Source organism: Pseudonaja textilis, chromosome 1 (assembly GCF_049901715.1).
Source record: "Pseudonaja textilis isolate UNSWEBS1 chromosome 1, rPseTex1.2, whole genome shotgun sequence".
NCBI lineage: Eukaryota > Metazoa > Chordata > Lepidosauria > Squamata > Elapidae > Pseudonaja > Pseudonaja textilis.
In genome coordinates, this window is record NC_141990.1 from 179,492,440 (window position 1) to 179,553,387 (window position 60,948).

At 37.5% G+C, this 60,948-nt stretch overlaps 2 protein-coding genes across 4 annotated transcripts; one reads left to right on the plus strand and one right to left on the minus strand.

Moving 5' to 3' along the window:
* Positions 1-13,019: 13,019 nt before the first annotated feature.
* Positions 13,020-26,010, plus strand: ZSWIM2 (zinc finger SWIM-type containing 2). The gene is made up of 9 exons (XM_026696939.2): positions 13,020-13,332; positions 15,123-15,199; positions 15,972-16,012; positions 16,255-16,468; positions 18,000-18,251; positions 19,253-19,337; positions 20,945-21,057; positions 22,242-22,395; positions 24,681-26,010. Exons 1-9 carry the CDS (start codon positions 13,189-13,191, stop codon positions 25,158-25,160), a joined length of 1,560 nt encoding a protein of 519 aa, XP_026552724.1. The 5' UTR covers positions 13,020-13,188; the 3' UTR covers positions 25,161-26,010.
* On the minus strand, positions 23,095-60,422 carry FAM171B (family with sequence similarity 171 member B). Of its 3 annotated transcripts, XM_087919838.1 has the most exons (9): positions 59,940-60,408; positions 47,823-48,056; positions 45,982-46,074; positions 45,047-45,205; positions 41,710-41,880; positions 40,145-40,261; positions 38,460-38,583; positions 36,666-38,008; positions 23,095-23,205 (listed from the first exon to the last, which is right to left on the minus strand). In XM_087919838.1, the coding sequence occupies exons 1-8, from the start codon at positions 60,124-60,126 to the stop codon at positions 36,673-36,675; spliced, it is 2,421 nt and encodes an 806-aa protein (XP_087775964.1). In that variant the 5' UTR covers positions 60,127-60,408; the 3' UTR covers positions 23,095-23,205; positions 36,666-36,672. The 3 variants fall into 3 exon arrangements, with proteins under 3 accessions (XP_087775964.1, XP_026552723.1, XP_087775965.1); XM_026696938.2 differs by lacking the exon at positions 23,095-23,205 and having other exon boundaries at positions 34,621-38,008; positions 59,940-60,422; XM_087919839.1 differs by lacking the exons at positions 23,095-23,205; positions 59,940-60,408 and adding an exon at positions 59,565-59,587 and having other exon boundaries at positions 34,621-38,008.
* Between the last annotated feature and the right edge of the window lie 526 nt (positions 60,423-60,948).

The following is a 60,948-nucleotide window of genomic DNA, read 5'->3' on the forward strand; positions in this document are numbered from 1 at the left end:
AAAAGGGTCTCTAAAGACAATGTAGTCTGAATAATAGGACGCTGCTGAAATGAAGTGCTTTAAGTTCTTCTGAAGATTTATATGAATTGGATTACAGCCATCAAGACATGGATTTTGAATTGGTCCCAAGTGTTTAGTTCAACTTGAGAGAAGCCCTTTTGCAAAGCAAGTAGCAGACAGGAGCATAAAACATTTTGAAAACACCATAAACACACTGAGTGAGCAAACTCATCTGGAAAGTTCCTCAAATGATGATTAAAAGCTTAAGAAAGCTTAGGGAGATATAAATAAATGCTTTCTAGAAACAAAAGAGAGCCAGTGATGTAGTATCAGACTAGAAACAGGGAGACTGAATTCTAGTCCTGCGCGAGGCACAAAGCCAGATTAGTGACCTTGGACCAATCACTTATTCTTGGCCCTAGCAAAAGGCAAGTGCAAACCATCTTCTGAAATCTTGCCAAAACACTGTGCAGGGATTAGTCCAGGCAGTCACCAGGAGTCAACAGTGTCTCAAGAAGGAAAGGAAAGAGAAGGGAAGGGAAGGGAAGGGAATATGGTCAATATGATCCTCACTACTCTTTTTCTTTCTTTCTCTCTTTAGTGTGCCTGTTCACTCTCTGATAAATTGCTATTCTTGTGCTGCTGTGTGTGTAAGCTTTTATTGTACTTTTATTGTACTTGCCTGTGTTTCCCAGCCAAAAGCATCATGAAGTATTTACCCATTGGCTTTTTGGATTCTACTGCTTAGTTTTTAAATACTTTTCCTGTGCCTCCTTTTTCCTGGCATAAGCTAGATCTGAGCTGGGTTATTTGCAATAAGGCCTATAGTAATCCAAAAATTGTGCTGGTACCTGGAACAATACTGTAAGCCGCTGTAGAAAGTTAGCATCCACCCTTCTCCTAGAAGAATGAAATATTTTGAGAAATATTAAAAAGGCAGAATATTATATTTCCCTGGATGAGAAATGGAGAAACATGTTTTTTAAAAGCAGTCCCCACCTTTCTTAATAGCCCTCAGCAGATGGCAGCACTAAGACATAAATAGCTTATTCAAAGAAGCTAAGTATCTAGGTAGCTCTATTCATAGGCAAAAATTCTCTGCAGCAAGGTCAGAAGAAAGGTAGGATTAGCCCTCAGCAACAATAGGAATTGCCCAATGCCGCTTCATTGCATCAGCAGTCCAAACTTCAACCAAACCTGGGAGCTCAGACAACCCACTGAGCCAGCTACAACCCCTCCAACAGCCAGTAGAATACACGTTCTTGCACAGGAACGGGAAGTTCAAGTGTAAAGCCCAAGAGAAGGCATAAAAACCCCACACTCTCAACTCCATGTGGTCAGCTATCCAGAATCACACGTGCTAGGTGGTTTAGTTTCATCAGTAAACGGACCGACTTTCCAATCAGCCTCCAGCCTCCATTTTGTCTCCAGAGCCTTTCTCCCAGCTTGGAACTGAACCAGATGGATATTTCTTCCAACATTGCCCAGAATTGTCCTATAGTAAGAGAATGATCAATAAATTCTTTAGACTAGATAACTTTATAGGAGATTAGAAGGCATTTGTGAACTTCCTACGTTTTAAATACAATAACAGATTGCTAACAGAGGGATTTGAAGATTGGTCGATTCGATTATTGAACAGGCATCTGAAATATTTATTTTTCTTGTTAAATAAAGATGAAAAAGTTTATAACTATATCCAGACCCATTATGTAAGAGGAGGAGAATTTATCAGGTTTTTAAATTTTTCTTTTCAGCATCCAGCCAGGGTGGATTTTTTATATGTTTAAACTTAGGTGTTTGGGTGAATTCTACTTTCTTTTTTTTTCCTTTTATGTACACAATTTTTTTCTTTTTTGCTGTTGTTGGATGTATTTTTTCTGTTTCTTTTACTATTGTGTACTTTATTCCTATTGATAAAACATAATAAATATATACATGAATTTATAATAATAATAATAACAACAACAACAACAACAACAACAACAACAACAACAACAAAAGTGTCCTGGAACCTGACCAACAGGCAACCCCATACATCAGTGGTTCCCAGCCTGAGTTAATTGAGAGGCATGATTTTGAGATGATTTTACTGGCATCACATAAAATAGCCAATCCTAAAATGGTTACTGGTAGTCCTCAATTTACAACTGAGCCTGGAATTTTGATCATAAATCATTGCAGCTGTAAGTCAATTCACCATGTAACTGAAGTTATTTTATGATCATTTTTACAATGATCATTAAGCAAATTATGTGGTTGTAAGTCTAAATCTAGTTTTTTAGCCAAAAAACCCAACTGCAAAACATAATAACGTGAATGTGGTTCATTGCAACAGGTTATAAATATGAGTCAATTACAAAATAACTGAAATGCAGTAATGCAATCATAGGGGTGGCGCAGCAGTCATAATTTTGAGGAAGGGTTGTAAGTAACTTTTTTTAAATCCATCCTAACATTGAACAGTTGTTAAGTAACCACTTATAAGTTAACCATACTGTGATTTGCATGACCAGTCATGGGTAAAATATGCCATAACAAGAAGGTCCCATGATATCTCTACATGCCTCCAGTAACTTTTCTACTATTTCCAATTTGTCTTGGTTCTTTTCTGTGGGCAGATATCACATTCTCAGACAATATATCAGTCTGTCAGACTGCAGCCAGACAGCATTTTTTTCTTATAAAGCCCAGAACCATTCTGAGGAGTAAATATGGTAGTGGAAAAGGGGATTTTATATATAGCACTCCAGATTCCCATATCACTTTTTTAAAAAGTCAATAGGACAATGACATTGTCAGGCATCAAGAAAATCATCCATGTATGTTGGTTTTAAAAGGCTTCAAAGTGGGAAACTTAATTGTAGACATGTTGTTGGACAATGTAGGAATGAAATATTGAATTAGATAACCTAGTGAATTGCTGTAGGAGAGATCTTTCCATATTCTTGCATTCTTCAAAGAAAAGTTATCTGGTGTAAGCTAGATTTTGTTGGAAATCAGCATTATTTCTATATTTATTATAAGTTTAATAAATTAAACCAAATCTGTTATGACTTTCATGTATAATGATAAAATCATTATTTTACAGATTAACAGAGTTGGAAGTGATCTTGTAGGTCATCTAGTCCAGCACCCTGCCCAAGCAGGAGACCCTACACCATTTCTGATAAATGGCAGTTTAATCTCTTCTTGAAAGTCTCCAATGATGAAGTTCCCACAACTTCTAAAGGCAAGCTGTTCCATTGGTTGATTGTTCTCACTGTCACAAAATTTCTCCTTATTCTAGGTTGAATCTCTCCTTAATCAGTTTCCATCCATTATTCCTTGTTTGGCCTTCGGGTACCTTGGAAAATACCTTGACCCCTTTATCTCTGTGGCAGCCCCTCAAATTTTAGAATACTGCTATCATATCTCCCCTGGTCCTTCTCTTCGCTAGACTAGTTCCTCATATGTTTTATGAACCTCATATGTTTTATGAACTGTTCTTTATATGTTTTAATTATCTTGGTTGGTCTTCTCTGTACTTTTTCTAGAGTCTCAACATCTTTTTTATAGTGTAGTGACCAAAACTGGATGCAGAATTCTAGGGGTGGTCTTACTAAGGCTTTATGGAGTGATATCAGTACTTCACTTGATCTTGACTATATCTCTCTGTTTATGTAATTTAGGATTTTTTTAAAAACCATATGAATTAAATAATCACGGATTTATAGAATAACAAACACTGTTCATTCTAAAAATAATACAGTATGGAGGAACCAATATCCTGTCTAGCCCAAGGCCTGGGAGAAGGAATCAAGTTTTAAGACTCTTAAACATGGTCAGGGTGCTGGCCAGACATATCTTGAGGGACCAATGTTCCACAGGGGTGATGGAGAAAGTTTTTTTCCCTTTTTGTTTTGGAGGACAGCCCAAATTCTCTTTAAATGACTTAGTATTGAACTTAGGGCACCCCTGCCATGTTATAGGAATAGAAATATTGCTTGCAAAGCAAACACTTCCCATACTCCTAAATTGAAAGGTATGAAGGCCAAGACATGAAGCTAAAGAAATCTACATGAAACAAAACAAAGTTTAGCTTTAGTTTGGAACAAAATAGCCATACTCAAAACATTCTGTCAGAAAAAATTGGGGCTTTTAAAATATATTTTTGATTAAAAGAAAAATTGGCAAAAGATTAGAAACCCAAAATAAAAAAAATAGAAAAAATGAAACAAAAAAAGTAAAAGAAAAATATAGCAAAAGAAAAAGACAAGAAAAAATATAAAGAAATGACTTTTGATCTTCTTTGTAGTAGTAGAATAGTAATTACTGTTTCCATCCTGCCAAATTACATATCATGATTCCCTTCTTCTGATAAACAGCCCTCTTAATCAATAAATCCCAAAATTACCTATTCACTTTCATCCATCTTTAGCAAAAAGTCAATAAAAGGCATTCTGTCAGAAAATGTTGAGTTAGTTGCGTTCTGACTGAACCAAACTGACAGTGCCCCTAGAATAAATGTTGAAATGTGCCATATGTTCTGGCCATAGGAAACAATCAGTGGGTCCTGCTATTCCCTTGCTATTTTCATCACAGGACCACAACAGAAGGTGGGGTAGTATTCCATACTGAAATGCTACCAACCAATCAAAATTCAGAAAATTTGGCCAAGTGGTTTATTTTAAAACATTTTTTTTTAAAAAAATGAAAATAAATCCTCATCAAAAACAATGGAATCATACTTCCCCTCTAGTGGTGGGACTCAATTTTTTTTACTACCTGTTCTGTGGGCGTGGCTTGGTGGGCGTGGCAGGGGAAGGATACTGTCTCCAGTCAGAGGTGGTATTTGCTGGTTCTCCAAACTACTCAAAATTTCTGCTACTGGTTCTCCAGAACTGGTCAGAACCTGCTGAATACCACCTCTGTTCCCCTCTCAATTACTGAAAAAATTGTTTAGATTAGAATCTATTGCAAACAGTCTCTTTCTCCCCCGCCCTCTCTGCTTCCCAAGAGGAGAAAATAGACTGAGGTTGTTTTAATTTGTTTAAATATAACATTTCACTCCTGAGCCTTCTCCATATTTGAGAAACAGAACATTAACCACTTTAATAAGCAGGTTAAAGGTTAAATAGTGCATTTCCCAGCTTGAAAATAAAAAAGCCAGTCTTAAAAATAAATAAGCAAACCAAGTAGGCACAGATTGCATTTCTTCATTCTTATGTGATTTTCTTAACTTTATAAATAAGTGAAATGCAGTCAGCTGTCCATAGGTACAACTGCCCAAGTATTTAGCTGCATGGAGCGACTTGATCTGTTGTTGTTGTTTTTTAAGACTTTTTGTATCTATCAGCCAGGGGTAAAGCAAGGAACAAGCATAGGTGGCATCCTTTGCTGACACTTTTGATTGCACATACTGGCTGCTGGCTGTAGAAAACTAAAAGAAAGATTGCTGATGCGTCTGAACTGCATGAAATATTAACATTGCACAAAGTGCACCTGCAGATCTATGCCTGACTTGCTTACAGAATAAAGCACAGCACAATGCATATGCAGCACATCTCCCATTCACTCACCAGTGTGCAATTCCTTAGCAAAAATTAGCAAAAGAAAAGAAAACCAGCCAATAGATTTATCTAGCAAGCTAGCAAATATTCCTCTGCAGTCTTCATTTGCTCTCAACCAGAAAACTGCTTTTTTTCTCTGAGGGCTCCAGGCTTATCCAGACTACATTACTCAACAGGCCCCTGCTGCAATAATGACTAGGCTGGAAAAAGTTTGAAAAGAGAGCAGCACAAAGAGTTCAAAACAACCAGCGCACCTGAATGATATCTGCTCAGAGCACCCACTTTCAAAAAAACTCTGAAAGCACATTTCTTTCCCCTTGCAACACTCAGAGCAGCTACTTTGAATCCAAAATGTTTGGTGCATTTTATAATCTAAGGTTTCATGATCAAATGTGAATCATGCATATAATAGGCTACTCTAAGTTTTAAAAGTTAGTTACTTTTAAACCTTACTAACCAGTCTTGATTAATGTAGTTCATGAGTGCCACAAAATGTTGCATTTTTTTTTAAATCCACACTATTTGAAATGATATTTCTATGGAAAATATGGTAATTGCTTCCAGATTGATAGTAATAAACAATGACAAATTTAAAAAATACATTTTTATATGTTTATGGTATTATGGTAAATGATAAAAAGAATATGCTTATAATTTAAATGTATGGTTAACAAAGGCGCAGTAGGACCATAGAAAGCAGAATAAAAACAAAAAATATTTACTGTAGACTCAGACAATTCAACATCTCAGCCTACTTTAGCATTGCTGTGATTACATTCATGTCTGTCAAATACATATAATTTTTGCTCTAATGCAATAAGCCTCTTTTTTAAATTTTGTACTGCTTTTCTGTGATGTCATCTTCCTTTATTCCAATTGGCACATACGAAAATTAGCAGCATCTACAATCCCAATTGAGACCACAGTGCACATATTAGCCTCCAATTTTGAGTTACCTTAAACAGGCATCAATTTACAATTCCCACTAAACTAAATATTGCATTATTTGAATTTGCACCTGCACGAACAAACTGATGTATTTCTAGGTATCCTTATCTACCCTATGGTGTGCAATGTGGAGTATAAATAAATACATAAATACAGAACAGTGAATATACAAATAACACACGACATTAAGAGGCATGTGTGGTTGTAACAGTCTTGGTTAGCCTAACTCATACATTCATAAATAAGAGAGAAAACTTACAACTCTGATTAAAGTCATACGAAATATGGATTTCTGCTGCCCTCTTGTGACTATCTAACCACAAATGAAAATACACTTTTCTTTGCACAGGTCATAGAAGCCTAATTGTAGTTATCTATGGGGAAGTGGAGGGGGGCGGGGAGAAAACTGTTTCTCTGTGTACATGTATATATGCATGTGTTTGTGTGCGCGTGTAAATGAAACAAAGCCTGCTGAGTGATCTGGGGTGAGTTACTTTCCCTTCAGTTCTAGAAAGGAAGCAATGGCAACTCCTTCTGAAAAACCTTAGCAATAAAACTGCAAGGATTTACCCATATAGTTTCTGAAAATTGGACACAATTGAATGAAATCTCTGTGTTTGTGTTTCATATCCTGTCTTTTTACTTGAATAAGTACCATTGTAGCTTACAATAATTATAAATTACATAATAAATTACACATAACAAAATTACAAATTACACATAACAAAAAATAAAAGTAAATCAGTTCAAAAATATTGAATCAAATTAAGGGTCGTTACTACAAAACATTGCCACTAAGGCAACACCAGATGGTCCAGAAAGATACCACGGCCATACATATTTTTCCCCACTGGCACCTATCTGTTCTTACTTGGAGAAACTAATGCCCATCAACATTACTCTGTGGGATCTCTGTAACTTTAAATACATATAAATAAGTGAAATGCAGTCAGCTAAGTTTCCGATAACAACTACTGTATTTTTTGGACTATAAGATGCTCAGGACTCTAAGACACACCTAAGAGGAAAAAAAAATTGTCTCTGCCTCCCAGCAATTTGCCTCCTTGAAGCAAACTGCAAACAGCCTGGTCAGCTTCAGCACAGCCTGATTTAGTACGAGCAGCTGATTGGTGGTTGGATCAGCCTCCTGGAATACCACCGATCAGCTGTTCTAGGCTGCAGGAATCACCACCATCCATTGGCGCCATCGGCACCCATTACTGCTGCCACCTATCACTGCTGCCGCTACCTATTCCTGTCACCTGGAACAGGCCGAAAATGGGATGTGCAGATGCCAAAAATGGAGTGCACGGAGGCAGTGATAGGTGACAGTAGTGATGGGTGGTGACTGTGGCAATGAGCAGTGGCAAACTCCATAGCCTAGAACAGCTGATCAGTGGTATTCCGAGAGGCAGATCCAACCACCAATCAGTTGCTCGTGCTAAATCAGGCTGTGCTGAAGCTGACCAGGCTGTTTGCTCTTTGCTTCAAGGAGACAAATTGTTGGGAGGCAGAGGCCAAAGAGTGGAGGTTGGTGGGTGGGTGGGGCTTCGGCAACATTCACTCTATAAGACTCACAGACATTTCCACCCACTTTTGGGGGGGAGTGCATCTTATAGTCCGAAAAATATAGTAAATTGAATCAGATCTGAAATTATTATGCATTATTATCTTATCTATATTTGTGAGGAAGGTACATGTTTTTGAAGTGAAGACAATACCTCAATTTACTAATTTCATTTGTATTGTTCTATTGTTCTATGTGCAATATAATATGGTCCCATTAATTGGTTATGTGCTGTCAACTCTTAGCAAATCCATTTATTTTCTCCAGGGTACTCTAAGCCCATCTTAGTCCTTCAAATATTCCCATTGCATACCCATTCCCATTGTTATTTGAATCCATCCAGCTTGATGCTGATTGTTATCTACTTCTGACTTTCCATCTTTCCCAGCATTATAAGAGTTCTTAATTCTGTTAGATAAATCTTTGTGTAATGTATCTAAAATACAATAATATGACCATTTCTGCCTTGAGTAAAAAATGGATTGATTTATTCTATGAGCCATTGGCTTGTTTTCTTCATTATTCATGAAGTTCTCATAGGTCTTCTCAAACACCAGAGTTCAAAAAAATGTCACTACTCTTTCTATCCTGCTTCTTAAAAATCTACTTTTCACTTTTATGGAGTGTTAAAGGGAAAGACTTTGGCAGCACAATTATGATATTTTGATGATTATGAATTATTATGAACTATATAAACATTATAATAAAGCATAATAGTACAGATATGTCTCATATTTGATCCCATACTCCATATCATATAGTACAGTGATATTGGTTGTTGTATCATAAGTTGATGCAATGTAATAGTGCAGGATTATATAATGTAACATAAGGTTAGTAGCATGATTTTATATTTTTCTGTTAATTGATAACAAATCAATTTATGTTATCAAGAAATACTGTACAACCCTTCTGTCTAAAACTCCTATAGAACATCCATGAAATATCTATGGCCAAAAAAGTCTGTTTCAAAACAATTATTAACAAGAGGTAGAGTTAGTAAAATCACCATGTCACTATCAAAGTAATACACTTTTTAAAAAGTTTTTCTACATATAATTTTCCCTTTCAATTAGATCACTAGGAGTTCATTTTCATTGCTTTTTAGAAAGTATTTTAATAGTATACTAAGACATGGCACCAATTATTTTTAGAGACTGGTATGTAATTACTTACATACCAGCACATATTGATCATTATTATCTGCCGGTGCATGTACAATTATATACTTCAGATCTACTAGAGAGAGATATAATTTAAGAATAGTATAGAACAATATTCACATCTTAACCAAGAGCTATTATATAAAACATGAATGCTAATTTTGGAAAAAAAATGTCTGTGGTAAATTTAATAGAAATATGGTCTCTCTCATCTTACCTGATTGTTTCTCAGATTTCCCTTTCCCTTTTATTTTCAGTAACATGTCAATGAGCAGAGAGAGAACAATTTCTATTCCACATTTTTGTATTCACATTCTGTGGTGATTGTGTATCTATTAAAACAGTTGCAACCCTGGGCTATTCACTCTTCTCAACCCATGCCACCTCACAGGGTTGCTGTTGTGGTAAAAATAAAGGGCTGAAGTATTAGGTATGTTCACCTTCTGGAGTTATATATATTAAATTAAATTAAATTATAATCCTATGCTATGCTATGCCGTGCCATACCATACCATACTATACTATATCAAGGGTACTTGATATCAAAAAAGCAAGATGTCAAAGTAGCCATCTTATGGCAGATCTCGTATTATTACACCAGATATATTTCTTTTCTTGATCCCACTCTCACCCTACAGGAGCCTGAAAGAAAGTGCTGCTCAGATTCATTAAAATGAAACAATATTTTGTTCATGTCTACTTGAAGAAATAAAAAAGAGGTGGTGCAGTCTCGTCCAGTTACACATGATTCCTTCTTAAATATTCTCAGGCACTTGCAGAAGACCTAAAAGGCAGAGCAGAAATAGATTCATGCTCTTTACTTCCCTACGTTTCTGTTATCCTTCACTTTTTCTGGTAGAGCAGAAAGTGTCCACCTATAGCTGAATTCATATGCAGGGTTTTCCATCCCAAGGCACAACTATGTACAGGTATTCACACCTCTATCCCTTTTCAGGTCCTCAAAGATTGGAGAATGGGGAGTTGGCTATTCAAGGAGTCCTGCCTCCTACTGCTACTTGCCAATGATCAACATCCAATGAGGACAGCTATGCTTTCTTTACCACGTACCGGCAGCTGAAGTACATTACTTGGCGTCTTTCTGGTCAAATCTTATCACACGTACTAGACTGTGTCATGAGCTGAATGAATCTCAACAAACCAGCGTTCGATTTCAAACCAACCTGCCTCTTTTCCTGCATTTGTATTCCACCAAGCACAAGGCCATGCTGGGTTTCCTGTATGGCAACGCTAATGCATGTCTGGCTTTATTACTGGCTGGTGAAATAAAGTAGAAGACAATGCCCTCTGACCCAGGGAAAACTGCAGAATCTTATCAGATCCTTTCCAGATATTTCTTAAGGAAATAGACAATGTGGGTTCGCCCTATTTAGGAAATGTTACTTTTCTTGTGTTGGTAATAATCATTTTTTAAATTGTCATTAGATAAGTATTTCTGTACACTTGAGTCTACTCTTTTCAGACAATGCACTTTGCAGAATGGGGAAATAGCAAGGCAAACACTTTATTCAGCACATTATGTGTATTCTTTAAATTTCCTTTGTGATGACTTGTGTGATTTTAAAATGAAATATATTGATTTCGACTATATGCAATACATTTTTCTGAAGAGTTGTTTCTTTTTCACCAACTAAGAAATTCTTTGGGATTCTTAAACATATAAAGGATTACTCTATAATTTTATGAAAAAGAAAGGAAGGAGGGAAGGGAGGGAGGGAGGGAAGAAGAAAGGGTGGGAGGGAGGGGGAAGGAAGGCTTCAAGATAGAGAAGTCACTGAAATTATCAAATGATTAAATCATTTTGGAAATGTCTAAAAATAATTTATATTTGAACTGGCAAAAATATAGTATTGAAAATCAATTAAATATTTGCCACTGCATTTCTACAGTATTTGGTAAATATACTAGAAATGGATTTCTGTATTTCCCAGATGATGAATGGTCGTCATAAAAATAAAATCACTGGAACAAGACTCTATTTTTACTTTGTTGGATGTACAGTAGTGACTCCTCTGTAAGTAACTTCATGAAAATGAAATTGTTGGAGACTTAATTAATAGATTCCATGAAATTGGGAAGGAAGTTGAAAACTTAAACAGGATAGAGAAATGATTTGTGTTTTTTTATATTTATGTGGTTTCAATGTCTCTATTATGGAGAATCTGAAGTTACTTCTTTTTGTTCTGTAATAAAAGCTCTTTCTTTTTTTTTTAGTAATCTCCTATATGTGTGTATATGTGCACTCATACACACACACATATCTATATCTATATCTATATATTCTAGTTTTTCTAATAAACATTTGAACATGTCAAGATATGAATTATGAACCATCAGTTTTCATATATGCAGAAGCTTGCATCAACTTGTCAAATTAAATATATGTATTCAATGTTTTTATTAGGGATTAGAGGCAAATATAAAAAAGAAACCGAATATCTCATAATACATATTCTGACAACAGCGAGAATAGCCTATGTTCAAAATTGGAAGGCAAAGTGTAATCCCAAGGGTAATATGTTAATTTAAAAAATTATGGATTGTGCAGAAATGAATAAGCTTACTACGGAGTTGCAAAAGAAAGAAAAAAGAGAATTCTATACAGTCTGGGAGAATCTATGGTATATACTTGGATAGATAACAGGAATAATAGATAATATACAATGTAAATATTAATGTTTATATGTATATAGATATGAATAATGAAAGATGGAAAAAACTGATTCTACAATGTATTGCAAAAATTGTAAATGATCTGTGTTTTTTTTTAACTGTAAAATTTTAATAAAATTTATTTTTTTTAAAAATAAATAAATATATGTATTAATTACCACAAGTGTGGCTGAAAATTATGAGGCAGGAAGTCCAACCTGTCTGGAAAAGACTGTCTCCCTTTCATACTTTCTTTTTCTGTTGCAATTAAGAGTCATGTATAAGTCACAGTAGAGAGATTTTGAACATAGTAGAGTTGTGGCTGGACCACATCCAGACAAAGCAATTCAAGTCTTGGCATCTTTCTTATCCACCAGTGCTGTTAATTGATGCTTCCTGGCAAGTCCTGTGGAAGGAAGCTTCCCTTCAAAATAAAGGCAGGCATTATAAATATATAAAGTGGAAACACTGATAGTGGTCTGAGTCTACAATAAATTTTATTGATTAACTGAGCTAATAAGACTTCATCACTTCCAATTAACTGAGGAATATTTAAAATATATTTTTCCTTTCTTCTCTTTTTATGCAGCAGGATACACTTTTAAACTAATCTGCACTGTCTGTCTGTCTGTCTGTCTATCATCTATCTCACCGGTATCTATCTATCTATCTATCTATCTATCTATCTATCTATCTATCTATCTATCTATCTATCTATCTATCTATCTATCTATCTATATCTATCTATCATCTATCTATTTATCTATCTATCTATTATCTATCATTTATCTATCTATCTATTATCTATCTATCTATCATTGATATCTATCATTGATATCTATCATCATGTATCCATTTGTAGCTATCTATCGAAATATCTCTATCTCTGGGCGGAGAAAGGTAGAGAAAGAGAAAGAGCGAGACAAAAGGGACGATAATGAGCACAGATATACTGTAGCATCTTTCAACGAATCAGAACTCAGGGACAAAGCGCAAATGTAGGAAAATCGGTTGGAGGAGTGCGAGAGAAACCCCATATGGCTCCACCTTCCGTCACCTTGAGTCCACTCCCGGCCGGCCGTCTCCATGGAAACCACCCGCGCGCTTCTCAGCTCTTTCGCGTTCCTCTAAGGCGGCGGGGAACAAGCGACCGTTCTTCCTTCAGTCTCGTGAGGCCCTCCGCGCGCCGGTTGCTCCCCTTTCTCGGAGCCGCGCTCTACTCGCCAGGCGGCACAGCTTCAGAGGGACACGGGCTTGGTTTCAGGGGGCGACGGCAGCGGTGGCTTTCATGTCGCGAAGGCGCGTCTCCGCCAGCCCGGAGCTGAGCTGGCGACAGGATCAGGCGCTGGGCACTACCATGCGTATCGTGCGGGAACTGGGCCCCACCGCTTTCGTCCTGCAGGAGGAAGACCGGAGGGCGGCGGAGCTCAGGGTAGAAGAGGGGAGAGGGGAAGCGGAGGGCAAAGACCCGTCATCCCCGTTTGCTCAGCCCGGGTGGCGCAGCGGGCTCGCTGATGTGGATGCCAGATTAAGTACTTGGCTTTGTGTTCTTTTCAAGAGACCAGGATTTATCGCTTGCAAAACGAACCTGGCTTCTCCTTCTCTCCCTCCCCTCCCCTTTTAGCTTCACAAATAATTTTGAAACTAAAAACATCCCTTAGTGGCACCACTGCATCACTACAACACACGAACTCCCAGATTTGTGATGTTTTAACTGGACGGAGAATACTTCTGAGCATGTAGAAAGTGCCTTATGCTCCCTTTGGAGTTAATCTCTTCAACATGTTCCCTTCCCTTGGAAAAGCCTGAGCACTTGAAAGTGAAGGAAGGGATGCTCTGCCCAAACACTGCACTTCGATATTATTATTATTATTTTGCATTTAAGAGTGTCACTGTTTTCCTTTTTCACATTTATGCAGACAGTTCATAAACCAAGTGAAATACTTTTGTTGATTTAGGGGTAGATTATAATAATATTTCTATTAGAGAAGGGATACTATCAGTAATCCTCTTTTTACGACCACAATTGAGCCCAAAATTTCTGTTGCTAAGTGAAAAAATTGTTAAATATGTTTTGTCCCAATTTGCAACCTTTCTTGCCACTGTTGTTAAGTGAATGTCTGCAGTTAATAAGGGTAGTAAATGTTATACCAGTTGTTAAGTGAATCTGGCTTCCCCATTCACTTTGTCAGAAGGTTGCAAAGTGAGCACTCATCGAATTGGTTGTTACACGGGTTGAATTGCATCACTTGTTATGACCTGGATTTGAAGTTCTGATGGTCACACTCTCCACTTCAGTCACGTGACCAAACTTCAGGCACTCAGCAGCCAAGCCATATTTATCGCCATTTGCAGTGTTCCATGGTCTCATGACTGCATTTTACAATAGTTTTGCTAAAACTGTCATTTACACTTACTGGCTCGCTTAACAATTGTGTTAACTTGACTGCCCCCGCAAAGGTCATAAAATTGGATTGGTCAAATGACTGGCCTGTTTTATGACTCATAACTCAAAATCATGATGGGTAGGATCCATTACGGTCATAAGTGAAAGACTATCTATATGAGAGTAAAAACTTAAGTTGCAAGCTGCTAATATATTCCCTACTTGCAAAATGAAATTATTGAAAAGTTGAAAGAAAAAGAATAAAAATAGTCTATGTCTTCTGTATAGCACACATAGAGCAAAAGTGGGACATAATGAACAATGTTTTTCAAATAGGAATTTGATATATGTCGCTACATTTTTAGTCTGGAGAAAAAATTTCCCATGCTGATGGGAGTATCTGATCGAAAAGGCTTTTATTAATATGCTATAGTAGATAAAATCTATGATTCATAATATGGAGTGCACACCAGCAAACCTGTATGTATATTCTTATAGCTTTACAGAAGTACATTTTGATGTCATTAATGGACTTCGGTTGTCTTTTTCTTCTGTTTCAATGAATGATAGATGTTGATATCATATATTTTGAAAGTATATGAATGTAAATAAGTTTTTCTGAAAAATACTACATTAGAAGAGAAATAGTTACTACACTATTTCTAGTACTATTATTTCTGTTTTCTAGTACTATTCCAGATACACTGTACTAATATGGGTAAAACATATATGATTTTAATAAATGCTGTCTTTCTGCATTTTAGTTTTCATTTTTCTCCATTTTATAAATGTTGTGGCATAATAATGAAGCATGTTTTCTATTGTTTTGGTATAAGGTTTCCCTGGGGAACCCTCATTCATGCAGCTGCTCAGTATTTCTGAAAGAGAAGGACCTTTGTAAACATATCTGCTGGTAAATTATTTTTATTAAAATGTAAAATGATATGTCTCCTTCTATATTTGGTGTACATTCTGCAGTGCCTCTTAATGTTATTCAGCTTTTTAAAAATCAGATATTCTGCCACTGGGGAGGGAGGAATCAAGATAAGATAAAATAGAGAGATAAAAAGACAAAAGATAGGGTGCTGAAAGAAGAGAAAAAAAGGCATGGGTATGAAGAAAGTAGAGGCAAATTATAAGGTTTTCTTCTAGAAAGTTTTAGGTTGATTTTTTAGTGTTGGAAGACAAAATGTTCAGGGAATTTATTCAGGACTCAAAGGCACTTTTAGAAATAAAGATAATATTGAAGATCTGGCACTTTGCAATATTCCATTGTTATTTTTCTTTAATTTAAAAAAAGGGATACGGGAAGTATGCATTTCCTAAAAAAGGAAATATCTGGTTTGGAAATCCAATTAAATCTGTGCATCAAGAGAGCTCCTAAACTTCCATCAGGGGAAAGAGAAAAAACATAATGTTTCACCAAATAAAAAGTTGGGGAGGAGGGTCAAATAATTCCTTACTTTGTTTGCTATGGGTTACAGGGTACAATAAGAAATATGAATGATAGTTGTAAACAAACAAGTTTTAGTAAATGTCATTCAGATGGAATACAACTTTAAGGAATGATTGCATGATTGCATAATTGAGTTTATGTTCATATGTCTTTAAAATTGAAAAACCAACTGCATTTAAATTGTAAAGTTATTGAATAAATTATATTCAATTTGCTCTTTTATTTTTAGGTTATTACTAAAAAAGTTCAAACTTCCAAGAGACCATGAATGTAGGTATATGTTAATCTTGTCATTTTATTTCCTGTTTGGAACTCATTGCATGGAACATTGGTTGTATTTGCATCCCCCAGAAAACCCGTCTATATTCACCATCACTCAAGTGATCATTCCATAACTAGCAGTGGGCAACCAGGATTGCTGGGAGGGAGGGCAAGAATTTCCAATAACAAATGTATTGTACAGTATATTTTGAGGTTCATTATACATATTAAAGTTATTTTTTTTTCAACAGATGCTTTACAAATTGGTCTGTTAGAACGAGAGATTAACCATCTGCTTCAGATTCCACAACTTGCTTCCCAAGTAAAAGTAATTGCCCATTCTCTTAATGAATTGAAAACAGTTGATGATGGGTATGTTAAGCAGAAAAGTATTGATAATGATGACATATGTCCTGTTTGCCAGGATACACTACTCAAAAAAATGCTTCCTGTCACTTATTGCAGGTGAGTCCCTGTTGGGTTTAAATTGCTAGGAAAAAGTAACATATTTGTAATCATGCAGTTTGACTGATGGCATTTTCCTACAGTTTCTTAAACATTTTCAAGACATAATGTTTGGGGGGATTTTAAGAAGCATATTGCTGCCTCATTTGAACTCATGTCCATAATTCCACTTTGCTCTAGTAGAAGTGTTCCATGTGTCACTAGCAAAAGCTTGCAGCGCTCCTCAGAATGGCCTTGTTTGGCAGGCACTGCTGCTGTGAGTTTGGCAGCAATATCTGGAAAACCACAAGTTGATTCCTGGGTAGGTTATTTGATATTTGGACTCACAATTTTCAGGCTCACAAATACATCTACCAGTAGTACTCTCTGTCAGAATTTTAGTGATATTTCTCTTCTTGCAGGGTTAGTTTTTTTTTAAATACAGTCTGTGTACCAAGGTGACACAGTGATTAGAGTGCAGTACTGCAGACTACTTCTGCTGACTGCCAGCTGCGTGCAGTTTGGCAGTTCAAATCTCACCAAGCTCAAGGTTGACTCAGCCTTCCATCCTTCCGAGGTAGGTAAAATGAGGACCCAGATTGTTGGAGGCTTTACTCTGTAAACCGCTTAGAGATGGCTGTAAAGCATTGTAAAGCGGTATATAAGTCTATACACAAACACACACACACACACACTATTGCTATTGCTGTGCTGGTTTTCACATTATTGTAGAATCTGTTTTCTAATTCTATTCAGATTAGCCTGAAAATTCATGATCATCAAATTGATGCTGGCTGTGAAGGCCCTGCATCAGTATTAAAAATTGTTTCTTTTTGCAAGTAGATAAATAGGGAAAGTATTCTTTTTTATTTGGAATTCAAACTTCTATCTTTTTCTACATTAAAACAGTCTATGATTCTTTAGTTATCAAGTACATGCAAATAGAAAAAAAATTTCAGCATCTTGATAAAACTCTGTCATTTCAGGATTTCTAAAATAAATCTCTGACCAAATTTTGGTAGATCATGTTGCGGACAACTAGCAGAGTTGTAGATGGAATCCCTTGGCCTATAGGCTGCTTATGACTTCAGTCCTTATTTTCCATTCTCTATACTGGTCTAGATTATGCCATCATATTTTTGTGGCAGATTCTATAATTTTTATTTATCAACTTCAATGTTTTTGCAAAAGTCCTTGAGGATTTGAGGTTTCTTTTTTTATTGTCTTATTTTTTTAAAAAAATGGAGATTATTTTTGCTTCACATAACTTTCATATCATGGTCCTAGTATGGTTTTCTAGTGTTAAAGCATTGTCCATCCCTTTTCTAATGGATCACCTTGAATTTCATTATTTTTAGTAAGAGTTGAAAATGTGCTCACAGAAAAGTATTTACTATCCGACGATTTGTCATTAAGAATTTGATACATAAAAATTCCATGTCAACAAATGAAAAATAATGTAATTCCAGTGAAATTTAAATTTATTAAAATAAATATCAAATTTATTTATGTAACATTTCAAAAAATAAAAATAAATTTCTTGTGTGCACAGGTTTGGTTGTGGGAACAACATACATATAGTTTGTATGAAAATTTGGATGGATCATCAGCGGGATTTAGAGAAAAATTCTTTAGTGAAATGCCCTCTCTGCAGGGAAAATTTTGCACCACTGAAGCTTATCTTGGAAGAATTCAGAAACTGCAAAAAACTTGTGACTTCAGCAGAAAAACAAAGCCTTAACAAACACCTTGGAATCCCTTGCAATAATTGCAGAGTACTACCCATTGAGGGAAATTGCTACAAGTAAGCATTTAAGGCATTTAACTAGTTATGTCTGAATCAATTTATTTGTAATGTTGTAAACATTTCTTCTATAAGGAATCAAACATGAAAACTTTGCAATTATTATGAGTAGCTATATGTCAATTATTGGCTCAAATTTTCATCTAAGTTTATATATTTAAATAATGCCACATCTCAAAATTGTTTCATGAAAAGTTTATCGGTCAAAATCTTAAGCTCACTGCCTAATGAATAAGCTCTGTGGCACCCAGCACAACTAGCTCCCTAACAAAAAGATGTAACAAAACTATCTGTAACTATATATCTTGAATCATAGTGATCAAGTTTTATTCACATTAATAATTTCAATTTATATATGATGAAATTTCCATTAGGAAGTATTAAAACTCAATGTAACATTTGTAACTATTTTTGAAGATCTGTAATTGGAAATGGTTAGATTCTAGTTTCTTTAAAAATATGATTGACGCTAAAAATGTAAATATATTTAGCTATACAATTAATTTTAATGTTAATTATATATTTATACAGCATACTTAATATCAAAGTTATTTTACCTCAATCGAGAACCAATTAAATCAGAAGGAAAAAAAGACTTTTGCACCACCTAGTGTCTACTTTTCTCATTTCAACTGAAGAAAATATATATCAATTTTTGATAGCACCCTGGAGCATGAAAAGCTTCTAAACTACTGTGGCTTTTGCACTATTTCAGTATGTAATGCAAGATTGTACATTTAAAGTCAAGTCTTTTCATTTTAGCACAGGTGTTCACAATGAGCCAGTCATGAAAAAATGGGGACATTTCAGCCTATTGTCATTGCATTCTGACATTTAGTCATAAAAGCGGTGTCATGATGCCATGAGGCATGTTTCTTCATTTTCTGCTTAATTGCTCCTCTGCAAATGCATGTGCATATTGTAGAACATTTTTTTAAATCAAACAATAGTGTTTTCAAAAAGATTTGTATAAATGTTATTGTTAATATTGTTATTTCAAGGTGTACTGAATGCAGTGATTACCATCTATGCCATGGATGTTTTCAAAGCTTTTGTCATCCCTCACATACTTTTGCTTTCCGAGAGGTACAGTATAAATTCCCTCCCTTAAAAAAAGCAAACCTTAATATATCAATTTAAAAAGCAAACAATAGTAAAGGAAACTTTCTTCCTATTATGCCTTGTCTGTAAATTGTATCAAATAATGATTTGATTATTTTATTTTCTTGTTTTTAAACCAAGATGAATATATTCTGTACTGTACTATATTGTAGTCTAAAAAATCAAAATAAAGATGAGATCCTAAGCACTGTTTAAATCCAGTAAGGATTTCTCTGGTAGGAGTGCTTACATTTGAGTTGGTATTCATATGAGGTGCTACAGCAAGCAAGGTTAACTTGAGGCTTTCTTCTTTTAGCTGCTTTCCTCTTCTGGACAGAATATTGGGTTTCCTTTCAACCAGTCCTTGGTTAATAGCTGTGGTGCTTTTAACTTAACCAGTGGCCCACTAGCCTAATTCTGTTGAGCAATACAATCCCTCCCAAATCTGGAGTTGAGCATCCCACTATTGGTTGTGAAGAATTCATAGCCTCTGAAGAAACCAAATCCCTGTGAACAAACAGAGTAGAGATGAAATAGTTTAAAAAAAAAAAACCCAATATTTTCCCAATTATACTTCCTCTGTGACCTTCTTCCTTCTCCCTAAAATGAGAGTAAATATTCTGTGGTAATTGATACAGCTTTCTACAATTCTCTGGGACAGGTTGGTTGTATAGAAATGCAGCTTCTCAAGTCATGCAGAGTAAATGCCTCCCATCTGCTTCTCTGGAAGTAAGGCTGAGAAGGAAGGGTTATCTATGTTTGATCTCTCCTTCGTGGACAGAAAATGTTAGAAATCATGGATCCAAAATATAATTCTAAGGATCCACAAAGTAAAACTCTATAAAAGTAGGGTATGATCTAGTTCAAAAGATATTTTGAAATGTCATGTGTGTAAATGTGTAAAATATTTCAGAAAGAAGCTGGCTTTTTATCCTGAGGGCTTCACTTGAAAAAAGCTTTGTAGAATTTATTTACTATTTAGTTTACTGATTTTTACCTTTTGTTTAACTTGTCTATAATACTGATAGTCTTGCTATGCGCAGGTGCAGTTTTATTTGCTCATATAACTTACATAATTTTTCAACTCTTCTGTCAGGAATACTGAGACACAAACAGACCCAGCCCAGGTGAAGTTTTTAACTTGCTAATACCAATCCAGGATCAGAATTATTTATACAAACTGGATTCTGCCATCCTCCTTGACCTGCTTTTTTTCAGAGCTTGTGTTCTATTTATTAATTAGAATAAACTGTTACCCTTGCCATCGAGTTGGTATCAACACTTAGTGATCACACAATGTGAGATCACTCTACCATCTCCAGGTTATCTGTCCCAGTCAGGCTTTTTGGGTCTTCCCATGGTCTCTTATCACCACTGCAACTGCATCCATTCATGTTGTTGCTGGTTTTTGTCTTCTCTTCTAAGCAAAACATACAGCAATATGAGAAATTAGTATTTATTCAGCTTTTTTTTCAAGTATCATTTTTATATAAAATGTATTCATTTTTCTGGTTTTACTGAAATGATAAATGCTAATAATTCCCTTTAAACAGTATGTCCTGTTGCTTAGTTTCTTCATATCTCTACTTCAGAAAAGGAACCAGAGATGGAAATCATTTGAACCAAAAGTGCAGCTGTCAACAACAGAAGAAAACCTAAAAATTAATCCAGATGGGAAGTTTATAGAAGAAAAAAACAAGGAACAGTAAGATGAAAAATTCAATGAAATTCATTTCAATGGTTTTTAATTTAAAAACTTAAGGAAGGAGAGGCATGATTTAAGAAAGCAGGGATATTAATTATACATTTTAATCCGTTTTATTTTAATATTTCTTGGTATTTATAAAGAAGCGTAATCTATTCCCAGTGGGCTTCCATGGTTCCAGTGAAATAAACATTTTTGCGTTATTACTTACATTATTAGTAACTTTTTGTCATGTATCAGTCTGTGACATTTATATGAAATCCATTTGAAATCTTTCACCTTATGATTTTAATTTTTTCTAACTTCAACTTACTTGCTCATCATGTTCACAAATGGTGATGGCCATTAAGTGAGATGATCTCGCTTAATAATCCCCACTTCCTGCTCTCCTTGATGCAGTTTTTAAATGACTACACAGGCTGATAATTGGAGTACGGGGTGCCTCAGATGGCAGGGGCACTGGGAGGCCTAGCACGAGGACATGACCCCCTGCCCCAGGGCTTACACACTCTGAGACATCCTGTGCTCCACTTCCCATCCCCCAGGATCCCCACAACCCTTGCACCTCCTTCCCCATCCCTGAGTTCCTGCAGGCATTCCCCCCGCCCTTCAGATCTCTGCAGGGCTTGGCCTCTTCCCCATCCCGTCACAATTGCATGCTTACAATCTCTGGAGCTCAGGAAGTTAGGGTGGGAAACTCTGTTTCAGGCCACATGGGTTGCTAGGCCAAAGCAATTTTCAGCTGTCTGCTTGCAGAAGCACTGGCTTGAAAAAATGGAGCCTTGTGGGATCCAAGTAATGGAGAGGCTTCCTTTGCTTTGCTAACATGATCAAAGCAAAGCAAATCTTTCTGTTCCCTTTCCAACCTCTTGAGCTTTGGAGATCAATGAAACATAAGCATTTGGGGTCTGGAGAGGTGGGAAGCAGGCCTAAGGCATGTGGGGACCCAGGGTAGGGGATGGAGGATAAGTGGGGGAGACACTGCAGCATCCTGCAGTTGGTTGTAAGGGTGAATGGCCACAGGAACACTCTGATGGTCGTAGCTTTCAAAATGGTTGCTAAGTGACCAAAAATAAGCAAGGTCTACCTGTTAGCATTGTTTGCATTGTTTTTTTGAAATAAGATTTTAAAATCAGATAAATGCATAAACTCATATGGAATAGATACTCTGTTGCATCTTTCAGATTCAGCTGCGTACCACAGCAGGTACTGAACTCAATACCCAATATGGTGATTAGGAAGGGCAACCCTTTACTAGATCCAGGCTTACAGTGTAGATTCTGTTTGAAGATATTCTGCCTTGGTCAAGTTACAAGGACCTTACCATGTAATCACAAGGTAAGCTGGAGATCCTTTTGAGCAGGAGCTTGGAAGTTTTTCTGAAACCCAGATTAATTTCCGATACAAAATTTTTCAAACCATCAAAAAAAAAATGAAATGCATGTGTAATATAATGTAAAGCCTGCATGCTGCTGTGACATACCTTTTTATTGTTTTGCATCGAGGCAGTCTCTATAGAGTTAGCAAGCAGAGTCTGGTGTCTGAAACATCTGTTTGTGAAAGCAAGAAATTCTGCTTCAATCATTATTGGTAAAGAGTCAGGAATCTTGTCTACCACAATTCCCGATTTTTAGAACTAGAGCCACAGCCACTTCCAGAATATGAACTGCTTCAGGATAAAATGGTGCCTTGTTTACAATCAGATCATATTTAATTTCTAAACATTCCTTTGTGTTAACTAAGATACTATATTGTCATAACTACATTGGATTTTTACTAAATCCAAGTTAGACTGTACAATGCAAGACTGTTAGTCAAGTGCAGCCTCAACCATATAAACTCACTAGATGAGTTTGGAACAGTCACACTCTCATCCCAACCTACACCATAAAGTAGCTGTGGGCATAAAATGGAAGATCTCCCCCAGATGCTTCTCCAGGTCGGGTATGAAAATCACTAGTCTCGGCAGATATGGCTGTACAATGCTCAATGTTTTTTGAAGACTAGTCTAAATATTGGCTTAAGTTTCTCTTTTTCCTGCATTATGTCTGCCTATGTATCCAGTTTTTGTCACTCCTTTCTCTTTGCTTTCTTCCTTTCAGTACGGGTTGCTTTTTCCATCGCCATCTTGTTTTCCTGCTGCTTTGGCTATAAGGGGACAGGAAATATGCATTTGTATACTATTATATTTTGTGTAGGACAGAAAATGATTGGAATATGTAAATGAGGCTCAGTTACTTCTGTAAATAGGCTACCTTATTTTAAGGCATTGTTTTAATTAATTAATGTATGTTATTTTGTCCTAATTGTGCTATTTGGGAAGGGGGGAAAAGGCACTGATGCTGCACATGTAAGGATATGACATTTGCACATATATAAATTGGGTCGTTCTAGCCACTGGCAGCTCTTAAGTTGACAAGATAAGGAAACTGTCTAGCCATCTCACTAGATCGATCCAACACAAGGGGCATACTCCAGGTCCTTTCTGAATATCATTGGAACCATGCCTTTTCTGTCACAGTACTGTGTGACATCCCATTAGACTGGCCCATCCCTGCCAGCCTTTCACAAAGCATTGAAGATTTGGAAGTGCTCCAAAGTTGATTTTTACTTTTTTGGAGTTGGGGAGGGGGCCTTACCCCTTAATATATATATATTTAAAAACATGTTAGTCATGCTACTCCACTTTCCCATAATCCATGATAAACTTGGCTGTCTGTGTGGCTACCCTTAACATGAGCAAGATTTACTATTTATGTATTTTTCAGTTATTTTCAGTTATTTTTAGAATCATTAAAGAGTTGGTAGAAGCCATTTAGATGTTTAAGTCCCATTATAGGCTTTTCATGAATCCAAATCCAAGCATCCCAGACAATGGCAGTCTAGCCCCTGCATAAATACATTCAATGAATGGGAACCTTTTGCTTCTCACAGTGTCTGATTCCCCTTAGGAAGCTTTTCATTCAGGACCTGCCTCACTCCAAATAAAATCCAGTATCTCATGCCTTACAGTTAGGAGTAAGTTAAAATAACTTTTCAGATATTTGAGGAATATGACTGTATTTTCCCCTTTCAACATGATTTTTATTCAGCCTTGTATCCACTTATATCATTCGACCTATACTTAAACTAGCTTGTTGGAATATTTTTATGAAGTATTTTGCTGACTCCAAGACTAATTGTATTTCTTCAGATCTATAGGCTATTAAATAACATTACCTTCAATGATCAGTGACAACTAATTTTATTTCAGAGCCTTCTAAATGAGCTTTTTTTATTCTTAGCATGTCTCAGTAACCTGAACTCATTTTGAGATGATTTTGAGCTGTCCAATACCTAAAAAGACAACTTAGATTGCTTCAAAGGAAGCAAGTCAGCAACTTCCTACTTGTTTCCTAGCAATTCCAATAAACCTTAAGTAACAATTCTCTTAAAGTGCATGACACAAGTAATAATAGGGATGTTAGCAGACATCAGAGATATCTCTTCGATCATACCTGCCTCAAAGAACTGAATGGCAGTTCAGATACATTATTTCATATGTAATATTTGACACATGCAAGATACATAAATAATGTTGGTGGAAAATTACCAAGGCTTAATACATTATGTATTTTATTTAGTTCCACAGAAAATGCATTGACCGTTGGTTGCAGAAAGAAAATGCATGTCCTATTGATGACCATGTTGTATATAATCCATTAACTTGGGAGACGGCAACAAGCAAAGACAAAGTAAATCAATTAGGGTGTCAACCAAAGCAACTCCTTGCAAAGCAGCCTGGGTTGGATCTTTTTATACCAGGTACTGGATTGTCTGTCAAACAAATAAAGCCTCACCATGCCACGGAGGTACCTCAAAGTAGTTTTCAAGGAAAATGTAACAAGAAAAAAAATTCTGCAGAGACTGAGCAAAATTTAACATTGAATGGTTTCAGTTATGCTTGTACCAGAGATGCTGGTTCTAGTTTGCTTAACACTCAAAAACCAAGACATTTGAAATTTTCTCGACATGTAAAGGGTTTAGTCCTTATTCCAAAGGCTCCTGCTGATAAATTTACCGATAAAATAGTTGGTACTGATTTTAGAGTAAGCCCAAATTGAAAGACAGATTAAAATTGTAACACTACATATTTTTAAAAGAAAATTGATTCTATTGGGTAGTTATTTGGATGTACAAAGGATCCAGATGCTTTAGCTTTTTATATAAATGTAAAAAAAAATTAATGTGAAAATCATTTTTACTTGGTTTGATGTTCAGTAAAAGTTTTATATAAAATAGAGTTTATCAGCATAAAAGAAGTCTCTTAGGGTTTTTTTGGCTCCAGTAAATTCAACTTTTTAAGACTAAGTATCTAAATTACATGTATGAATATATAAAATGATAAATACCCAACCATTTGACACTCAACTCTGCTTCTTAACTGATTTAAACTCTAAATTCAGCTTAAACTACACATTTCTGTGGAAATATTTTTCTTGCTGCATTTGGTAACTGTTTTATTATTTTAACCAACTAATAATGTTAATTTAAATTCTAAACCAAGTTTATACTTATTAGCATCTTCAGTGTTTATGTCTCTTAAGAGATAAAGAGATGGCTAATAAAAACATTTGCTCTTTCTTGCTGATAGAAGTGGAATCCCCTACAAAGAGATAAATTGCTCTTGTAAATAGCATTGCAATAAAAATGTTTTCTTTAATCATGAATGGTAGCTCTAGTATGAACCAGAAAATAAATGTAATAGGAAATATGCTTTTAACAATAAATAGCAAGTATAGCAAAATATAGACCAAACAATTTGGATGTACAATTTCAGTGGTCTACAAATTGGAACAAATGTTTTACAAAACTGCCACCCATATTAATGTATTAAAGTTGAATTGTGTAAAAGTTTGAAGTATTATCCTGTTACTTCTTTCAGTTTGTTAATAAAGAGCTGTACATATTTCTGAATTGCTCAAGTGCTGTCATCACTAAATTTAGCATTTGCGATGGTTTTTAAAAAACACTCAGAATATGGATGAAAATAAGAATGTTGGATTTGAAGTGATGTGTTATAATCCATGCATGTTTAAGAACCATATGCTATATTCAAAGAGATATTTTCTTTATGGAGAAGAGAAAACAACATATACATTCAGGGTGTACATACAGTCAGAATTGCAAAGTCACCATGATCATTGAAAAATGATAGAATGTGGAATAAAATAATGGGAATACTTGAACCAGGCATTCATATATGCCACTTCATGTCCTCTAACCAAGATTATAATTAATACTAGAACATCCATATAGATCAACAATGACTACATTTCCAACTCTCAATATAATGGGTTCACCATGCATGGCTGTCAAGCCTATCAAAAACCTTTAAATTTAGATTCGTTATTTCCAAGCTCATCATTCTGAAGCAGCAGCACCTCCAAGCACTTCTAATGTTCCTAACTCACTTCTTGAAATTGGCATCTATTTCTGCAAACTGTTCCTTTCAAGAGTCCCTGATACTACTTGTGTAGCCATACAGTGAATGGCTGTAACACATTCTCCATGAGATGCAACAATCAATTTGTTTTTTTAAATAATCAAGTATCACAAAGTTATTGGTAAGATTTTTTAAAATTAAACTTAGCAGTGTCTTATAAATTATAAGATATAGACAATCCATTGGCACTGCAGTAGTTGCACAGACATGAACAGCTACTCCTGGCAGAAAAATGTAAAAATGAAATGAAAAGGATCAGCATTAATAAACCATAAAACAAATTTAAAATATGCTGTGAAAAAAGGAGTCCTTATTCTCGTTATTTATAACATAAATCTAGTAAGGAAGGTCTAATATTTTGGCAAGAGCTAGGCTCCAATTTCTTCAGTGGATTTAGATTATCAACCTTTACATGATTCAATGACTAGTCTTAATTAGTACTGGGAGCTTCTTTTGAAATAAACCGCTCCGCATTTCTTTCCTTTAACACAAAGCACTACAGCAATATGAAAGTGGCGCAGCATACATGAGAAAGTATCAAGCTAGTTTCTTAAATAGCAACAATGGAAAATGGGCTGTCTGTTTTGCTGGTAGCTAAAGATAATAACTACACCGAATGATAGTGTGAGAGGGGCAAATTTCAGGCCTCTACTTGGCAAGATGAACAGGTATGCAGCAAGGCTAAGTTAAATGATTTTGTTAAATCTTAATGGGCAATTTTGTAAATTCAGAGTCTACATTTATCTAAACTTTGTATATCACATGGGGTTGGAATTGCTGAATACTCAGCAGTTCCTCTATTAGAGAATATGTCACCTTTTAATAATAGATGTCATAAAGGACTAATTTCAGTGATGAATGTTTACATGTCTATTTCAGATTCTGTTCCAGCCATTGCTGCTCACAAAATTAGATTTTCAATACAAACTATACTCTTTAAGACTGTAAGCATATGTATATTTACTTATTTAGCAGGAAATTCCATTGAACTATAAAGAACTTCCTTCTGAATAAGCATGCATATAACAGTAAAATTGAACTGGTATGACATAGAAATAGATTTTTAAAAAACCACGAAGATTCTATATATGCTGAAGAATTACACACCAGTATATTTTAAAGTTAAAAGAACCATGTATCTCAATTGGGAAATGTACAATTATATGACAATTCTTTTTGTTATTTTCAAAATTAACTTAAATATCAGCCAATACAACTAATTGATACAAAATGCTAAACAATGAATTATTTCAGAAATATTGATTAGACATTAAGAGGAATAATACCATCAAAAGTTTTACTAGGTATAATTTTATCACTGCTGTTAAAATATAAAATGTCAAAAAACATTTTTTGTTTGAAAACTATTTAATATTCCAAAATGCTTAAAATGTCTGGTGCTATTTTAGTGCATGTGTCACATACGAAGGGAAAAGCACTTATTTTCTGAAAGTGATTTCCAAAAATATTTTAATATACATTATATTTAAGTTATTAATATATCTCCCACATACCCAGAGAGGCATTTGTGCTTACATTAATTTGAAATTTTCTTAGTCTTATCCTTTCATGCACACTCTGGTAAGAACCAATGTTGTAGTGAACAATTAAAGAGGTAAACATTTTTCTGGTCAAAATAAAATGTTAACATGTTATGATATTTATGTAGTTACTTAGCAAGCACATCTAAATTATATTAAAGTAATCAAAATATCTTTACAATACCCAAGGCATGTCACAACATTACCTCTAATGTTTGGAAATTGAAAGTTGAAAAATTTGACATACCCTACCTACCACCAAGCTGCAAATGAGAGTAAAATTTTTGAATGTAAAACATAAATTGTATTTTTAAAAAAGCCTTTGGATATACTACCACTGTAGGATTCAGTATAAGAACAGGATAACAAATGAGTTTATCATCTCTATGCAGCCAATTAGTATTGGCTCCATGTATTTCCAACCTGAAGGAAATGTCCATCTTGTCTCAGATATGTTCTGTAAGGACATATTATTTTCATAAAAAAATCCACTACTCCAGATTGTAGTATGCTTATTACACTTGTCTAGTAAAAGTAACCCAAACCCTCAGGGAATCTGTTTATCTCTTTTCCATCAGTTTGTACAAAATGACCTGCAAATAAGTAGAAATTTGAATCTTGTAAGTTGAGACAAACCAACTAGAATATTTTACTCAAAATCCATCATTTCTGTGCCTTTAAAAGTTCCATTTTTTCCTCACATTTTTTTAGGAAAAGCAAACCCAAAACGTAGGTAGTTGTGCAGTTCCACACTATAACCTTTCAATAAAAGTTATGTCTTTCAGAACTACTCCATTTTTGTTCTGACAAATCTTTGATTTTGATTAAATGTTACTATCTTTCCAAATTTTCTATTTATTTCAATATAAATGAGACAAATGAGTTCTGAACTGAAAAAGTAGAGTGGTTAACAGTTCAACCATGATTTCAGAGGCTACAGCCTTACTGCAATAGAAATGCCAGTCCTCAAATGATTATGAGATGACAAATGGAAAAAGGCGTTGGTACTTACCTGATACACCCGTTCTCTGTGAGCTGTGAAGAGCATCCAGAAGTGGGAGGTGCTTCAGTCTCTTCTGGAAAGGCTGGGCTTAAAACTCTGGGACACTCCTCCTCCTCCATGGGACACCTCCCCAACGTCCCCCAGTTTTGCGAAGACTGAGTGCCAAAGTCCAGAACGCACCACCTAATCTAGATCCCTGACCGGAACAGAACCCCACCAGACGGAAAGCAATGGGTGGGGCTGGATGCTCTTCACAGCTCACAGAGAACAGGCGTAACAGGTAAGTACCAATGCCCTTTCTCCCACGAGCTGTTCAGAGCATCCAGAAGTGGGACATACCAAAGCTTGGCCTGTCCTTAGGGAGGGACTCTGTCTGGATCGAAATCCACTCCTAAACTCTGTGGATCGTCTACAGGACTCTTCTGCCAAATGAAGCGTCCGCTGAGGCATAGACATCAATTTTATAATTTCTGACAAAGGGCGATGGTGAAACCCAAGTTGCCGCTCTGCAAATTTCGTCTATGGAAGCCCGTGTGGCCCATGCTGCTGATGTTGCCACACCTTGTTGAATGGGCTGTAATGCCCTTAGGAACTGAGATGGACTGGCATTCGTAATTTTAGCTATGGTGGCTCTCAACCATCTACCAATGGTCGTCGACGACACTTTGTGTCCTAAAGTGGATGGGTTGAAGGATAGGAATAGAGCCTCAGATTTTTAAAATGCCGCCATGCGGTCTAGATAGATGCTTAAGGCCCTTCAAACATCACGTTGATGCCATTGATGCTCCAGTCTATGAGATGGTTTCAGACAAAAATTTGGAAGCACCAACTTCTGCGCTCTGTGGAAGACTGAATTTACTTTAGGGGTGAATGATGAATCCAATCTGAGAACCACTCTGTCCGCATGAAACACGCACAGGTCCTTTCTCATCGACAATGAGACTAGTGGTTCTTAAAGGTTCGAACGGGCCAGTTGTAAGTGTGGTTAACACCTTGTTGAGCTCCCAAGTGGGATAGCGGTGAATTACAGGAGGTCGTAAGTTTGCAGCACCCTTAAGAAAGCTGCAGACATGTGGATGGTGCGCTATGGAACAAAGGTCACCCCAGGATATCACCGAAGCTAAGGCCGCCACCTGTCTGTGTAAAGTATTTGGAGATAGGCCCATGATCAACCCCTCCTGTAAAAAGTCCAATAATTGTCCTATTGATGGGGTGGTTGCGTCAATCTTAGACCACCGGCACCAGCGACAGAAAGCGGACCACGTGGCCTTGTATATACAATTTGTTGAGGACAGTCTGGATGCTTGTATGGTGGCAATGGCATCCTCTGAAATCTGTTGGGTCCTTAAACAGCTCCGCTCAACCTCCATATGGCTAGGCTAAGCCATTGTAGGTCCGGGTGAAGTACCGGCCCTTGCGAGAGGAAAACCCTTGATGGTAGAATTTTCCAAGGTTGTTCTCTCGACAGATCCTGTAAGTCCGCAAACCACGTTCGCCTGGGCCAGTAAGGGATGACTAATATCAATTCCGCTTGTTCCTCCAATAACTTCTGGATCAACCTGGGTATTACAGGGAGTGGAGGAAACACATATAGAAGTCCGGGATGCGACCAACATCGCAGGCTGTTGATGGCCTCCGCCCCCTGAGTCGGGTACCTTGAAATATACCGGGGCAATTGGGCAATGAGGGGAGAGGTAAATAGATCAATCACCGGTTGCCCAAACCTCCGCACTGCTTCCTGGAAGAAAGACGGGTGTACGCGCCACTCTGTCTGATCTATCGTGGCCCTGCTGAGCGAGTCCACTTGTGTGTTTTAGGCCCCTGCTATGTGCTCTGCCTTGAGCAAAAACAGATTGGCCTCGGTCCACTTGAACAACCTGGCCGTCTCCAGGATCAGAAGTTTGGAGTGGGTACCCCCCTGTCTGTTTACGGGGGCCTTGGTTGAGATATTGTCTGTCAAGACCAGAACGTGGCATGATTGAAAAAGGGGTAGAAAACTACGTAACGCCAGATGAACTGCTCGCAGCTCCAACAGGTTGATGCTTTGTGATTGTTCGGAAATAGTCCAACTTCCCTGTGCAGTGTGGGATTGGAAGTTAGTTTCCCATCCTACCAGGCTGGCATCGGTTGTGAACCTTGCCCTGCAAGGTTCCTTGAAAGGACACCCCTTGTTTATCGTGTTTTCAGACCACCAGCGGAGCGATCGGAGAACATTGTGCGGTACCTTTATCCGGACGTTGGAAGTGGCTCTTCCGGGTCGCTGGAAAGGTAGCAGGAACCATTGCAGATCTCTAGAATGGAATCGAGCCCAAGGCACAATGGAAATACAAGAAATCAGTTTCCCTAACAGTTGAGACAGAACTGCCAGGGAAACCCTCTTTAAGGCTCTGATCTCTCTGGCCAAAGACTGGATACTATTCATTCTGTCCTGAGAGAGAAAAACCTTGCCCTCCACGGTATCTATCACTGCCCCTAAATGAACTAACCTAGTTGAAGGGATCAAATGGCTTTTATCCCAATTTATGGAAAAGCCGTGACCTTGAAGGGTCTCCAGAGTAATCTTGGTATCCAAATTTGCTGGAAGATGACAAAATTAAAATATCATCCAGATAACATTGTAAACGAATAGATTTGATCCTGAGGGAGGCAGCCAAAGCCGCTAGGACCTTGGTAAAAGTCCTAGGGGCCAAAGCCAGACCAAATGGTAGGGTGATATATTCGTAGTGCCGATCACAATAGCAAAATCTAAGATATTTGTGGTGAGCAGGTCTAATTGGTATATGTAGATAAGCCTCTGTCAGATCTATAGAGGTCAGGATGTCATTCTCTGATGCTGAGCAGAATGGACTGGAGAGTAGTCATCTTGAATTTTTGATAAACCAATGATCTGTTCAGACGTTTGAGGTCCAGAATTGCCCTCTAGCCCCCTGAACTCTTTGGGACCACAAACAATAGAGAGTAACAGCCTTGACCCCATTGTTCAGATGGAACCTCTCCAATGGCCCGAACATGCAGAAGATGATTGATAGCCTCCTGCATCAACGCTCTTAATGGGGTCCGTGGACCTAGGGCTCCTAATGAAAAAGTTCGGGGGGGCGGGAGGATTGAAACTCTAGCGCCAAACCAAACCTAACAGAGTCCCACGCATCAGAGGTGGAGCTGTTCGGTTGATCAGCAAACAATTTTAGCCGACCTCCAATGGGAGCTGCTGTTAAGGACTCACTTGGGGCGACAAAAAAATCGGCCTCCGGTACCTCTGCAGTTTCTTCTGTTTTGGCCTCCCCGCTGACCTCTATCAGAAGATTCCGACCTGTCCTGTCTAAAACTGGGCCTGTAGCCTGATGTTCTCTGCGATCTGGGAACGTATGGGCCTTGATAGTAGGGCCGAAAGGAGCCCCTTCAAAATGACTGGGGCATTGTTTTCAGACCTCCGAAAAAGTGGGGGAACCACTTTTTTCTTGTTTCTATTCTCAATAAGCAGGGGCTCCAAGACACTGCCAAATAATTTATCCTCTGATATTGGGGCTGACGCCAGCTTGCATTTATGCTTGGTATCCACCTGCCAATGTCTGAGCCATAGCAGTCTCCGTGCTGATACGTGAGATGCTATGGCTCTAGATGAGAATTTTACTGCATTAAATGTGGTGTCGGCGGAGAATTCTGCCGCTGCAATAATCTTAGCAATGTCCTGGTGGGCTCTGACATTTGACGCCGGCAATATATCCCTCCAGTGGAAGAGCCATCATAGGGAAGACCGTGTAAAAAAGGACGCAGCTGTAGCTGCCTTAATGGTCCAGGCGTCAGAAACATGCGCCCTACGGAGTGCCAATTCTGCTCTCTTTTCCTCCAGTCTCAGGGCTTCCTCAGCCTCATTGGGAACGGTTGAAGAAGGGGCCAGTGCCACAATGGGCTCATCCACCTCCGGCGTTTTGAGAAAATTTGAAAACTCTGGTGCCAAATTATATCGTTTATCATACCCTGTTGGGGCTGGGTAGGATGCTGCTGATGCCCAGCAAACATACGAGGGACAGGAATAGTTTCTGCCTCATTAGCCGGTTGTGAGAATATTAGATCCTTAGATTCGTCCTGAGACCCTGTTGACAATGGATGAGGGCTTGATGTGACTAATTTCATGGTGTTCTTTGCTTTGAACAGTAAAGATTTAAAGAGGTGCGAGCGAAAAAGGCCAGCAAAGGTAGGTTGGTCCAGAATGAAGCCTTCATCATCTGACATTCCTCGTTCTAATGGGTCAGCCGCTGAGAACCCCAAGTCCATCTGATGGATCGACCCCACCTCCATGGGAACATCCTGGTCTGATCCTTTTTTAAAAAATTCTTTTTTAAAAAAATTATTTTTATTATTATTATTATTATTATTATTATTATTATTATTATTATTATTATTATTATTATTATTATTATTATTATTATTAATTTGTACTTAGGGGTGCTGTCTACCCGTGGTTGAAAGTAGAACGCTTTTCCAGGAGTGTAAGTCTATATCTATCTATCTACACACACACACACACATATACACAAGCGCTCCAAGCAAGAAATATTCTGGATTCCTGGCCCCCAACAAGGGAAACCAGCTATACAGAGCCTGGATGGATCCTTTCCTGTCAAAAATGTCCTGCTGTTTGAAATGGCACTTGCGGCTTCACTCCAATGTAATGATCCAAAAGCAATTATAAAAGGAAAAAATTCCTGTTTAAGGACTAGCCTGCTTACCCAACGCCAGCAAGATAAAAGAGAAATAATGCCAGGGAAGTGGAGTGGGAAGGTACTCGCCCCAGTCGCCAAGAAGGAAAACCAGTGGGGAATGGCGCCTGTGATATTTAGACGCGAACTAGAAGCCAGCCGTTGAAAATGGCGGGAAGGCAGAATCTCCGATGTTAATTGCCTGAGCAGTTTAACGAGCCGCTGCTGCTGACTCTCTAAATTGTCAGATAAATGATCCTGTCTGTTAGTGTTTTGGGGACAAACCCCCAAGCAGAGTGCACAGCTCACCAAGTAAACAGTCCTTTTGTTCAGTAGAAAAAAGGTAAAACCTAGGTTTATACATTTATTCACCCAAACCTAGTTGGAGTATTCATATACCCAACACTGTCAGTCAAAACGGCAAGGAGAAGTGAGCCGCGGCTGCGAGGAGCTCCGCCAAGATCACAGAGATAAGACGATCGGGGGATTAGATAGGCTAATTGCCTGAAGAACTGCTCTCAAACTGATCGGGGGGATAATCTAATAGAGCCACAAGCCTTGAAATCGCCAAATTGGGGAAAAATGTACAAGCCGAATTAACCCAAGAGCAAACCTGAATTTTGACTAGCTGAATCAGAAAACAGTTCCAGTCAGGGAGTGCACAACCTCTTACCACGAAGGCTGAGCTAAAAACTGGGGGACGCTGGGGAGGTGTCCCGTGGAGGAGGAGGAGCGTCCCGGAGTTTTAAGCCCAGTCTTTCCAGAAGAGACTGAAGCACCTCCCACTTCTGGATGCTCTGAACAGCTCATGGGAAAAAGGGAATAAGAAAAGTCTTTAGTTTGCATAAGTTTCATTTTACTTTGACTTTAGGAACTTTCTGATAACAAAATTAGTATCATTAGATTTTTCTAGCCAATTGCAAAAATCAAAATTCTGGAAAAATACTTTGGTTAACAGGATTCTCTAGCAATAATTCACTTACTGATATCTATTTTTCTCTTAGCCAAAAATGAATTTTCAGAAACAAAATTGTTCGAAAAAACAAATGAACATTTGTGAACATTTTTTTTCTATAGTTCCTTCTTTTATATTTTTCACCATCAGTTCTTCATATAATCAGGGTTTTAACTCTAATGAATTCTATGACCTAAGGATGGCTGTTGTTTAACAGGCCAAATTTCAGTTTCTATTTAATGTATACAAACACCCCAATTGATAGTCCCTGAACATGTTCATAGTGCACAATTCAGTTAGGACACACCGTAGGTATTTCTAGTGAATGGTAAATCAGTTGATAAAGTACATTTGCCATGTATAATTGTCAGGTATAGAATCTTAGTTTTGCCCTATTTGCAGAAATGGGTAATGCCATTTAGCATTTGGCCACCTTAATGCCTATTTGTTAAGTCCTCCTTCTGTCCCCAAATATTGTTTGCCTCCCATTTTTTTTAAAAAAATCTTCCACTTAAAAGTGTCTCATAACACAGCAAATGTAAATGAATGGATATTTCCATTTTGTATTTTAAAAAATTAAGAAATATATAGTACAAATGTATTAACATCTTAATTGCATCTCCACTGAAAAGGAGATAGTAAAAGTTGTTCAGGGGAAAATAATAAGTTGTCTTGTAATTTCAGATAGAGATGTATGCATGTTTAGCTTTTAATTGTGGATGCTTTTATGTGAAACAAGTTCCACTGAAATCAACAATCTCAAGTAACTATATTAAGGGCTGAAATGTTTATTTCAGAGGACTCCATGTAATTCCTAAATCCATAACTCTCATTCAGAAAGGGTTATCTATACATACTGGAATCCTTCCCCAGGGAACTTTCCAAAATCTTCCATTTTGCATACTATCAAACTATGGTGTTCCCCTTCATTTTGTCTGCCTTACAGATTTATTATCAGATTAGAAATTTTGGGTATAACAAAAATTTTTCATTAACTAATTATAGTTATGGCTAAATTTAACTCCAAATGATTTCAACAGCTCATAAGCAACAATTGACTTTCAAGACTTATGACAAAGCTAGCTGAAAAGGGAGGCACATTATCCAATTGCTTTATACCACATCTCTTTTGTCTTTTTAAGGCTAGTACAGAATGCTGTTTTTGGTGGAAATATCTAAAAAGGCATCTTTTTGGCCATGTTTACAATGGCACACATTGTGGGCATAAGGGGCCAAACTCTGCCTTTATTACAATAATATAAATCCACTATCCTAAAAATGGAGCACAATTTGGCTCAATACAAATTGGAATGGCATAAGTCTTCAGACTAGAAATACCTTCTGGATAACAAGTCCCTAATTTTTCCTCCCCCACCAGAAAAGGCTATATAGGAATTATAGTGAGGCAGGATGTTACATTAGATATGAAATACAAGATCTCCTATCAGCATTTCAAGGAAAAATAGCATACTACACAATATCAAACCATATTATGACAATGTCCATTATCAGACACTAGTTGCAAAAATAACAAACACTTGTTATCTATGTATGTTTTTTTCCTAAACCAACGCAATTTGGTATCAACAAAACTTCTTCCTTGCCAGTTGTCTAACCAGTTCAAAGCAAGTAAATGAGATTCCATACTGGTGTCTTTGAGACAATGCATATATGTCCTTGCAGATATACCACAGAATAATCTTTCAGGTATAGTTTTACAAACGTCCTGAAATTGAAAGCAAGATGAACTGGTTTTCAGAAAACAATACTCCTTAGGAAGGTGTAATCTGCTCTGTGTCTTAAAAAAGCAATGTCACCTACATCTCACTGCCCCACTGAAAATGACCAATGCAAATTTACAAATAAAATGATAGAGAAGAGGTAAAGTCTACAGGACATGAAACAACCAGAAGATAAACATTACTGTAATGTTAATTTTTTGGAATGAGTGGTCTCTCATCTCTCTTTTTCCAGATGTTTGTTTTGCCTTCTGTCTTAGTTAGACGTGGTCTTCCCTGTTTCTTCCCAGGGGGAGGGCTAGCCTCATGGTTTTTTGCTATGCTTTTTCTTCTAGGCATCTCTTCCGGGGACTCTTGCTCTATGATGGGGTCATTACTTCCTTCTGGAACATGCTTCACAGCTTGATCCTCCGGGGTTGAAACCATGGTCCCACATTCACTGGTATTCAGATCCAAGTCTTCTAGGTAAAGTATCTTAGAATGCTGAGTGCTTTTAATAAAGGTTTTCTCCCTCTCCAATTTTCGACTTGGATTATGCTCATTCATGTCCACACCTGAGTCTAAGCTAGTATCGTTGCTCTCAGTCTTCCTGCCCTTCTTGAGATCAATGAATGAATGCCTCACTTGAGCTATTGGTTTGCCATCCAGTGACACAAACCATGCTCTTGGATTTGGACACTGTTTTCCTTTTGAAAGCTCCAGTAAGGTTTGCTCTGAAATGCCCTGAAGTTCTGATGAAAATGGTGTCATCACCACTGCTTCATTTAACGTTCCGGGGACAGAAACCGACTCCAGCAAGCTACTTGTGTAGCGGCCCCAGTTGGCAGTCTGAGGAGACAAGCCTTGTTGCCTATCTATAGCAACTGTTTCATCTCTGGAAGTTGGTTCCTGCAAGTGAGCGAACATTGGCATTTTGGGCAACGTCTGTGTATAATTTTCGTGATTCATACTCTCCATCACAGGGGTGTAGACTAACTGTCCTTTTCTTGGTAACGTAGCTGACTTTGTAGCATGCAATTGCTCCTGGGAGTGAAATAACTCAGATGTTTGAAGCATAGCACCAGGCTGGCTATAGAGATGCATTAATTGTTCTGGGAGGGAAGAGAGTCCATAGATTTCCTCAGTCGTTGGGAGATACTGATTCTGTTCTTGTACATTTTGGGAAGGAGGAAGACTTCCGTTGAGATGTTTAACTGGTGGAAGATGTCTCAATTCTGTTTTGGCTTCCAAGGACTGGGGTGAGCTCCTACACTGGAGATTTTTACCAGAGAATTGGTATGGAGTACCTTCTGTGTAAACTTTAAAATTGTCCTGGACTTGCCTTTCCTCACCTTCAGCTGAAACCCGTCTCTGGGGGCTATAAAATGCCACTCTGGGTGAATACAACCTAGATTTGTCCTCTGGCTTCAAAGATTCTTTGGCTGCACCAATATGATTTATGTGAGTTGTTGAAGTTGTTTGGTCTTTTTTTAAAATGTCTAGTTTAGTTGGACTTTTCTTTCTCTTTTTTGGACGACCACATTTATCCCTAAAAAAAGAAGCAAAATAAAAAAGAAATAGTAAAACTATGTTTTAATATATATCAATGCAATTATCAGTAGTAATAGTTTAACCCCATCAGGTTTATTTATGTGATTTACAAGCTTATCTTTCTTGTAAAGAAAGAAAACATCCACTTAATTTCGGATTTTAGCAAATTGTATGTACCTACCTACATCTGAAGTAGACTATCACCACCACTAAATCTATATATTTTTTAATTGTACATTCAACAATATTCTTCAAAAACAGTATAAAAGAAGAGTGTTACAGAACAGACAAATTAGCGTTTCCTTTAAGTACAGAAAGTGGGCATGAATTGTAAATCAATTATCTTTCAAAAGCAAAATCAACCTGAGCACTAATCCGATGTTTTCAAACAGTGCATATTGTAATCAATTATGGCAAAAAAAATGCATTACCGTCTTATCCTGTCTTACCTGCAGTAGCAAAGCAGAAGTGCAAAGAACCCAGCAATGATAGTGATGGTGCCTCCTAATATTGCCGTGAGGAATACTGTGTGGTAGGCAGTGATATCTTTAGTAACTGTTGTAATAATGGAATCTGTGTTTTTAATCAGAGAAAGAAGATGCAGGGATAATAAAAGTTAGCATTTTCGTACTAGCACAGACTGAGCATTCCTGTATTTCCTGACTGGGTTTTTTCCTCTACATTCTGATACTGGATTTTTCAGAAAACAAGGAGACATGGCTGCAAGCCTCCAGCAAAAATGGAATAGGGAATTTCACATCAAAGAGCATCAGGTCTACAATGTATTTATTATAGAAGCAGTTTAATGGTATGCAAGAGGCCCTGAGATCAGTTTCATTCATTGTCTCAATACTGATGGGGTCCTACCTCAGTCAAAATCATTCAAGCAATATGCATACAGGTAATTCACGGGTTATAACAGCAATTGGGATCAGAATTTGGGTAGTTAAGTGATGTGATCATAAAGTGTGACATCACACAAACTTCATGGCTTAGCAATGGCAACCTCAGCAGTCTAGGCTGCCGTTGTACCCTTAAGAAAGCACAGGTTGTTAAGCAGGAAGAGGTGGCAGTTCCAGGCAAAAAAGCCAGTGGGTGAGAGCTGCAGGTAAGAGCTATGAACAGATGGGGAATTGCTGGGGAAGGCGGGCAGGTGTGCAGGTGCAATGTGGGGCACTGTAGGGAGGCACTATGGAGTAAAGGTAGACACCTAGGCCTGCACATGGCTAGATGCCACAGGTGGATATTACAGAGCACACATGGGGGTATGGGTGCCACAATTGGTGGGAGGTGCCACGGGCAGGTATTATAGAGAGCACGCTGGTGAAAAAGCATTTGAGACCTGCTGGCTTTCCCATTGATTTTTGCTTGTGGGAAAACTGTCAGGAAATGTCAGAAACCATGATCACTTGACCATGAGCACACTGCAGTATCATAATTGCAAGCCAGGCACTGGTCACCTGGGTTGCAATCATGTGACCATGGGGATGCTGCAACGGCTGGAACTCCAAGGAATGGTTGTAAGTCCCCCTGATTCAGCACTGTCATAACTTTAAATGTCACTGAATGAGTAGTTGTAACATGAGGACTACCTGTATATAGAGAGCATTTATCCAACAAGATACATAGATCTGGGTCATATTAGATAAGTAAAGCATACTATATTCACATGCACTTGTTCTTCCTGCTGAGGGTTTGAATTCAATTCAAGCAAAAATTTAATATCCAACCTGAGTAGACTGGATATGAGAGTGAAGCTAATGATCCCGACCCACATGCACATTAGATTTGGAAACATGTACTTTAAACAGGACTTTGCTTCACTCTAGGAACTCTTTCCTAGGCTCTTATTAGGAACTGAATTACCATGTGTACTAGATGTTTAGTAATACAAATCTGTGCATATCCTGTAATACCTAATTGGAATATTATAAGAATATTACAATTTATTAGGACTCAAAATCATATTTTATAAGCCTAAAGAAACTCTACCTTCAGTATAAACAATAGAGATAAATCTCATCATCCCAATTAAATTTGGGAAGAGTTAGACTTCTATGTCCTGTGTTCTGACTTTATGAAAATAATAAAAATTAAGACAGACATAACATAATTTCCATTTCCCCAGTTTTACCTCTAGTTCCAGACAATGGGGCTGCTATCCAATATCCCAGACTTGGAGCAGTATACGTCCATACTAAGTGATCGTCCATGTTCTTTACCATTCCCAAGCCACGATTAATCCAAGCACCTATAAGACGAAAATAATAATAAGATGCTTTCTTTCAGACTTTCAACTAAAAACAGATGAATCAAAAGCTTTAGGCAACTCTTTTATACTCATAATGATATACGCATAATGAATGTATTAGAGGCAGATCCACCTAATCCAGCATTGTTTTTCTAAAAGTAGTTAATGATGTACTGCTCTATCTTTTAAAATACCTAAAACAGGTAGTCCTCATTTAACAATGGGTTGTTTTACATAGGAAGTCATAAAACTGGCCTGCCTGAAACATGATCATGTGATGCTCAGGGGTCAGGCGGGCCAGTTTTATGATCTGTTACAGTGTTACATGGTCATGTGATTGTTTTTTACCGGCTTCAAATGAATGGGTTTGCTTTATGTCTGTAATATTTGCTTAACCACCACTCCGAAAAGGGCTGGAAAATTGCTTCTGGTCACATTTGCAATCATAATTCCAGGATCAATTACGGTTGTATTTTGAAGCATAATCCAAGTTATGTCTCAAAGCAGTTAAGCATTTATTATTAAAACGTACACTTTAAATCATATGCAGGCTTTTCCAAGAATGTATATAGAGGCCAGCCCTTTGGTGACATCGGCAATTGGGACTGGAATTTCTGTTGTTGAACAATGCCACTGTAAAATGTGAATCACAAGGACACGTTGCTTAGTGACAGCAAGCTTGGCAATCCCAGTTGCCATTGTAACCCTAGGATGTGTGAGGTTTTAAGTGAGAAGAGGCAGGCATCCAAGGTAAGGAGTATGTGGGGAGGGGTATCATTGCTGCGGGCATGTGGAGAGTGCTACAGATGGATGCTAGGGAGCTTGAGCAGGTCTCAGGTAGGTAGTTGGTGGAGGCTGTGGGAAGGCAGGTAGTGGCTTCAGGCAGATGGGATAGTACTGCAGCTTGGCAGGGGGTGCTACAGACTATGATCCCTGGGATCCGATGCTCCATAGTGAATTCCTCAACAACAACAACAACAAAAAGATGGTGAAATTTACTATATACTGGAGCAACCTGTAACCTTCCCTCCTGGCTTCCTCATTGACTTTGCTCGTGAGAAGCTGGCTGGGAAGTTCACAAATGGCAATCACATGTGACATGCCTCACTACATCATCATAATCGTGAGCAGGGTACCAGAGTGCCCAGATTGCAATCACACCTTTTAAAAATGCTGCACCTTTTTAAAAAAGGTTGTAAGTTGTTTTTTTTTTCAACTCTACCACCACCATAAACATAGACATAAACTGAGGTCTATCTGTAAACTGCAACCTGTGCTCAAAAACTAAATAAAAATCCTAGATCAGATGGATTTGCATTTAGGAAAGCATTTTTAGGATAATCTCAATGGGGATTTTTTTTTTTTTTTTTACAAATAAAGGAAGCTGATTAAAACTAAGCTTTCTTCCAATCATAAGCAATACCACTTGGCTATGAGAAAGCACTCACCTGTTTTCATATCGAAAGTCCAGGCTGAGATAGGTTCTCCTGCTTTTACCGCACTTGTAGGCAGAAGAGGTAAGGTGATCTGAATGGAGCCATCTACCTGCAGTTCTTTCCCACTCGAAAATACGTTTACACAAATTGCAGCAAGGGGAGTCAGTTCAATACTTTTGAAACCTAAACATACAGAAAAGGCGGTGTTAATTTACTTTTCCTGTTAATGAAAACATATAATAGTTTTGAAACAGCTTGATAAAATGAGTGCTGTTTGTAAGTCATACAGAAAGGTTTTTTTTCTCCATCTCCTGTGATGGAAGTGTCAAACTCGCAGCCCACGGGCCAGATGCCTCACACACTGGCCGGATGCATCATGCACTGGCCCATGCCCGGCTTAGTGAAGGGGAAAAAAGTTGTGACGACAATGCAAATTTGACACCCCTGTCCTATGGGTTCCTGTAAAACCATTATAGCTATTTCATCTGAACCTGGAATTATTCCACTCCTGAAGTAGAGACAAAAGTGCTTCTGCATAATTACTGGTAGTAGCAGCTTTGTTTTATTTAATGTTTTATTACATTTCATACATAGATTGTTATGTCTGTAAAAAAGTGTCATTTATCATAGTAATTGATTAAAGCAATCATATGTGAATTTAAAAACAGAATGAGTACTGTCAAGATTTTTGTATATTTCTTTAAAGTAGATGGTCATCCTCCCCTATACTATTTTCTGCTGAGCAACCCCCTTTTCCTTCCACTTGTATTTTTCTAATTGTCTGATTATCAAATTAGATATTAGGTAAAACTATCCCACTAAAGTAAAAAGAAGTCTGAAGACATATGCTCTAATGAGCTTCATTTCAGTTTAGAAATATGAGCAATGTTGAGCTTAACCATCAGATGGAGATAAAAACAGAAAAGCACTTACGTTTCCAACAGTTCATAATTAAATATGGAAGCATGTTTAGATAACACCCAACCCAAGAGAGAGATTAAGAAGTGACAGATCCCATTCACCACCCAGGAAGGATTTGGCAAATGAATGTTTCATACTAAAGTACTTTCCAAGGAATATTGACATGTGAATACTTGCCAATGGATTGATACAGCAAAAGGGACCAACTACCAGTTCTGATTTGTAGAGTGTTTTATCTCTGCAGGCATTCAAAAAGCCAAACAAGCAGTAATGTAAATTGGCTAACCTTGATTGAATATACCTTCTCTCCAAAATTCCAAGCTATTTCTTAGAACTATTAATGTTAGAATTGTTGGGTTGTAGGGGTTCTCTGAATCTGATTTTTCATTTGCAAATATTTCATAGCCAAATTCTTAGATACCCCAAAACATATTAATTCTTTAAAAAGATTGTTTCTCAAAAAGTATATTGTTTTTGCATCATCATTTTTTTGTGTTTCCAGGCATCTAAATTGTCTAACTTGTCAAAAAAATTTTTTAATAATTTCCTTGTATTTAATATCTTTTTCAGAGGTTCTGTCCTTTGGTGGATAAATTACTCCATTCCACTCTTCCTTTGCATTATCTACTTTCATATGGTAAGTCCATTGATTTATTCATAAGTTCTTTGTAAAAAGTAACCTTGTGTTAATTTGGAGCAGTGGTCACCAACTGGTGGTCCGTGGACCACTGGTGGTCCGTGAGAAAATTTTCGTGGTCTGCAGAAAAATTATTTGCATTTTTTATATTGCACTAAATCAGGATCCTCAAACTACAGTCCCTGGGCCAGATACGTGTAATTAATGTTTGTGCTGCTGCAGAGTCTCTCCCTTTGGGGTCTTTTGTGTGGGCCAGAGGGGGGCAGAAATTCTGACGGGGTCTGCTTTAGCCTCCTGGTGTGGGGCTTTGGGCGAAGGCTGGAGGGAAGTGCCGCTGGTGGCGAAAAGTTGGAGGGGCTTGTTCCAGTGGGACGTGGCTTGGAACGGGCTGACCATCTCAGCCCGTTGAGCCTCCAGGTGCCGGTACCTGGCCTTGCACTCTTGCAGGTCTTCTCTCTGCTTGGAAAGTCTATGCTTGCAATCTTCAGTGAGGTGCTTCTGTTGAACCTCCTTCTCGGTCAGATCCATTTTGAACTGAGACAGCTGTTTTGCCAACTCTTTCTGGTGGTGGCTGCTTAGCTACAACAACTGCTTCCTGTTGGGGCCCTAAGGAGCCCAGGCAGACAGGCAAAGGAGTGGCTGGGAGGGGAGGGGTGAGTAAAGGCTGGTGAGGCACCCCTCGACGTGAATCACATCGAGTTGGCCACGCCCACCCAGTCACACGCCCACCTAGCTACGCCACCCAGCCTGTCATTAGGCAGATCATATTAGCGATCTGTGGGATTAAAATTATGAATTTAGCAGTCCCTGAGGTCCGTAAGGTTGGTGACCCCTGATTTAGGACATAAATACTATAAAAATCTTGGCCTCCTGTAAATTAGCTTCACCCTCCACATATTTACCATGATCCTTAGTCAGTATCTGTTCTGATTGTTTAGAAGTTAAATTTGTTGTTTATGTTGCAATACTGCAGTTACAACTATAAACTAACCAGCAAATATCAGTTAACTATACCATATGTTAACCATCATTAAATGAATGGTTGTAAGCTGAGGACTATCTATGCTTCCTCCTGAATGGTAGGGAAGAGGGGTAGAGTCATTAATATGTCAATTATGCAACAATCTTTCCTGTTTGCTACAATCTTTCCTTTTGGCTAAAGTAACTATCTCAAAAACATTGAAAAAGTTTAAGGTAAATTTTATTTCCAGATAAATAATTTATTTAAAAAACAAGCAAACCACAAGAATTTTTGAGGAATATTTTTATTAAAAATGGTTTTATTCACATTTTCCTCCCTTATCTTGCTACATTAATAAAGTATAGATTACGTTTCCCTGTAGCAGAAATATTGAGTACATATGCCTAAAACCTCTCCTTCAAATGATATATGCATCTATGGTCTATTCTCAAATTAATATAAACTTCATTTCTTCTCTTTTTGGTTTATTTTTTTTTGTCCTACTTATCATCTTTGTCATTTTCCCCTATTGCTGATATTTATCTATTTCATTACAATGAAAAATAAACGTAAAATTTCAAGTAGAGATATGTTGAACATTTTGGCTTTGGAACTGTAGCACATCTGGAATGTAAAGTGTATCATTGTGTAGTTTTATCAGCTTATAGTCTCAAGAATAATGTCTCCTTATGTCTGCTAAATATAAACCGTTATTCATCTAGGAGGTTACATTAAAAAGGCCACAATAAGGGGATGAATACTGGCACAGAGCTTTTAAAGATGAGGTAAGAATGATAAACCCTCAAGAATTAATGATCAGTCTGACTTACCTGATTTATTTAAAAGAATTCCTGTTGTATAGAAGAAATGCTCCACTTTTAAAAACTGTTGTGGCACTGTAAGATACGCTGTTACATTAGTAATATGGTGGTTTACAGGAAGTTTAATTAAATATTTTGGAAACTGAACACTTGGCTGAGATTTTGCCTCTGAAAAATAGGTAAAATTTTAAACCAGGAATTTAGTAATGCTTTGTTTAAATAATTTTATGACCAAATAAGAAATACTTTTTTATCTCTTTCCAAGCAATTACATGTAGATGCAAATGTTCTAGAATTACGCTACATGAAAGCTAACATTAAAAAGATGAGAGCATAAGACAAAACAATGATGTATGCAGTATCCAATTACTAAGGTGATCCAAACAGAGCTTATAAAGCTGTCTAAAAATATAACCAAACTTAGAAAAAAAAATGAGCTTCATTTATACACTTCTTCCTAACAAAAATATTCTTATTCTGGTTTTGTCATCTTTAATCCTAATTCAGAATGCTCCATCATCATTTATACTTTAATTCTAACCTGAAATAGATTTTGACAGGAAAACCAAGAGAGAATATCTGCCCTAGTCTTTTGCAACTGCAAATACAGATAGTCCTTGACTTACAACAGTTCCTTTAGTGACCATTCAAAGTTACTGAAAAAAAATGACTTATGACCATTTTTCATACTTACATTTGTAGCATCATGTGATCAAAATTCAAATGCTTGGCAACTGACTCATACTTATGACCATTGCTGTGTCCCAAGGTCATGTGATCCCCTTTTGACAAGCAAAGTCCATGGAGATGCCAGATTTACTTAATAACCGTGCTTGCACCCCATATATTAAAACACAATGCTGGAAACTGTACTGACTTCGGCACATGGCTATATCTTAAGAGAAAATGGTTTGCAAACCTGGGTATGTTCTGTTCTTACTTACCAGATAATTTCCCAGTGATTAAAACTGTATCATCAAATAACCATATATTTGCTTGGCTTTGGGGGAACAATGAAAGTGTAACAGATGAATATACTGTGGGAGATAAAATAAAATTATGTAAGTATGTATTAAAACACTGTTGCCCTGAAGTGTAGTAAAACTTAGATGGAAAAAGTTGTATCATCTGAAAAACATAATGATTATTTTGATTTTGATTAAATAAGGCTCAGGCTCAATTCCATGGATGTCCATTTAGCAGACTTCAGATACAATGGATCACTTTTCATTTTGAATCACACTTCTGAACAAAGGATGCCTGTTGGTTGGTAAAGAAGAGTCAGGCAAGACTCCTTTCTCAGGTCTCTACTAAATCAATTTTTTTCCATAATGAATTTTTCATAAGATCATCGTAAGAGTCATGGTGGTGCAGTGGTTAGAATTCATTAATGCAGGCTAAGTCTGCTGACTACCATCAGTTCAATCCTTACCGGCTCAAGGTTGACTCGATATACTTCTGAGGTCAGTAAAATGAGGACACAGATTGTTGGGGGCAATATGCTGACTCTGTATACCGTTTGAGAGGCGGTAAAGTACTGTAAAGCGGTATATAAGCCTAAGTGCTATTGCTATCATTGTATGACCAAAGTCCTAAATCTCTCAACACGTTTTTATATTTTTCTATGTATTACTCATATACTTGACACACTTTATTTTAAAAATGGAAATTTATAGATTTTTGTATATAAGCCTAATACATTTGATTATAGACATTAACATAATGAAAAAAGTATGGAAATAACTTCAGCTAAAATTTAGGAGTACAAATAGAAATCTGATTTTTACAAAGATCAGGATAGGATTTGCTTTCCTTTCTTCTTGCCTTGGGGAGGAGGAAATAGAAGATTTATGTCTGAGCATAATTCTTTGTAATTTTGCTAGAAATGCTCTTCACTTTTTGGGTGAAGAATATATTCAGGGTTTTTTTTTCATATGTATCTTAATAAAAAGAAATGATGAAAGTAACAATACATATAGAAACTTACGTACTGATATCTCCATTTCTCCCCCTTACATACAGAAAACCTTAATATGGATTTTAATTTTACATTTCATCTGCTAAACTTGTTATTTTTTGGCGGGGAAGCATGAGTATATGTCCATTTATGCATGCATATTGCTAGTTGAAAACACAAGTTATTTTCAACAAAGATTCGACCAGATGATACAATAAGAGATCTAAAAAACTGGGTTTGACAGGGAAAGCGTTAGCCAATGAATGCAATACATCAATGGCAACAAAAGAGCAAATACATAAAATTCTGTACTATGGTAGAACATTTAGTAAAGATGGAAAATGGATTGACAAAATTTAATTGTGCAAAGGCTAAGAGAAAGATAATGTATCACATGTGGTCTGTTGTGAGAAATGAATGTCAAATGTCTGTGCGTAAGAGCATACTCCTCATTTTATTATATGGAAGTGAGGATTTGGTTTGTTAGGAGAAATAAAGGTAAATTTAATGCAGTGAGAATGGATTATTTAAGTGGCATGTGTATAAAAAATAAAGATTGGGTGAAGATTGAAAGGGTGATGAATACAGAAAAAAGCAAAAATAAGTGACCAGCATGAAATAAATGAATTAAGTGATTTATTCAATGAAAATAAAAACCAAATCACAGAACAAATATAAAAAAGGAAAGTAAATGAATAGAAAGGAAGGGAAAAATGGAGAAGGCTAGATAAAAAGCATATGCCACCTAAAGAACTACACAAATTATCTTTTAAAAATTGATTTAAAGAAAATATTTTGAAAATGGTGTTGTTCAACTTGCTTACTTACTTGGCATTCTCCCAGTTTTCCAAGGTAAAGGTGTTAACATGTAACCATCTTTATAAGAAACTATGGTTAAACTCAGGCCTAGCTGATAGGGAACCTGTATCAGTACTGCTCCATTCTTTCCAGTTAGAGTAGAATTTGTTTTAGTATAGTTGACAAAAATGTCTACAACAGCGTGGTGTAGGTACTGATGACTGATTATATCATTAACTTGCACTTTTAGGGTAAACATAGGTCCTACAAGAAAAAGAAAAGAAAAGAACAATCTCAATTATTTTAGTTAAATTCCAGATTTTTTTTAAAAGAGTGGGGTCTCTGATTTCTTGGGGATGCATTTTTGAACATCTAGGAAAATATTTGCAGGTTTCATGACTTGAGAGAAAACAAAACACAATCCATATTAAGTGGATTGCTAAGAGTACTATGGAGAAATAGATATTTGTATTTTCTTACTTATATGCTATAAAGTATATACTGATTTTGAAGACCCATAAGGATGACTCATGTATATTCCCACCTTCAAGTGAAAAAGTGGAGAGAAAGTGTGATGTGAGCTAACCAGTACAAAGTTCCTCTGAATATTTATGAGGTACATGGTGGAGAAAATAGAATAAATGCATTTCACCATGCAAGATAGGTTGATCTCAATCACAGTTCCTATTTGGTAGTTCACAGTTTTCTTCAACACATATTCAGTTACACAAATAACAATCAAAATATTGTTTCATCTGAAGCTAAATATAATTTTTATAGAATTTGGAAGCTGACAGTCTCTGAAAAATTACACCTACAGAGAGACAAAAGATTTATGTACTCTATATGTTGCAAATGCAGAAAGCAAGATTATTTGCATCCTAATATAAATTGCTGTATAATTGTTTTGCTAAACTTTGTTCAGCAATAGTGAAGGATCTTAAATCTTATTTTTCCTGGAATATTTTGTTACCAAAAAGCAAATTCCCATACCCCCCCCCCCAAAAAAAACCCTTGTTTTTCCTGAAGATGCCATTTCACTACAACAGCTAATATTGTCATATTAGCTGTCATATAATAGTCTATAGCTACTGTTTTGATTTTAAGGCCAAGAAAATTTAACCTGGAATAAAAATGCAAAGGTTAGAAAGCTGTTTCCAGAAAGCATTAATTAGGAAAAATAAATAATGTCCCTGTTTGATGGAATTGGTCCTGATTGGAAACTGAAGACATCAGGTATGGAAGCACAAGTAGGAGAACAGGATCATACTACAGATAGTGACGAACGCAGCATCTCTAATCACTTTAGACCCGCACTTTCATGTTCTGGTATAGAGATTAAATATACATTAACTCAGATAAAACACGTTACCTTTGGCTCACAATTTCTTGAATTACCAGTTAGAAAATACTTAGTAACTAATGTGAAATTCTTGGGTGGACTGACAGCCTTCCAGTTGCAACCAATTTTTCATTGACTGTTTCAAGTTACAGTGAAGGTAAACAAATAGAGCCTTATGTCCAATCCCCAACGTTACAGCTGCTACAGTGAAGTCGTGTGATCAAAATTTGGGCATTTGGCAGCTTGCTCTCACTTATGACTGCAAAGTTGCTACAACTATCTCTACTCACCTCTCTCTACTTACCCATTCCTCCATCTCTGCTCTTTTGGGCCCCTGCATTTCATAGTCTCTGTTGCCTTGCACTCTGCTGCTTTCTGTCCTTTGCTGTCTTTTTGTTTTTGCTGATCAAGCATATTCAGCCTGGCTCTTCACAAGCACCTACTGACCGCATGAGGTCTTTTTCCCAAGATCGCATGGGGCAGTTTCCTCATAATATTACAGAATTACATGTGGCCAGCAGGTTGCCTCGTGATGGGCTACACTAGGCATGCCCAAGTAGCAATGGACAACAGAAGGTGGACAAGGTCTGGTAGGGAGATGAAGTAGGGAAGCACAAAGCTACAGGTGCCTTGGAGTACAGGGCAATGAAGGCAACTGAGGCTTTGCTCCATGCTGCTGGGCCATGATGGCTGGTGCTTCATGCTGTAGTGCTGGGCCCATCTCATGTCATCCAATCACATTTCCAATAATGAGGATAGAAAGATGTATGGAAGGGAAATGCAGCTATTGCATCCAATGGACATTTTCAAGCACTGGAAGATAGTCCTTCTTGGAAAATCAGGTGAGTCAAAGTATTGTACTGATTATTTGTTGTAGAACTAAGAAAACCCACATTTATGTTCCCCAGTTCACTATAGAGCTTAATGGGAGTCTTTAGGACAGTCTCTTCTCCTCCTGATTTCCCTCACAGATTTGTTGAGGAGGCCATAAAATAAAAGAATATCCTCCCTCTCTAGTAGCCCACCCTGAGCTTCAAGAAGAAACACAGAATACAAATGCAATAAATAATCTAGTCTGTTCAAGACTTTGAAGTTCACTAGCACACATTATTGTGCAAAGCAGCTTCCATATTGGCTCTATACTAGCAAGCAATCAGTTCTGGTGTTCAGAAATAAACTAAGTGCTTTTTGCTTATTTATTAGTGCTACTTATTAATGTAATCAATAATGGGTGAATGCATATTAAAAGAATATATATCCTCCGTGGAAACAGCAATGGATTCCTGGGCGCTATGCTTTCAGATATGATTGATTTCCATTTGAATTCCTGCCGACGAAGGCTGGTTCACATGTTTTCTATAGCTAATGTAAGGACAGACACTTGTAGCATCATCTTCTGTTTTTCTTGTAAACAAGTTCAAGATTCTGACATTCTTTTAATACATGTGGAGGCAGTCTCTCCTGTAACAAATTGTCCATGTTTAGGATCAAACTGCTTATTTAGAAATCTCACTTCCTCAGATTCTAATAACTGGGTATCATCCTCTTCACAGCTGTTTAATGACCTAGTTTTGTTCAATATTCTCAAATATAGGACTATATGGCTATCATATAAAAGCTTCAGTTCCACAAATATATGCTTAAAGACAAGGACTGAACTGCAAAGGAATTACTATCAACTAAATATACAGGCTTGGGATATAAAATGCTTTAAGTTTTGTTCTCCAAATATAAAAAGAAATGCTTATTGAAGTCAGCACTTTCCAAATTCTGTTTTTATTCTCTCAAAGAGTACTTCTTAAATACAAATAGAATCTTGAATTTTATATTTGAATCGGCCCATATTTCATTATATGCATTTTGAATACCCTTTTCCTAAATTCTTATTTGCTAGTAATTACATACCATGACAGTTGCCTCTGGAAATCTGGGAAAAAATGGTTGGGGAGAGGGAGAGTAGTGCAAGGTGTTAGAAAACTAAGTGAGGATATGGAAGGCAGCTGCAATGCTATGCAAAACAAATCAACTTCATGAGCTGTCAGAAATGGCAGTTGCTATGGGCTGCCGTTCAGGTTGCTGGACGTAAGGAGGATGATAACCATAACAGAATGTCATTAGAGCTGGCAGAGCCGTGGACTAGAAGAGTCCCTTAATAAGGTCTAGAATTCTACCATTGTTCCCACTGTCTGACAGGCTGATGAGAATTTCTCCTGCCACTTTGAGTGGCAAGGAACTGGCTTGCATAGGGAGGAAAGAGGGGTTTCTCCTTTGCTTCTCCACTTGGTACTGTCGTTGTGCTCATAAGATCTTCTGTCATAATGTATGGAATTTCACATTCTCTTCCTCGGCACTAAATCAGTCCAGAAATCTTTTTACTGTCTTTTCAGTTTGCCCTATTTCAAAAATTCCTTATGTATGCTTCAGATTTTACTAGTAGCTACCTCCAAAATGCATTTCCATCTCACTTGCTAAAGATCTTGGGAGCTCCCACATGCAGGGTGATTTATTTGCTCATAGCTGAATGAACATGATCATTTTCCATGTCTCACTCATGCTATTTCCTCCTCAGACTTATTAGGGATATGAAAGGTGCACTGACCTACCTATAAAGAAGAAATCTGTTACGCTGAAGATATCAGTCTTCTCACTGCATTAACTCAGCATGCACAGTATCACAGAAGGCCAGCAATAAAAGTGGCTAATAGATTCAGCTCACCCCAGTAGGACAACTCAGAGGGAAGCTGTGCCTCTCTGTGTGAGTCTGTCACAGGTTTGGCCAGGCACATAAACACAAGACTTTTTCCTCTAGTGAACTGATAAGTAGAAGATGAGAATAGGAGCTCTGTTTCTCTTAGGAAGATGTTACTATAGGAGAAGGAATGGCTACTGTGCTGCCACTATAGCAGGCCTGTCAAACTGGAGGCCCGTGGGCAGGATGCATCACATGCAGGCCACTCCCACCCAGCTGCGCAAAGGCAAAAAACATTGTGATATGTCACGATATGTCACGTGACGTGATTGAGTTTGACACCTGTGCACTACAGTCTTAAAAAACAACAAAGTTAACCGTGGGAAGAATTGTTATTTGCATTTAAGTGTACTATGCATGTTTCGTGCATTTTTAAAATTCATAATGAATACTTCAAGAAAGAGGACCGCTAAACTGATTACCATTTCCATTCATATATTAATTCCAAAACTTAGTTAAATGGGGCTGTTTTAACTTTTCACTGCATAAATCCTATTTTAAATTAATACAACAGGAATTGTTTTTTTTAACCTCTGTATTGCTAGAAAAGGCCATGAGAAATTCGTATTATGAATAAAATGATGATGTTACCTAGTTGGCTAATGAAGTGCCTGCAAGAAAATAACCAAACTCAGAGAGCACGAAGGACTCTACAGTTCAACCCTCAGCTACAAATATTCTCTTCTATTCCACATAATGATGACCTTCTAAATAAACCATAATTGGTATAGTGGTAAAGCTTTATATCAATCAAGTCAATATGCAACCTAATTTGGGCTTCAATTGTACAAATACACTATAAAAACAGAACTTTTCATGTTTTTATTCTACCTGAATTGCTTAACATCTGAATTTCTCCATAACTAGTAAAATGCAGAAATGATGGGCAACAGTTAGTGGCATTTTATCATGCTTGGTGGACATATGAAAAAGCTAGAAAATTTTGGACTCAAATATATTCACTGATTCAGAGGCCTTTGAAGATTAATATACAATTAAGACCAAAGGATTTTCTTTTGGGGTTGATGGACGAATAGTTGGAAAAAAGATCTGAAATTTTGTTTTCGTATATAATTGCAAGGAGGTATTATATGCAGAAGAAATAGAAAGATTAGGCTTTGCCCACAATGGAGGAACCGTTGGTGAAAATGATGGAACTAGGCAAAATAAACAAATTGACTTATTTGATAACAAAGACAATAAATTTATTGCTTACCCTTTATGGATTTTTAAATCTTTTCAGCCTTAATCCATAAAGATTATTAAGAGTCATGTTGTAATCTGAGAGTAGGAGGTAAATTTGTAACTGTACTTATAACTGCTATAAAGATTGGAAGTCTCTGCTTTCTTTTTTCTTTCTTTTCTATTTTTCTTTAAGCTTTTGCTCCATTTCTTCCATGTGTTTTTCTTTACTTTTTAGTTCATATTAATTTGCAGTAGTTTTATCTTCCCTTTTAACACTTTTAATAATATAAAAGAAATGTGGCAAACAAAAGAAATAGTAAAGATTGTAACCAATTATGCCAGCAAATCTGGGAACATCATAGCAGCCAACAGATTGGAAGAAGTCAATCTACGTACTAATACCTAGGAAAAGAAACTCAACAGTGTGGAAACTACCATACAATATTTCTAATTTTACACATAAGTTTTTTGAAAAACCACTTAGGACCATCCAATATAGACTACAGACATGGAGATGCCAGATGTTCATGCTATAAATATGATGGGGGGACCACTAATCCACAGCATCACTTTCTGATCCAGATAAACAGGGACTCAAACATAGCAATAAATCACCAAGACTGATTGCTCTTAAAAGTAATCCAGACAAGACACACAAACCATGACCACCTGCCAATTTTGGAGCAATGAAATACAATCTCTAGCTAGACTTTACCAACAACTGGCTTGCCATGTAGTGTGACACACTACAGGGAATGTGAAGTCAAGCAGCCATAACTTTTACTGTAGAAAAACATAACCTAAGGTATTGCTCAAGAACAGTTAGGTATGAAATATAGAAGGAATTAGAAACTGCTTCAGCTACTCCAAGAGAAATTTACATGAAAAAGAACTTAGCAAATATAGCTGGTTCATATGCACATGTGCACACACACTGCAACCTATATATTTTCAATTCATAACTTCTGTTGCATTGGTGCCAAAGCATGGACAGATAAATTAGCCCATACTAAATCTGATTACAATACACAACTCATTTTTCAAAGTACCTTTTATGAGCCTGTAATTTCTTAATTCAAGATAGAGTCACTGTCTTATAATTACTGTTTATAATCAGAGATAACTACAGAATCCAACTTATCTAAATATGTGTCATTACTTGACTTTATTTTTCTGCTTCAAAATAATGTATCAAACACCTGCTGTTAAATTAATTCAGTCACTGCTCATGAAACTTAACAGCTAAATCCATTTTAATAAATAATATATATGTGATAAAATATTTAGAGGGCAAGTTGATATTTACATGAAGGCAAGCTAAATTGTGGAAAGTGGTTTTTTTTTTTCTACTTCGTTCATTGAATTTTTCAGAGGAAAGCAACCAATAGAGGCAAATATGAGGGCAGATAACAAGCTCAGGGAGCTCAGATAAAGCATCAATCTTATACAATCCTTATAGATTTGATTCTCTTACAAAAGAATTTAAGATAAAATGTAGCATATGGCAAGTCATTACTTTCAAAAACCTCAAATTATAATGAAGAACTATACACTGACATGTATTATTTCAACAACAAAAAATCAATTACTATAGAATAACTCCACATAATCAAGAAATCCTGCTCAATGTCCATACAATTAAAATGTAGAAAGTATTCAATTCTTATATTAGCTTTCCCAAACTATCCAAATGGTTGGCCTACATATACCATCATACCAACTAGAGCAGCGATGGGCCTTGAGAAAATTTTGGTGGGCCGCAGAGACATCTCACCCCCAGAGCACCCTCCCAAAGCAATTAATCCAGGCTGCGCAGAAACACAAGGCTGCGCCGCCCACATGGCCCGCAGGAACGCTCCCCACCCACTCACTCCTTACCCGGCAAACTTGCCTGCTAAAATTGCTATTTTTCCTTTTTCCGACCATCATCTGTTCTGCTGTGCCAGGAGATTTAGATTAGCTAGGAAGCAGAAAATGGTTGGATCTCTTGCTTTCTAGCTAGTCTTTAGATCTTCAGCTCTGCTTCCCTTAGGACTGAAGGTTTGCTTGCAAGAAAATTAAGTGCAGACTCACAGCAAGCAAATTTGAGAGACTGAGCTAGCCGGTGGCAGATAGATAGATCACTGAATGATTCTGTGAGCAACTCAATCTGCCTGCCTGCTTTGTCTGATTTTGGGTAAAAGTTGCTCTTTTTTATTAAAAAATTCAATATTTACATGCATGGGGTGTTGTGAGTTAATTTTGTGGGTTAGCTTGCTGCCAAATTTTATGAGTTTGCTTGCAAGCAAATTTTGTGTGACAGATTGAACTAGCCAATGGCAGATAGATAGATTTCTGAATGCATCTGTGATTCTGTGAGCAAGTCAATCTGCCTGCCTGCTTTGTCTGATTTTGGGTAAAAGTTGCTCTTTTTTATTAAAAAATTCAATATTTATATAAATATTTATAATATCTACATACAAGCCATGCCCAGCCAGTCACACGACCAAGCCACACCCACAAATTTGGCCATGCCCACAGAACCAGTTAGTGGTCCCTGGGATCTAAAATTAGGAGTTTGGTGGTCCCTGAGGTCCAAAAGGTTGGCGACCCCTGAACTAGAGTGCCCAATTGAGATTGAGTATTATGGAAGCTGCTATCCAATATAGCTAGTCAAACCAATTACGTGTTGAATTTTGACCAAGGACATCTGGGTTCAAATCCTTCTCTTATTCATGAAATGAATTATTTATTATTTGTTATAATTAGTTTATTATTCTCTTATTCTATATTTTGCATATTGAAGCTGAGGAAGTTTGGTCACGACATTTCTCTTTTGTTCTTAAAATGTAAAGCAATCTCCTAGTCCTATTCTATAGGATCAATTGTCAAGACTAATCTCCTGAGCCTGAATATGGTAGAGAAATATAGTGCCTCTAGCAAAACTATGATTAATTAAGGCAAGGAAACAAGTAGAAACAAGAGTTACACACCCTGCCTAGTTGTCTCTTTCTTCTTGTTACTGTATGAAAACACAGGTGTCTTCTGGTATTTGGTATAATAGATTTGTTCATATACAGAATTCCTGTGTAAATCATTTTTCCTTATAGTTTTCATTGAAAAAAAATGTAGATGAATAAAAGAAAAAAATACATATAAAGCAATTAGGGGAAAGAGATAAAGCAGAAAAGAAAAAGATTATATAAAGGATGACTTCCATTCTTCTCTACAGTAGTCACAAGTAACCTTATTTTCTCTCCTCCTCTTTTAGCTTCCATACATACCTTCCTATATTCAATCCTTTTTAATTAAGAAAAGCAAAAATCACCCAAGGCATTTTAACTGTTTTTTTTGGGGGGACGGGCAGTCAATTAAGGGTTTTCAACATTTATAAAGGTACTTATTTTATCCCTGATCAAACAAAACAATTTTGCATTCTTTCCTTGTCAAGTATCTTCTAATAGAAGCTTCTTTGGGTAGAATTATCTTTATATTAAATTACTGTGGTATAACTTGATCTCTTGTCACCTTCCTGGCCAAGTGCAGGATCTGGCGCACGCTGTCCATTTCTGTGTTCACATCTTCTCCTTTTCATACCATAAATTATATTAGAATTTTGACAGTCCTCTCCTTAGTGCATTCCCAAGGTTGTTTCAAAATCATTCTCAGTCTCAAATGAACTTTTTCTTCTCTTGATTCCAATGATGATATATTCCAGGTCTTCATTCCTCAGGCTGTTTTCTGGGATCTCCATTTTTTCTTATATTTGTTTACCATTCTTGAAGCATTCATGACTTGCATACTACTCGTATGATATCTATTCAGGGGTGGGATTCAAATGTTTTAACAACCAGTTCTGTGGGCATGGCATAGTTGGTGGGTGTGGCTTGGTTGTCATGTTATTGGCTAGGTGTGGCCAACTCAATATCACTCACATCGAGGCATGCATCTCCTCGCCTGGCCTCTCATGACTGTGGGGATGCTGCAACAGTCATAAGTGTGAAAAATGGTCATAAGTCACTTTTTTCAGTGCCATTGTAACTTTGGATGGTCATTCCACACAAGCAAAGTACCAGCAAAGGAGGGGAAAAAATTCCAGAGACGTTCCTGAGACAGGAAGTCTAATCCTGCCAAGAATGTAATAAGGATTAACGGAGAGGCAGTTTCTGTAAGCAACAACAGAATGTTTCCTTTCTGCCTTCCTTACAGGATTAGGCCAATAATTTCTTCTAACAACCAGTTCTCCGAACTGCTTAGAATGTTAACGGTTCTGGCAAATAGGTGTGAACTGGTAGAATCCCACCCCTGTATCTATTATACTGTATATCTAAATATATAATTATTACACCAAATTCTGTATCATAATCTGTGTCCTCACATCCTATTTTAAAAGGCTCTTGATCAGATACTTCTATTTCCGTTAAAAAAATACTTCTTCTGCACAATATTTTGAGCTGCTTTTGCTTTTCTGAATAACATTTCAGAATAAAACGTGACATGTTCATAAACATTTCTGCAATAAACAATTTCATGCATAATTTTTACAAATGTATTAACTTATTTCACCTCTACTAGGATTCTTCTGGATTTCTTTTCTCTTTCCAAATATATATGTATTCAATATAAAATGTTGTTGTATTATTTTCAGATTATCTTCAAGTATTCCCCTGTTCCACCATAGTTCCATATCCTGAACCTCATACAATAAAAATGCATAAAAACGTGGATCAAAATTATCTCTCAATCTTAATCTTATTAAAAACTCCAGCTTCACTTAATCATATCACTATATCTTTCACATGGATGCTGCTTAACTATAGAGTCATATTTCCATAAAGAAAAAATGTATTCTTGACTCTCTCCAGAGATATATTCAAGTTACACTGAATTAACATGATGCTAAAGACATAAATGATGAGCTGCTAACTTCAAGTAGTCCTGATCCAAACATTAAAAATAAGGCTTCATAATACAACAATGAGTACCGATTCTTTCCTAACACAACTATAATGAGGAGAATCTGCAAAGCAAGATTGATTTCAGAATCTTCCTATGGAACATGGCACTCACTATTGGCAGGAAGGTATAAATATGGGGAGGGCAGAAAGTGTGCATTCCTTGTTTAGCACAGTAAAACAAATGAGCTCATAGATTTCGTATCAGAAGAAAGATAAAATACAGATTAGTCTTTACAGCCAGGATATACTTACTTTTAAGACATGTTCACTATTATCTTACAAACTAAAGACCACTTTCAAGTGGCATACAAAATACATTGCAAAGCCACCACTTATCTTGGAAAGGATAACACAAAACGATATAATATTTGAAGACTTAAGAGAAAAAGAGCCAGCAAACTACACTCCGATTAGGAAGAAAAAAAAAACCCTACCTTTATCATAAAAAATTATAGGCAATGTCACAAGCCAACACTTATTTTGTAAATTAAACCATTAAACCACCAAGGATGCAGTCACAGATCATTGGGTACCTACACTCCTGGCTGGATGTGTCATGCATGGCATCATTTGAACCAATGCCCAATGAAAGCAGAAAATGGAGTTGCCTCACAGCACATTCAAATGCCAGCATTTGCATTAATGTAGTACTGTAAATGATATCTACATACAGACAAAACACAATTTTGATATGTAAAAAACCTCCAAAGCTCTTTTGTTTAAATTATGGACTCCAGCCTATAAATGGGAGGCATCTTGTACAAGAAAGAATAAAATATTTTCCTTTCAGTGGTTACAGGGGAATTGCAAAAGACAATCAAGTCGCCATATGCCAAAGGAGCTGCTTTTATATTCCCTTTAAAGTAGAGCTGCAGCTGCTCTTCTGGAGCCATTAAAAACCCAGCAGTGGGGAAGAAAGAGCAACTGGAGGGCTAATTCCCACCTCCCAAGAGGCAAGGAAGACGCTTCCTTAAGCACACAGTGGTCAAGACCCCTCCCCAGCAACCCTATCCATAAATAACAAGTGACACATGTGGTCTAATGTAATCCCCCTGAGAAAAGGGGAGCCTGCCAGACTCAAAGGAAAAGCTTAGGCATCTACTACCTGGGGAAAAGCTGTCTGCAGCCACAAATTGAGGGGGAATGGAAGCAAGCTAAAGGGAAAGGAGGGTTTACCTAGAAGAGATAAAAATAAGGTGGCAGATTAAAAAAAAAAAGAGGCACATTCTCCGGACAGGGAGCATTTTGGGACAGAGAAGGTTTATGCTACTACACCATTACAATCCTCCCCACTAGAAGCCAACCTAATTTCCCTACATAGGGAAGAAACAACAACCCTTTCTAAAAATCGTGGAACCTTTTGATGAAGATCTTCCTTTCCGGGCTTGATTTCTTTTTCATTTTTTTTAAACTGAATGAATTCTAGCTTCCTGGCCTTACCCATCCACCTAAAGGCAAGCACTGAGATGGATCTGAGGCAAAGGATGCGACGGGGAGAAGGCGACGGGAAAAAGGGCCGAGATGGCCGCAAACTGTCAGAAAACAAGGAGGCCGTTTACATAATTGCGGGACGGAGGACAGAGGGCCCCAGGAACGAGTAGATGCTCTCTGATCCTCTGCAAGCCTCGCGCATCCATCCAGCCTTCCAAGCGCCAGACAGCCATCCGCCATCCTAGAGGAAAGCCAAATCCTACAAGGGAAAAAGGAAGCGCGAACTACTGCTTGCCGAGGAATCAAACGAAGAGAGGACCGAAGCAGATCTAAAGGAAAGGGAATGGCTGGAGGGAGGGAGAAACATCCCTCGCAATGCCCCAGGCATCCGAACGGTGCAATGGGACGCCGAGGATGCCATTCAAAGTCAAATGCTGGCGGCATTTGGGTCGCAGGGAAGAAAACCTTTGGCCAACCTCCAGGGCTGAAAAGACAGCACCTACCTGGAGCAGCCATGGAGGAAGGCGGTGTCGATAAGCCGGGCCGCTGCTGGGGACGCCTGGTTAAGCCGACGGCGCTGGTGGCGGCCGCGAAGCCCGGGCGGCTCTTCAGCAGCAAGAGGAGGAAAAACGTCGCGGCGGCCAATCCCAGCAGCGAGGAGGTCGGCGGACGCCCGCGAATCCCAGGCATGGCGGGTAGCCGGAGAGCAGCGGAGGCATATTGCGGGCGAGGAAGAGCGGCCAAACGGCGGGAGCGCAGCCGCCCGGCCGCAGCTGAGCCACCGAGACACGAACGAAGCAGTTCCCGACTCCTTCACGCCTCCGCGCCGGGGGCAGGAGGCGGCTCTCCTGCAACCACGTGACACGGAGGGAGGAGGCCGAGGGAAGACGAGTCTTCCCCCGGGGGAATTGTTTTATCGACCCTCACCTGTGCGTCGTTTGGTTTAGGGAGGTTCCCCCCCCCGCCTTTCCTGGAGGTCACCTGGTGCCTTCCAGATGGTTTGCAAGTTAACACCCAGCACACTGTTCCCGACGACGCGAGATCCTGGGAGTTGTAGTTCGAAGTGGCTGGAAAGCTCCACTTAGATTTGGTGTGTGTGTGTCTGTTTGTCTTGCTGTTTTGAGGCAACCTGCTGTCGTTTCTCTTGGCCTTTTGGCGAATATCTTGTTGTCCAGAAATGGCATCAGGGTGCCCCTCCCTCGCCAAAATGCATAAATGCCTCAGGTGAATAAGGTTGGGGGCCTCAAAGATCAAGCATGGAAAATATACTGGTTTCATATTTTAACCTGGAACTCCCCTGGAGCCATAATCAAGTAATAGATTATGTCCGCTCATATGGGTTTTATCTTAGCTATTGGATCTAATCATTGTTAGCTCTGCCATGATGCAAAAACAGGTCCAAGTACAGATCCTGTTAACTGTGAGGCATTCGAATGAAAACTTAAAATCAAAGGCTGCATTTGCAAAGAATGAGTCACCACAATCCCCAATAGTTGATGACATCACTATGAC

Bases quoted from the DNA above. Each gene is read 5' to 3' on its own strand.
- ZSWIM2 (XM_026696939.2), top strand. From the start codon at position 13,189: ATGTCGCGAAGGCGCGTCTCCGCCAGCCCGGAGCTGAGCTGGCGACAG. The intron at 16,469-17,999 runs GTGAGTCCCTGT...TTGTGTGCACAG, and splicing joins CTTCCTGTCACTTATTGCAG to GTTTGGTTGTGGGAACAACA. The intron at 22,396-24,680 runs GTAAGCTGGAGA...TATTTTATTTAG, and splicing joins CCTTACCATGTAATCACAAG to TTCCACAGAAAATGCATTGA.
- FAM171B (XM_087919838.1), bottom strand. From the start codon at position 60,126: ATGCCTGGGATTCGCGGGCGTCCGCCGACCTCCTCGCTGCTGGGATTG. The intron at 41,881-45,046 runs GTAAGTCAGACT...CTGTATGTTTAG, and splicing joins AATTCTTTTAAATAAATCAG to GTTTCAAAAGTATTGAACTG. The intron at 38,009-38,459 runs GTAAGACAGGAT...TTCTTTTTTTAG, and splicing joins CTTCTGCTTTGCTACTGCAG to GGATAAATGTGGTCGTCCAA.